The 54653-nt window shown below is 44.2% G+C and overlaps 1 protein-coding gene across 1 annotated transcript; it reads left to right on the top strand.

Annotated features, from left to right (window-relative positions):
* Positions 1 to 3767: 3767 nt before the first annotated feature.
* On the top strand, positions 3768 to 48088 carry GPR137B (G protein-coupled receptor 137B). The gene is made up of 7 exons (XM_084623502.1): positions 3768 to 4301; positions 19384 to 19433; positions 33866 to 34088; positions 39874 to 40027; positions 41800 to 41924; positions 45076 to 45200; positions 47919 to 48088. Exons 1-7 carry the CDS (start codon positions 3933 to 3935, stop codon positions 48028 to 48030), a joined length of 1158 nt encoding a protein of 385 aa, XP_084479628.1. The 5' UTR covers positions 3768 to 3932; the 3' UTR covers positions 48031 to 48088.
* Positions 48089 to 54653: the final 6565 nt, after the last annotated feature.

Consider the following 54653-nt stretch of genomic DNA (forward strand, 5'->3'; position numbering starts at 1 on the left):
TCGAAATCAGAAAGACAAGCCCCTGGCTTCAAAGCAGCTAAAGACCATGTGACTGTGTTGTTTTGTGGCAATGCGGCTGGGCATTTAATAAAGCCGGGCTTGCTCTACAGGGCTGCAAATCCCCGTGCCCTAAAAGGCAAGAACAAAAATCTCAAATAAAAAGGCTTGGGTGATGGCAGCATTATTTCTGGATTGGTTCCACAAGTGTTTATTTCCGGAGGTCAGGCAGTACCTTGAAGAGAAAGGACTTGACTTTAAAGTGTTGCTGATCGTAGACAATGCTCCTGGCCACCCTGCAACACTCCGGTTTGCACATAACAACGTTGAAGTCGTCTTTCTCCCCCACAATACCACCTCCATCCTCCAACCTCTCAACCAAGGCATGATTCGCTGTTTCAAGGCCACATACACAAGGCTTATGTTCTCACGGATATGTAGTGCTGATCCCAATCTTAATGTGATGGAGTGTTGGAAGTCCTTCAACATTGCCGATTGCATCACTTATATTAAACAGGCAATGGATGCAATCAAGCCTGAAACAGTCAATGCATGTTAGCGAAACCTATGGAAAGAATGTGTGAATGATTTTAAGGGTTTCCTTAAAGAAGTGAAATGCATTGTTCAGGTGGCCAGACAAGTGGGTGGTGATGGCTTCATCGACATCCTTGAGGAAGAAATTGAAGAATTAATTGAGAGCCATAGAGAAACATTGACTAACGAAGAGTTAGAGGAACTGATAAAATCGTTTACAGAAGATGAAGATGACGACAACAAACAGGAAGAGCCAGCAAGTTGGAATCTTCATAAATTTGCTGAAGTGTTCCAAGCAGCGAAACACTTGAATGATTTAATTTCTGAATGTGATCCCTCTATGGAATGAAGCCTCAAAATTGCACGTAGTATTACGGACGATTTGAGACCATATCAAGAAATGTTTGAGCAGCTCAAGAGACAACAGCAACAGTTGCTGATCACCATATTTTTCAAGGAAAAACCAGCAGCAGCAGATGAGCCTACGCAATCAACTTCTCAAGCTGAACAAGAGCCGACCACTTCATCTACGACTCACTCTCCGTCACCCAAGCTCTCCGTCACCTCTGTCTCCTGGATCGACATCAAGCCCTGACGACCCCCTGTAATTACCGTCCGTGTAATTACTCCCTGTAATTAAAAATACAGTACTGTAAAATTATATTTTGCATATGTACTCTTTATTATATACTGTACAGTACATTACTGTATACATTATACATTTATACATATTACTGTACAGGGTTGAATACACAAAACCATGTGCAGTGTACTGTACTTTATGGGCGATTTAAGGGATTTTCAAGGGTAATTTTGACTATAGGCAATTTTTGCCTTATGCGCTGACTTTAGACAATTTTTGACCTTATGCGCTAACCCCCGCGTAAAATGCGACTCCACTGTACTGTTTCATCTCTAATCCAAATGCCATGTTCTTTCCCACCTTCACGTAATGAAAATGATACTTGTGGAATGCCATTAGTCGCTTTTAGAAACCCAATCTGATTGCCTACAGAGTTCTACTTGTTCTGTGGCTGCCCTTATAGATCTTATTTATTTCATACCAGGTGCTTATTTAAAGTCAAATCCAGGGATTATTGATGCTAGGGCCACAATTTTAATTCTCTTTTCACAGCACTTTGAGTGTAAGTGTCACTGCAACATATATCTCAGAACTTAACATTTGCAGTTATAAGACTCATTTTAATTTGTCTTACACTCATCCCTCCTTTCCCTACCCCCTTCCTTTGTCCATCTTAATATTCTAGGTGTGTCTAATTTAGGGCCTTATCCTATGTGGTAGTTTAGGGTCTCCTGACAGGTGTGAGTTTAGGCCACTAAGCACATCTCAGGAAGTGCTCAGAACCTTACGGTAGTAGGCTATTTATCTTCTTTATCTTCCAAAGTCTTCAAACCTGGATGCCTAAAGCGAACCGCCTAAATCCATATTTAGGCACCTAAATATAAGTGGCCTGATTTTCAGAAACACTGAGCATCCACAAATCCCTTTCAAGCCATGGGATCTGGGATTGCTCAGCACCTTTGAAAATCAGGCCACTTATATTTAGGTGCCTAATAAGAGCATAGCTTTAGACACCCCGATTTGAATAGTTTCAGGGCAGGGCCAACATCTTTAAAAAAAATCTCTTTACAGTGCCATCCCAAGTTATGCATGCTACAGACGTGCTTATCGTTCATCATCATCATCATCACCATCATCAATATTCTTTCAGCGAGGCAGAAGTTAGCATGTCATCCTTTCCATCTGCAGATATTTGTCCAGTCGGCTTTTTTCATAACATAACGCATTATCTCCTCCATTGCTCAGATCCTGAAAGCCTTTGATAACAGCCCTGAAGTAGGAGTATTTTGCTGAAAGCAGACACTCCCACTGCTCACAGGAAATTTGGGAATCCCTGGGAACTATCCTGTTCTTTTCAAATCAATTTATTGTAGATTATAAAACAAACAAAACCCAGCAAGAACATTAATTCTGCTCCTGCCTTAGCCAGGATGGTTTTGTCATAACTTTCTACATAACTTTGAGGTGTTTCAGAACTTTATCTCTTCACAGTGCAGATGTCAAAACCACTCAGTTTCACTTCCCAAGCCTCATCCACATATGACAAACATTCACAACATAAGAAATGCCCACAATGGAAAGTGTTATTTTATAAAGCTAATCCCAAAGTCATGTCTGCATGTTTACCAATAAGCATCTCCAATCAACTATTGTCCCAGAGATGGCCAAGGTAGAAAATATTTGAGTAGGGAAATCCTGTGCAGTGACACTTATGCTCTAGCACGGGGGTTCTCAAACTGGAGGTCGGGACCCCCTCAGGGGGTCAGGAGGTTATTACATGGGGGGTCGTGAGCTGTCAGCCTCCACCCTAAACTCCGCTTTGCATCCAGCATTTATCATGGTTTTAAATATATTAAAAAGTGTTTTTAATTTATAAGGGGGGTTGCACTAATGAGGTTTGCTATGTGAAAGGGGTACAAAAGTTTGAGAACTACAGCTCCAGCACATTTTGTCATTTAGTGTTTTTCTTTTGTCCCATTTAAGCGGCAGACACAATACATTTAGGTTGATGCCTTAGCAGGGTTGCCAATTTTGGTCGGACATATTCCCAGGGATTTCATCACATGACATAATCTTTAATTAAAGATTAATCTTTAATTCCTGGAGACTCCAGGACAATCCTGGAGGGTTGGCACCACTAGGCCTTATATGTTTTTGGGCCCCTTCCACTGAAACATCTGATACTGGCCACAAACAGAGAGAGAGGCTATTGGATGAGGTGACCATTCAGTTTGGAGTGTGAATTGTATCTTCCCTACCAAGCACTGCAGGATTCTGTAATAAAGATCCAGGGCACTACAGCTTACTGCAGTGTTTTCAATAAAGGTTCCTAAAAGTCTTCTTAGTTAAACACTGGCAAATAAGTTGCTTGTTAAAAAAACTAGAACACAGCATCTGACCTGGCTATCACTAGTAAAAACATCAAGTAACTTCTTCCTACATAACACATCAGTGTTACTGACCCCATCTTAAATCAAGATTAGCATGTTTAGGAAGGGGTTTGGTTATAAACTTCTCAGGGAGGAGCTTCTTTGTTTTCTGAAGGATGGGCAGGGGTTGTCCACAAACATCGGCAAAGCGCACTGCAGCCTTCAGAATCGTTCCCTGCCAATTGCTGACACAGGCAGCCCTAATGAATCATTCTGAATTGTGATCATGTGCTACCAGCCGTCAGTGAGCTGCCAAAGAGGAAGTGCAGCTTGTTTTCTTTCTCTCACTTTCTTGGTTCCTATGCTGCTGTAAGAAGATGAAAGGAGGAGTAAGCAGGAGCAGAAGCAGCCAAACTTAATAAGCAACTCTTGACGATTTCTGATCTCAAATGGAGGCCTCTGAGTGGGACCCACTGAAAAATGACACCCTGCCACCGACACTGACACCAGCTGTCCCTCCATATGTGAAGCTGGGCCTGACCACTGTATATACTGTTTTTTATTCCCTCCTCTTTGTGTTCATCTATGTCCAGCTTTGGCTGGTCCTCCACTATAGGCACAAGAGGTTCAGTTACCAAACTGTCTTTCTGTTTCTGTGCCTATTTTGGGCCTCACTTAGGACTGTGCTCTTTTCATTTTACTTCAAAGATTTTGTCACAGCAAACTCTCTCAGACCCTTCATCTTCTGGCTTCTCTATTGCTTCCCAGTTTGCCTCCAGTTTTTCACACTGACACTGATGAATCTTTACTTCACTCAGGTAAGGAATGGACATTTCTGTGCCTGGGTTGACTAAGTACTACAAAATTGTAAAGCTTTACTTTTTTAAAGATTTGTAAGAGAGACGTGATTTCCTAATGTACCCAGGCAGGGAAAGAAGTACATTTAATGTCTTTAATTTGGAACTTTGTGTTTTGGAAGGCAAGTGACAACTACTACAATGAAACAGCCACCCTGGGGGAGAAGCAGTAAATAAATCTGTTGCCTAGTCAAAGGTGACATTTAACCTAAGGCTGAACAAATTGTACTGGAAACCTTGGGGTTATTTTACGGTGGCTGTCTAAAGTGCAGTTCTGCTCAAAGGGACACTGTAAAACCTTCTGGCTCAGCTGTTCTGTGTGCATTCAGAATCATATCGCATGGTTTTACTGACAAAAAATGAGATTTTGTTGTTTACTCCTGATGGCTCTGCAATGCCAGTATGAGTCATTGAGCTGGACTCTCTTTTTCTTTGTGTATCAGTAATAGAATTCAGAGTGGTAGCCGTGTAATAGAATTGTTAACTAGATTCCTGTTGCAGGTCCAATTATTATTCTTATTTGTATTACAATAGCATCTGGGGGCCCCAACTGAGACAACGGCTCCACTGTGCTAGGTGCTGTACAAACACACAGTAAAAGACACCCTCTGCCTCAAAGAGCTTATAATCTGAATAGACAAGATGGAACTGAGTGAAGAAAGTGTTATCCCTGTTTTACAAATGGAGAACTGAGACAAAGAAAGTTTGCCTGACTTGCCCAAGGTCAAACAAGAAACTTGGAGCAAAGCTGGGATTCGAGCCTAGATTTCCTGAGTCCTAGTGCCTTAACCACAAAGCCAACCTTCCTCTGAATTCTGCTCTTAGATTACCTGTATGAGTAATGGGTCACCTTCCTAGCATACCTGGACCTTATGGGTGAGCGTGCAGATCAATCTCCCTGCTTGAACACTCCACTGAGACTACCTATCCATTAGAGTGCAGGTTGTGATGTGGACTACCTATCCATTAGGTCCTAGACTGGGACCGGACTGCTTTTTACACACACCTTCTAAGTGGTTCTTCAGAGGCAACAACTAGTGTAGGTCTGCAAATTACAAATAATCTTACTGAAGAAAAGAGACTGGCTTCTGAAACCGAGAGCCACCAAATAAGAATGATAAAAACTGTATGTGTTAAGTGTGAGAGCTGATAGTGACCCAAGCTTGCTATTATAAGACGGTGATTCCCTGGCCGTTGTGTAATAAATTTGGTGGTGGTCCTGTTTCCAAGAGACAAGTGTCCAGCATCACACAAATCCATCGGTTACCATAGTTGGCTCTAAATGGTACCCTTGGGCCAAATTCACACACACATGCAACTCTCATTGAAGTCTTCTGAGAGAGAATTTCATATCTTGGCTCCCAGCCAAGAAGCTATGGATTAAAAGCATGGAGAATGCATGATGATTAGTAGTATAGGTAATCGATTCCTTTCATCTCAAAGAAAATCCAAAAGAGAAAGTGAGAGACAGAGAGTTTATATATATATACTCACATTTTCATTTTACTTGGATTATAACATTGCTGCCTGGTAGCACTTTGAAGCTATGTAATGAGTATGGTCAAGTGCATTGGTTCTCAACCTGTGGCCCAATCAGCACACAGCTGCAGCCCATGTGACATCCTCAGGGCCATACAAGTAGTATATCTATTGTGTAGATGCAGCCCATGTAATACATAGGGAGCTGCATATGGGGCCCACAATGGTAAATAGATTGAGATCCACTAGACATGGGGTTCTCAAATGGTAGGTCTAGACCCCAAAGTGGGTTGAGAGGCTGGTGTTGGCCCTGGGCCCCAGCAAGTCTGAAACCCAAGCCTCATTACCCAGGACTAATGTTACAGGCCACCTCCCAGGGCAAAAGCCCTGGGGCTTCAGCTTTGCACGCCCCCAGCCTGGGGCTGCAGGCTCAGTCTTAGTCTTCAGTCCTCCCTCCTAGGTTCATTTAGTAATTTTTGTTGTCAGAAGCAGGTCGCGGTGCAATGAAGTTTGAGAACTGCTGCACTAGACTGTAGTGTTTAGAGGAGGGGACAAAGTTAAGGCTCCTGGGTTCCAGTCTTGACATCAATTGTGCTGTGTCACCATGAGTAAGTCACAAGCACCCTAGACCTTACTTTGCCCCTCTGTCAATGGAGTATAATACTGACCTGGTGTTGTGAGGCTTTTAAAATTATATTTGCAAAACACTTTACGAGTAATGATTGAAAGGTGCTAGAGACAAGCAAATGATTACTGTATTTCTTGCCATTTGTTTCCGTGCTAGTTAATCCCATGGAAAGTCCCACTTGTAATAAGGCTCCACCCAGCTAAAACAAGGAGTTGAAATTAGAAACACAAGCACAGCCATTGTGGGAATATAACCTAATACATGGAACAAATTTATACATTTTTAGTTCATTTTTATTAGTTCTTTGCTTCCAACCAATGTGGGGAATGGCTTGTCTTATAATTAAACATGTTGTTGAGATTATCTTTTTTATGTACACCTACGTTTCCAAGGCAGACAAGCACGAACTGGTGTGAAAGGGGTGGGGAAAGAGAATTTGTTTTCAATAATCACTTTAACTTCACAAACCTGTTCAGAGGCAACTTCCCCCCCTCCCCCGTTGCAAAAGTAGACTGCAGCTGTGCCTCACTGCATGAAAGCCAACTGTTATTTAGTGAGAGGAAAAGAAGGTAGCTAGCAGAAGCAAGAAAGATGTGAAGCTCGTAAATGTTCTCCTTTTAAATGAGGGGGTGGGAGGGAAAGAATATTCCTAAATCCTTCCAACTGAATTAACTGATAAGAGCTTAAAGATCATTTGCAAAACCTTTGAACTTGAAGGGGAGTTAGCAGCTACTGCTGTCTTTTGGAGTGAAAGAGACAAGGTGGGTGAGGTAATACCTTTTATTGGACCAGCTTCTGTTGGTCAGAGAATCAAGCTTACAAACTGCTCTTCTTCAGGAGTAAGGACCCTTTATAAATAAGGCCTCAACTGTGCCTTAGATAAAATGAGACAGAGTGGCACCAGCGCAGCAGGGGTTTTCCTGAGTTTTGAGCGTCACCTGCAGCAATAAAAAACCCCAAAGGAATTGTAATGCAGTGGGGGAGGTTGTTAAACCTGCTGGACTAGTGAGAAAAGCAGTTACAGATAATCAAGGTTTTGACTGCCACTGACTGGGGTCCTTGGGGTTGAGTGCTGGCTGCCGCTTGGGAGTACGCAGACTTTTACTGTGCGGGGCTTTTGATGCCCTAGATATGGCATAGTAGTGAAGGGTGCTAGAAGAAAGCATACGTAATAGCAACGATCACTTCTCTTCCAAACCCAACTGCTGCAGGAAGTGCACATGTTTCCATAAGGAAGACAAAGATCCTGCTTCTGTGTCCATTCATTGGTGTCCTAAAGATAGAAAATAATATAACCCACTCCTTAAGAGTAAAGCTTCCTCTGCTTGGAAGCTATGAAACTACATGTCAGGTTAATGTAAGAACAAAACAAACAGCAGGGATATTACTTTTGTAAAACAATAGCAGGATGCCTGCAAATAATTACACAAAATGAGCTAGAGCAACTGATGTATCAGGTAACATATGGTAATATGCATTCCTGCCTCCAAGGGGTGTCTGCAAAACCTGCAGTTCTGCCTGCCTGACATCTGCCCCTCTCAACGCCACAGGTTTATTTTAGCTGTTCAAAACCATCAACAATTGTATAACTCAGCAACAAATATATTTCCTACTTTAATTGAATTCAAGAAATTTCTTATTTGCAGCCTGCCTGGTCGGGGTCCATTTCTTCTCTCTCTGATCTACATTTGTTGTCACTGACAAGGTTGAACAAATAAAAGCCTTGCGGTTTTGGAGGCAGTCACAAGAACCTAAGAAATCCTTCAAAGTCTGAGTTTAGAGGCATAGGCTATGGGTCAGCTGAGATGCTAAAAAATTTCCCCCTTTGGGAGGAATTCAGGGATAGGGTGGCATGTTTCATTTTGTTCTGTTATGTTTCAGAGTTTAAATGTAATACTTGCAGCACAGAAGTTTTGGGTGGGGGGGACACAGGTTCAAGTGCAGAGAGGTTGGGTGGAGAGGATGAAGTCAAGCAGACCTAGAGAGATGCTGGAAATTCCAAACCTTCCCTCATTCCCAGGACACATACAAAAAGCTGGTTAACAGGTCATAAGTTTAAACCATCAGGGTCAGACACTTTCCAAACATTGCAGATGACTTGAAGGAGGCTCTGTGATGAGGTGGAGGGAGGTTCCATCCCTAGGGAAGGATGGCTAGATAGATCCAGTCCTACCAATTCAACTCCTCATTTCCCCTCTCCTCTTGGCATCCTGATTGGGAAGTTTTCCCTGCTTCACACAGCTGCCATTACCCACCAAGAAGCAGCGTTTAGGCAACTGAGGGCAGGGAAAATCCAGTGCAAGGCTTTAAGTGACATAACCTAAATGGAATTCTAATTAATGTGTATGTTATCTCGGAGGGGAAAACAAGGGAAGTTGTTATCTAATTATTTTATATAGAATTTAACAATGTAATCTAGCCAGTAAGGGACAGAAGGTTCTTCTCATTAATAAAAAGAGGCAGTAGAAATCAATTAATAATTTTTAAAAATTTTTATCCAGCACTTATTCATTTAGAGAGCACTTTAAATGTACCCTGTGCTTCCCAGGAGTAACACTACAGGTGGTAAAACATAAGACAATATTCCTTGACATGTTGTAAGACATACAACAATACACTCTATGTGGTGGCTACATTAGAAAAATTAATACCTGCACAGGTGCTAAGTCGCTGGTATAAACAGGGCTCAGGTGTTTTTACTGAGAAAATGTTCATGACTTGATGGTAAATAGCCCTAGCCCTGGCTGCACTAGCATCTATGCTATTGCTACCAGCATTGGTGGTGGCTGCTGTATTACAAATACTGTAGAACAAGGTAAGAGTCAATCAGGCAGAGGTATAGGCAGGAGTGGGTGTTGCCAAGTGCTTTCAAGGTGTGAGGACAAACTTGCATGGAACATGGAGGAAGAGGAGGAAGTACAAAGATGGGCAAGTTTCAGAGTAACAGCTGTGTTAGTCTATATTTGCAAAAAGAAAAGGAGGACTTGTGGCACCTTAGAGACTAACCAATTTATTTGAGCATAAGCTTTCGTGAGCTACAGCTCACTTCATCGGATGCACTCTCCACAGTATGTGTCCAATAAAGTGAGCTGTAGCTCACGATAGCTTATGCTCAAATAAATTGGTTAGTCTCTAAGGTGCCACAAGTCCTCCTTTTCTTTTTGCGAATACAGACTAACATGCTGTTACTCTGAAACCTGTAAGTAAACATAGTAAAGCAGGGAAACTAGAAACAGACATAGATCCTAAATACCAGAATATTTACAAAAAGAAAAGGAGGACTTGTGGCATCTTTTTTTGCGGATACAGACTAACACGGCTGCTACTCTGAAACCTGTCAGAATATTTATGGTAATTGTCTCCATCCTCAGTGTGGGAGGCCTTTGAAGAGACAGCTTTGAAAATTATCTGTCCCAATGCTGATCTTTGTATATTATACCATAATTTTGACCACAGGAAAGATGCCTTTGGCAAAGTGAATTTGTTAATTGACCTTCTGCTGGCAGGATTCTAAAAGTAATAGATTACAGTAGTAATTCTCAGCCTTTTCCCACTTGTGATCCAGAAGCCATTCACAGCTTCTACCACCAATAGTAGCTTCTATTGACAAGCTGCATTAATTTCAATGGGGCTACTCATGGAGTAAGATACTACCCAATGGCAAAAAGAAAAGGAGTACTTGTGGCACCTTAGAGACTAACCAATTTATTAGAGCATAAGCTTTCGTGAGCTACAGCTCACTTCATCAGATGCATATTGTGGAAACTGCAGCAGACTTTATATATACACCGAGAATATGAATCAATACCTCCTCCCACCCCACTGTCCTGCTGGTAATAGCTTATCTAAAGTGATCATCAGGTGGGCCATTTCCAGCACAAATCCAGGTTTTCTCACCCTCCACCCCCCCACACAAATTCACTCTCCTGCTGGTGATAGCCCATCCAAAGTGACAACTCTTTACACAATGTGCATGACAATCAAGTTGGGCTATTTCCTGCACAAATCCAGGTTTTCTCACATCCCCCCCCCCCATACACACACAAACTCACTCTCCTGCTGGTAATAGCTCATCCAAACTGACCACTCTTCAAGTTTAAATCCAAGTTAAACCAGAACATCGGGGGGGGGGGGGGGAGGAAAAAACAAGAGGAAACAGGCTACCTTGCATAATGACTTAGCCACTCCAAGTAAAACAAAAAAACTTCAAATCCAGACTCCAGCGAGAAACTGCTGAATTGGAATTCATTTGCAAATTGGATACTATTAATTTAGGCTTAAATAGAGACTTGGAGTGGCTAAGTCATTATGCAAGGTAGATAAGCTTTAGATAAGCTATTACCAGCAGGACAGTGGGGTGGGAGGAGGTATTGGTTCATATTCTCTGTGTATATATAAAGTCTGCTGCAGTTTCCACGATATGCATCTGATGAAGTGAGCTGTAGCTCACGAAAGCTTATGCTCTAATAAATTGGTTAGTCTCTAAGGTGCCACAAGTACTCCTTTTCTTTTTGCAAATACAGACTAACACGGCTGTTACTCTGAAACCTGTCATTACCCAATGGCAGAATCTGACCCTCTGTTTTTCTGCTTTGGTGAGAATCCCTATGCCCTTGCACTACATCTTCTATTATTACTAGCACCCTGGGAGCTGCAGTACTGCAGAGAAATATTTACACATTTCCCTAGCATAATTTTAAACAGTTTGAATAAAAATCACTGATCATCTCTGATAAAATTCAGATGCAGCTCCACTAAAATGTACAGTCAATCCAGCACAGCCTCTTTAGCACTCTTTCATCTCAACTTACTGCCCTGCAGCATCTACTCTTGGTAAATTCTGCAACCAGTTTTTGTAGGGTAACCAAAGCTAATTAGGGCAATCTACAACCCTGTAACAACTCTTTACATCAGCTCTTAACACGTTGAGTACTACTTTGCTCATGAAAATAATCCTATTGAAATTAATGGTAATGCTTGTGTAAGTGCTACTCCATGTGAGTAACAGTTGCAGTATCGGCCCCTTAGTTAGATGTCACTTGCCTGATCTCTGCAATGTCATGATACTACATGTTCTCCAGTCATCCAGAGCGTTGTCTTCCAGGATAAACTGGATAAACAAAAGCTGAATTTCTAGTGCAAAAAGCATGCAAGAAAACAATTTAACCCCTGACCCCCTACAAAAGACCTCTTGGGCCTTGTTTATACATCACAGAGAAGCAAAACCAGGCATAAGCTTTTTGTTTATCTCCTTTAAGCAGCAAGTAAAATAAAACAACATAAACCTGTTTCTGAAGTCCTTTGAGTACATATTATTAGGGATGCATAGATAATTGAACACAGAATATTATGACACTACTATCAGGGATAATGCCTGGGTTTGTAGGCAGCCCAGACATTTGACTTACTTTTAAAAGATTAGAAACTGTTGCAGAAAATTCTCTAGACTTTCAGATTTTAAATGAGCTATTATTTTTGTAGGGCCTATTGAAAAGCCAGGCTCCCTCTACTCAACAATCACCATCTCCAGAGAAGAGGAGGCTAGTGCACAAAGACATTTTCCATTATAAGAGATATATTCTGTAAATAGCTGTTAAACAAAAAACATCAAATATTATTTCAGCTGTATTTAAAGCACAGGGAAAAAGTAATTCTAGTGATATGGAAAAGAAAAGACCAGTGGGAGGAAAATGGTTTTAAAATCAAATCATCCACACTAAAACATGCAACATAATTAAAGTTGGGTTTTTTTTTTAAATGGTGAGCAGGTTCCTTTTCAGTCCATGGCAAGGAAGCTGAGGTTAAATTCCCCCTTACAAATTGCATTTACTTAGAAAACATTTTAACCTGTGAAATACTAATGATGCTTCCATACCATTTTTGATAATCATGAATGTGTTCAAAGTGTGTGGGGATATTTGTTTTTTAAAGAATGTTATTTGAAAGAGGATATGTGGTTAAAAAGGTGAAACAGAATGCAAGATACAATCATAGAGCACAGTCAAAGGGAAGATTATGGCAGGTGGGCACTTCAGTCAGGGTATGTACTCACAGTCAGAAAAGATTTTTTTTTTTCATTTTATTTTTTTAAGATAACTAACATGCATTAGCTATTCTGCTGTAAAATCCTAGTGGAGACAAGGCACAAGAATTTTTTACTGAGATGTAGCTTGTTGAGTTCAATCCTATGCCCCTTAGCCAGAGCTGCCCACTCCTAGCTACATCATGATAAAAATCCCAGCTCCTTGCCTAGGTTTTGTTGTAATAACTGGGCCTACCAATTTACCCCATGTGTGAGCCTAACTGTGGGAAAGTGGACGAATGTTTATAAAGTATCCCAATAACCTAAAACAGTAAATGTATCTGCGAAAAGGTAAAGACAGACTAAATTAGTCCAAACAGAGAGGCCTATTGATATAACTCAAGGCCTGTGTTAAGATCCTGCCTAGGGTGACCAGATAGCAAGTGTGAAAAATTGGGACAGGAGGTGGGGAGTAATTGGCGACTATATAAGAAAAAAACCAAAATATCAGGACTATCCCTATCAAATCGGGACATCTAGTCACCCTAATCATGCCTGATAAACAAGAGAAGTAAGAAAAGGCTTTTGGTGAACATTAACAGAAGATGCAGCTGTCTGCCAACAACCACTGCAATGAAATTTACCATCATGGCTGCCACCCCTCACCGTCTCCCGGGACGCTGGGATCTACCGTAACACTGTTGGGCCTTTGTCATCCTGATCCCAAGAGATGTCCTGACTCCGGGCCAAGAGAGGGACCCAGATAACACTGCCACCTCCACTGCCTCCAGCTACATTCCAGACATGACTTGGGATGTGAGATTTTGACACACCCACTCACTCTTGTGTGTCCTTTTCCTTCCTTATTTCTCACCCACCTTATTTCTCTTTCCTATCCTACTCCTTTTTCCTTCTGTCTAATAAAAGTCTGGCTTAGCTGGCCAAGATTGTATATTTTCCAATGCTGCTGTAAGCTTCTGACCAGAAAAAGGCAGTTAAAAGCAACGATCTACAGCCTGGCACAAGTTTGTCAGGTCTCTGGGTGGCTAATAAGACTCTGAACCATGCCTATGCTTTTCCAGTAGTGAGGTAGCAAGTGAAAGTCAACCCCAGAGACAGAAGCTGCATTTTTAAAAAATGAACCTTTGCTGTTCTTTTCTCTCCCTTCTTGTGTGTGTTTGTCTTGTTTTATCTTCTAAAATGTGATCAGACTTTAACAGCAACAACAAGAGCTTCATTCAGCTCAGCTAACTTTTTCTCTTTTCCTTCGAAAGGACAGTTATTACCATCTAAGAAACTATCAGACAAGAGTTTTGTTCCTTCTAAAGACTCTCTCCAGCTAAAGGGAACAAGGAAAGTTGTTAAAATGAAAACCTTAGGCCATGTTTACACTACAGAGTTAAATCAACTTAAGTTACGTCAACAGTCATAAGCTTCTTTATTAACATCGGTTGTGCACGTCCACACAATGCTCCTTGTGTCAGAGGAGAGCGTCCAGAGTTTTTGCTCTTGCATCGACAGAGAGAGTGTTGCCTTATGGGTAGCTATCTCATTGTGCAACTCACTCCTTTTCTTTTCACTACCCTCTGTCACCCTCTGCCACTGGGAGCTCTGGGAACAGATCGTGGTACATCATGGGGATGCGCTTGCCATCCTGTGATGCAGTGTTTTCTGTCCCATCATTCCATGGGCTTCCTACTTCGTGTTGCACCATTTTTCAACTGCCCTTGTAAACTGTGTGACTGTTGCCTCTGCATGACAGCAGGGATCCTGAGCTGCTGATCATTCTGGTAATGAGACTTATGAACACAATGCAGCTGGTCCTGCAGTATTTCACGCACTGCCAAATAGTGACTTGCTGATGCCTGCTCTGCCATGGAAACAAATAATTTAAGATTTCTGTGGGCATTCATGGAGCAGCTTGCCATGGTGGACCATCAGTACTGGGCTAGGGAAACAAGCACTGAGTGCTGGGATCGCATCATGATGCCTGTATGGGATGATGAGCAGTGGCTGGAGAACTTTCAGATGCGCAAATCCACCTCTCTGGAACTGTGTGTGGAGTTTGCCCCAGTACAAGGATAACAGAATGAGAGCTGCCCTCACTGTGGAAAAGTGAGTGGCAATCACTGTGTGGAAGCTTGCAACTCCAGACTGCTACCGTTCAGTCGTGAATCAATTTGGGGTTGGAAAGTCCACCATGGGGGGTTGTGGTGATGCAAGTGTACAGGGTCATTAATTGCCTCCTGCTAAGAAGGACTGTGGCTCTTAGTAATGTGCAGGAAATAATTGATGGCTTTGAGGCAATGGGATTCCCTTACTGCGGCGGGGCGATAGATGGAACACATATCCAAATTTTGGCTCCCGACCATCTTACGATGGAGTATATCAACCGAAAGGGCTCCTTCTCTTGCAGGCGCTAATGGATCATGAGGGCTATTTCACTGACATCAATGCCTGAGTGGTCAGGGAAGGTGCATGATGCATGCATCTTTAGGAACACTGGAGTGCACACTGGGACTTTCTTTCCAGACCAGAAGATTCCAGTGGGGGATGTGCAAATGCACATAGTGATCCTTGGAACCCCGCCTACACCTTGCTTCCATGGCTTAGGAAGCCTGACTCTGGGAACCTAGACAGCAGCAAGGAGTGCTTCAGCAACAGGCTCAGCAGGTGCCAGATGACCACTGAATGTGCCTTTGTACGAATAAAAGGTTGCTGGCTCTGTCATTTTTGCTGGTTAGACCTTGTCATAAATATAAAGGGAAGGGTAAACCCCTTTAAAATCCCTTCTGGCTAGAGGAAAAACCCTTTCACCTGTAAAGGGTTAAGAAGCTAGGATAACTTTGCTGGCACCTGACCAAAATGACCAATGAGGAGACAAGATACTTTCAAAGCTGGAGGAGGGGAGAAACAAAGGTTCTCTCTGTCTGGGTGATGCTTTTGCCGGGGACAGAACAGGAATGGAGTCTTAGAACTTAGTAAGTAATCTAGCTAGATATGTGTTAGATTCTGTTTTCTTTAAATGGCTGAGAAAATAAGCTGTGCTGAATGGAATGTGTATTCCTGTTTTTGTGTCTTTTCATAACTTAAGGTTTTGCCTAGAGGGATTCTCTATGTTTGAATCTAATTACCCTGTAAGGTATTTACTATCCTGATTTTACAGAGGTGATTCTTTTACTTTTTCTTCTATTAAAATTCTTCTTTTAAGAACCTGATTGCTTTTTCATTGTTCTTAAGATCCAAGGGTTTGGGTCTGTGCTCACCTATGCAAATTGGTGAGGATTTTTATCAAACCTTCCCCAGAAAAGGGAGTGTAGGGTTTGCGAAGATTTTGTGGGCAAAGACATTTCCAAGCGGGCTCTGTCCTGGTTATATATCTGTTAGATGTTTGGTGGTGGCAGCGATAAAGTACAAGGGCAAAAGGCAAAGTAGTTTGTCCCTTGGGGAAGTTTTAACCTAAGCTGGTAAAAATAAGCTTAGGGGGTTTTTATGCAGGTCCCCACATCTGTACCCTAGAGTTCAGAGTGGGGAAGGAACCTTGACAGACCTCAATGAGGAAAATATTCCAATGGTCATTGGGGCCTGCTGTACTCTACATAATATTTGCAAAATGAAGGGACAAAAGTTTCCCCTGGGGTGGACTGCTGAGGCTGATCAACTGGTTCCTGATTTAGAGCCGCCAGATACAAGGGCAATTAGGGTGCACAGCGGGAGGCTATTTGAATCAGGGAGGCTTTGAATGAGCATTTTGACAATGATTCCCAGTGATGCATTCAGTCAGGCAATGATTATTTGCTGCCTTGAATTACCTCTGTAGTGCTTGCTTCCTGAGTGTTAATTGTAGTGAGCAAATATTCCTACCTATAGCCACTGTGTTTCAATGTTAGCAGTGATCAATATGTGTATTTCAAAAATAAAGACTCATTTTATTTCAAAGATTTCACTTTAATAACAGGAAAAAACACAATTTTGGTCAAACAGGGAACAATGCAATGAGGAACAGGCTTGTGGTTAGGGCTCTCACAGCTGTGTGTAACTCCAGCTTTCATTGGGAAACCAATCCCTAGGCATGGAGTGCATGGGGTACGTGCGAGGAATGCGGTGGGGGAATTTGCGGAGGGCGTGGAGCAGAGTTCTGTAGTGGCTGCAGGGGGAGCTGTGCCTGGATGTGCTCAGATTGCAGGGTGAATAAGGGACTTCATCATCTCTGTCTAGCCCTCCAGGAGCTTTATCATCCGCTCCTGTTCCTAAATCCTTTCCAGGCTATTCAAGCTGCGTTTTTCATTAATTTTCTCCCTCCTCTCTTGTTTCACTATGTGCTGTATCTATTAACTGCAGCACTTTGTGAAACATATCCTCTTTGTTCACCGCCTCATCTGACAGAGGCAATCCACTAGTGTGGAGGAAGGGGTTCTCAAGGCCTTTGCAGAAGCCAAAGAAACAGTGAATAGACACAGTATTGTGAGTGTGCTCAGAGCTGTGAATCACAAAAGTTATACACACTTCTTTCTTGCTGTTCCTGGGCTAGCACACAAGTCGGCCCAAGTCCCAAATATGGTGAGATCGGAGGGGGGGGGTGATATGGGGGAGAGGGCAGGAAGGGAAAAGAGTGGTTCACGAAGGGGGTTACTACAAGCAGCTAGGGAGACTATTTTGAATATTGGTACCCTTTTTCATAAGCTAGAGCAATCAAACCCAATATCTCACTCCTAAGGGTAACCCAGGTTGCAAGGGTGCATCTCCTGCATGCGTGTGGGTTCAGACTGGCTTCATATGCAGCTTGCCTGTGTGCTGCTCTAGTCCTTGCAGAAATACACTTTTGGTGGAGCAGCAAAGTTTCCTACAATGGGGGGAGAAATAAGGCGGCTCTTCCAAGGAACCTTTGGCAGAGGATTGCAGAATACCTACAGGAAAGTTTCCTAGAGATCACTATGGAGGATTGCAGGGACTGCTCTATGTACATTAACAAACTTTTCTGCCATGGACCCAGAGCAGAGAGGGATAGGTTCTGTTGTTAATTTCTGTTCCTTATCCCTCCTCTACCATATAACAAAGTACGTGAGAGCTCAGTCTCTTCTGACCATGCAGTATCAAAGCAAAATGAGCATTTACTGGAGCTCCCCTTTCCTGCGCACCAGAGCTGGAGTGCTGGGACTGGCTAGACCCCTCCAGAGTGGAAAAAGGGTCCTGACTTGCCACGCTACCGGACAACCCTGCCAGTTGCTCCACATCATCTTCCAGTGCTACTTCCTCATCCACCACTTCATCACTGGGGTTGAGTCTGCTGAACGCTGCCTCCAATCCCTGCTGAAGTATCCACAGAGCTCTTGGCGGTGGAGGTGGGGTCGCCACTAAGGATGGTGTGCAGCTCCTTATAGAAGCAGAATGCCTTTGGTGCCACACCAAAGCAATGGTTGGCCTCCCTTGCCTTCCGGTATGCCTGCTGCAGCTCCTTGATTTTAGCACAACACTGCTGCATGTCCCTTTTGTGCCCCTTCTACATGCCACCAGCAATCTGCCCACAGGTATCAAAATTCCTACGGCTGGAGTGAAGCTGCGACGACACAGCCTCCTCTCCCTATAGACTCAGCAGATCCAACAGCTCTGGTGTGCTCCACGCAAGAGAGTGTCTGCTGCAGAAAACCAGCCTGATCAGCTGGGCAGATGCTACGTGGACTGTGCATGCCAAGCAAATAGGAAGAGGAACTTTAAAAATTTCTGGGCCTTTAAATAGGGGAGAGGCGCATAGCTCAGTACCTTTGGGGAAGCAAAGTTCAAAGTGCTGACCAGAGTGGTCAGGATGGCATTGTGGGATGCCTCCTGGAGGCCAGTTAGGGCGACAAAACCAAGTGGAGTGTCTACACTGATGCTGCATCGCTCTAACTATGTTGCAAAAAGCGCTACACTGCTTGTCGAGGTGGTTTTATTATTTCGGCATAGCAGGGGAGTTACATCGGCAGGAGGAACATTTCAGTGTGTACACCTCCACCGTTTTGTCAATGAAAGCTGACTTTTGTCAACAAAACTGTGTAGTGTAGACAAGGCCTTACCTAATACTTTACATTTCAAATGCTTTAACTGTTTTTTCTTCTGTTTTGTATTTTTAATAAAAGGTTTCAAAGATTTTAATGGTGTGTTTGTCAAAGTAATAAGCAGGCTGAGGTCTCTGTATACCAAATGCTGAATAATGTTTAAAACTGTGTAATGTTGGACAGTCTCAGGGTCGTGTTAACACCTTTGAGTCTTTGGGCTCATGTATTCCATTACAACAGATTTTACAGCAAGATAACTAATGCTCCATAGCTATCTCTCTGTAAAAACACACCTTTTTTAGCAGTTAAGATGTAACCGGAGAGAACTGAATAAACTTCCGTAGAATACACTCGGCCTGATGCACATTTACACTGCTCCAGCAATGTAAAGGGCCCCTAACTTGGATGCAAACATTTATACCCAATTTAAGGCTATGCTACACTGCCAGGTAAAGGGACCTTAATGTAAATGCGAATCAGGTCCAAGGTGTCAACAATGGCTAGTCTACACTAGAAAGTTGCACCAGTATATTTATGTTGGTTAGGAGGTATAATTATTTACCAGTATAGTTATACCAGCATATGTCCTAGTGTGGATATAGTCATACCAGTGTAAAGGTGCCTTCTACTGATCTAGTTAGTTCCGATTCCTGAACTGGACTAAGTTATACCAGTGTATCTGCTCTAGGGTGGTTTTGCCACTCGGTATAGTTTAAGTGGCAAAATTTTCTAGTTCAGATAACCTGAAGGTGCAAAAAACATTTTATGAATCCTAATAACCTGTGACACATAAGATGGTTTTTTCCTCAGGATCATAGTGTATTTGTTCATTTGTATTTACTTTGTGAATGATGCAATTTTTTCTCCCTATTATTCCAGGTGATTTTCAAAGCTAAGTCAAAGTACTCTCCAGAACTACTTAAATACCGGTAAGAACTATACAAACCTTTCTTGTGGTAAATATTTTAAAATGATACTTTTGATGCCCACTTCTGCTGGTAATTTAGGAATGGGCGTAACTTGCCAACATTTAACACCTGAATTTTTTTTAAGTATTTATTTATTTAGGAAGTTTTAACAAGTCTACAAATCCTTGCCATGTAAATATCAGAAACAAAACAATCATTACAACAGTTGGCTTTTGTTTACAGAGACATACAAGACTATAGTCATCAGATCTATCTATCTGCAGTTTTATACAATTCTACTCAATATTGTTAATCAGATGTGAGTAGAAAGCATTCAAAGTGGATCAGTGTGGCTACTCACTGACAGGTTCATGTAGAAGCTTTTTGTAGTTGGGTTCAGCTGAATGCTCAGGAATAGTTAGGGGAAGGTTGTGTCAAGTGAGGAAAGAGAGCATTCAATCATCTGTATTTTGGTCAGAGCATAGGTTCTGACAACAGGTGTATGTGTGGTGGGGGCAGTCAGTTACATGTTTTGGTAAGAGGAGGAAGAAAGTTGAGAGGACAAGGAGCCAGGGAGGATGGATTCAGTCTGGTGACTTAGTTGGGGGGCACTTGGATGGGTTTCCAGAAATTTAGAGAGGTAAGGATGTAAAAGCTGAGTGTTTATGTTGAAAGATATGGCTGGTGTCTTGCTGGGGCCAGAGGGATTGTCCCGAATTAATAGGAGGTTCATTATAAGGTGCTGGTGGATGTCCAAGAAGCTGAGAGAGAGATTAATTAATTAATTTCTATTGAGGCAGTAGCCAGAGGCCTCAATCAGGACTGCGGCCCATTGTTCTGACTCTTGTACAAGCAGAGTAAGAGAAAAAAGAAAAGGAGGACTTGTGGCACCTTAGAGACAAACAAATTTATTTGAGCATAAGCTTTCGTGAGCTACCGCTCACTTCATCAGATGCATTCAGTGGAAATGCATTTGATGAAGTGAGCTGTAGCTCACGAAAGCTTATGCTCAAATAAATTTGTTAGTCTCTAAGGTGCCACAAGTCCTCCTTTTCTTTTTGCGAATACAGACTAATACGGCTGCTACTCTGAAACCAGAGTAAGAGAGGCAGCCTCTGTCCTGAAGAGTTTACAAGCTAAAATAGCAACTCAGGCTGAGAAAATGGAATTACCTGGAACTCTAATCTCATAGATTATAAAATCAGAAAGGATGACTGTATTTATGCTTTGTATTTTCGCAAAGTAATACAAAAGATCCTCTAGTCTGCCCTCCTGTATAATGCAGGCCAGAATTAATTCCTGTTTGGACTAGAACATATTAGAATGGTACCAAATTTCAGTTCTAGCCCTGTTGCTGTGTTGATATTTCACCATCACCTTGTGTTTTAAAACAAGACAGTATTTTCTGACTAGTTATTTGGTTTGTCCGCATCCCTACCATTCGGTAGTACATGGTGCTTTACCGACCATTAAAGAAAAAACATTTTTCCTGCCCTGGAAAGCTTACATTCAGGTTTGGTATGGATACAACTCAACAGGTAATAATCCGGAGCAGGAGTTTAAGAGCTGTTTGGTGGAATACTAATACAATAATTGGAAGGCTTGGTGAGGAGACAGCTAAACATGGATATTGGTTGAACAGTGTGTGAAACAGGTAGTTTTTGAGAAGACAATTGAATGAAGAAAGGGAGGATACTTGGCTGAGACCAGCTGGCACAGAAGGTGCAAAGATAAGAACAGAGAGTGAACAAAAGTGTGGCAAAGAGAGAGGCTGCACAAAGCCCGGTGATGAGAAGATGAAGGTAGAGAGGTAAACGAGGATAATGTTGCAGAGGGGTTTGAAGGTGAGAAACAGAAGCTTTGAACTTCATCCACAACTACAGATATTTACAGTAGTGCATTTTTCTACATAATTTGAGAAATGTATCTGTGTCGAGTGGGTAGTTATTAGAGACTTTCCATTCTGAAGTACGTAATAGCTGTACTATATGTCTGAGGATTAGTCTACACTACACAGTTTTGCCAGCATAGCGATGTCAACTAGGAGTATGAGGAAGAAAACCTCAACCCCTAGCTGCCATAGCCATGCTGACCTAAGACTCCAGTGTAGATGCAACGAGGCCAACTGAAGTGTGCTTCCGCTGCCACTGCTAATGTCATTGGGGGAGGTGGTTTTAGCAGAAAGGCTCCTTCTGTCAGCATATGCTGCACCTACACTATGGAGCTCTGCCGGCATAGCTCTACCAGTTTAGCTAGACGAGCAAACCGTTTGTAGTGTTGACAAGTCATGCACCCTGAGTCATGCACACACTGTCCCAACACACAGCTTCATACATATACTACGTTTTTTCCTATTGCATTCAAAACATTTAGGCATGGTCTCCACCCAGTTTTTGTACATGTATAAATAACTGTGTTGGTTAGGAATGTGAATTTTTTTCTTTTTTTCTTACACGGGTATCACTAGATAGGTGTAATCCCTAGTGTGCCCTATACTGATATAGGTTATTCCCCTTCTGGTACAGGATAGCTGTATGCTCGGGAGGTTGTGCCGATTTAATTATAATGGGATAGTGAAAGAGGTACAACATTTGTGAGTAGACAAAGCTGTAGTAATACTGGAATCTGTACTAACTGGATTGATTTGTCCTTATTTCTGAACACTGAATTCCTCATTTTACTTTTAATCGGTTTAAAAAAATATCTGCTATAAAGACAAAGTAACCAGGATGTGATGATGTCATAACTGTATAAACAAGGCAGTTGTGAGAGGGTGTGTTCTCAGGCCCTGTATTTATATAGATCAAGAAATGATACGATTTCAAGATAGGAAAAAGATAAATAAAACCCACCTTCACAGAGCATACACGTAAAGAAAACTTCCCTCTGCTCTCTAATAGTATCAGACACTCTGGCAAAGGGGCTCATTGTTATGTTTGTAATAAAACTACCAAACGTTTTCCCTGGTTTGGGGTTTCTTACAAAGGCCTGGTCTACACTATGAGTTTAGGTCGAATTTAGCAGCTTTATCTCAATTTAACCCTGCACCTGTCCACACAACGAAGCCCTTTTTTTCGACTTAAAGGGCTCTTAAAATTGATTTCTTTACTCCACCCCTGACGAGGGGATTAGCGCTGAAATTGGCCTTGCTGGGTCGAATTTGGGGTACTGTGGATGCAATTCGACGGTATTGGCCTCTGGGAGCTATCCCAGAGTGCTCAGTTGTGACCGCTCTGGACAGTGCTCTCAACTCAGATGCACTGGCCAAGTAAACAGGAAAAGGCCCGCGAACTTTTGAATCTCATTTTATGTTTGGCCAGCATGGTGAACTCACCTGCACAGGTCACCATGCACAGCTCATCATCACAGGTAACCATGCAGTCTCAGAATCGCTGAAGAGCTCCAGCATGGACCGAATGGGAGGTACAGGATTTGATCACTGTATGGGGAGATGAATCCGTGCTGGCAGAACTCCATTCAAAAAGATGAAATGCCAAAATATTTGGAAAAAATCTCCAATGGCATGAAGGACAGAGGATATAACAGGGATCTGCAGCAGTGCCATCTGAAAATTAAGGCGCTCAGGCAAGCCTACCAAAAAACCAGAGAGGCAAACGGCTGCTCCGGTTCAGAGCCCCAGACATGCCGCTTCTATGATGAGCTGCATGCCGTTCTAGGGGGTGCAGCCACCACTAGCCCAACCCTGTGCTTTGACTCCGTCCAAAGAGTGGGAGGCAACACGGAACCGGGTTTTGGGGGTGAGGAAGATGATAGCTCACAGCAAGGAAGCAGAGAAACCAGTTTCCCCAACAGCCAGGATCTGTTTATCACCCTGGACCTGGACCCAGTACCCCCTGAACCCACCCAAGGCAGGCTCCCGGACCCTGAAGGCAGAGAAGGGACCTCTGGTGAGTGTACCTTTGCAAATATTATACATGTTTTAAAAGCAAGCGTGTTTAATGATTAATTTGCCCTGGCATTCGCGGCCAGTACAGCTACTGGAAAAGTCTGTTAACATGTCTGGGGATGGAGCGGAAATCCTCCAGGGACAGCTCCAGAAAGCTCTCCTGGATGTACTTCCAACGCCTTTTGCAAAAGGTTTCTGGGGAAGGCAGCCTTAGTCCATGGTAGGACACTTTACCACCCCAGGCCAGTAGCACGTAGTTGGGAATCATTGCAGAACAAAGCATTGTAGCATATGGTCCCGGTGTTTGCTGGCATTCAAACAACATCCGTTCTTTATCTCTCTGTGTTACCCTCAGGAGAGTGATATCATTCATGGTCACCTGGTTGAAATAGGGTGGTTTTAGTAAGTGGACATTCAGAGGTGGCCATTCCTGCTGGGCTGTTTGCCTGTGGCTGAACAGAAATCTTCCCCACTGTTAGCCACGTGGTGGGGGGAGGGGTGAAGCCATCATCCGAGAGAATTGGGTGTGTGGGGGGTGGAAGGGGTGTTAATTGGGTTTCTACTGACCGTGAACCCGGAAATTGCAGCCCCTCCTTTTAAATTGCCAACCCATTTTAATGGCCAACCCAACTGCTACTTTGTATGGGAAATGAGGGCGCTGATGTTGGAAACCATTCCCACATGTTATGAAGGTTAAAGAAGCCAAAAGACTGTGGCTTACCATGGCTGCCTGCAAGCCGAATTCTGCTGCCCGGCCCTGCGTGAGTGATCTCTCACACCAAACCGGCATACCCTCAATAAGAGGCAAAATGCGACCTTGTAATGAAAGCGCATGTGCTGTGTAACGTTAACAGCAAGGTTTACCATGAAAGAGTGTACCCATTGTTCTATAAAATGTGTCTTTTTAACTACCACTCTCCCTTTTTTTTTCCCTCCACCAGCTGCATATGTTTCTCCTTCCCAGAGGCTAGCGAAGATTAGATGGCAAAAAAACAGCACTCGTGATTAAATGTTCTCTGACCTCATGCTGTCCCCACACTGACAGCACAGCAAAATACGTGGAGGCAGACAATCTCAGAGTGCAGGAAAACACAATTTGACTGCGAGGAGAGGTGGTGAGCTGAAGATGGTAGGTGGCGTCAGCTTGCTGAAAGAAGGCAGGAGTCCATGCTCATGCTGCTGGAGGATCAAACTCATATGCTCCAGCATATGGTTGAGCTGCAGGAAAGGCAGCAGGAGCACAGACTGCCGCTACAGCCCCTGTGTAACCAACCGCCCTCCTCCCCAAGTTCCATAGCCTCTTCACCCAGATGCCCAAGAACACGGTGCGGGGACCTCCCAGCCACTCCATCCCAGAGGATTGCCCAAGCAACAGAAGGCTGGCATTCAATAAGTTTTAAAGTTTTAAAGTGCTGTGTAGTCTTGTCCTTCCCTCCTCCACCACCCCTCCCGGGCTACCTTGGCAGTTATCCCCCTATTTGTGTGATTTGAATAAATAAAGAATGCATGAATGTGAAGCAACAATGACTTCATTGCCTCTGCAAGTGGTGATCGAAGGTGGGAGGGCGGGTGCTTAGCTTACAGGAAAGTAGAGTCGGGGTCAGGGCGGGGGGCATTCCATCAAGGAGAAACAAACAGAACTTTCACACCGTAGCCTGGCCATTCCTGAAACTTGTTTTCAAAGCTTCTCTGATGCACACCGCACCCTCCTGTGCTCTTCTAACCGCCCTGGTGTCTGGCTGCGCATAATCAGCGGCCAGGCAATTTGCCTCAACCTCCCACCCCACCATAAACATCTCCCCCATACTCTCACAGATATTGTGGAGCACACAGCAAGCAGTAATAACAATGGGAATATTCGAAAAGGAGTACTTGTGGCACCTTAGAGACTAACAAATTCATTTCAGCATTGGTTTTGCTGAGGTCTAACCGAGTCAGTAAACTGCGTCAGCGTGCTTTCAAATCCCCAAATGCACATTCTACCACCATTCTGCACTTGCTCAGCCTATAGTTGAACAGCTCCTGATTACTGTCTAGGGTGCCTGTGCATGGCTTCATGAGCCATGGCATTAAGGGGTAGGCTGGGTCCCCAAGGATAACTAAAGGCATTTCAACATCCCCAATGGTTATTTTTCTGGTCTGGAAAGTAAGTCCCTTGCTGCAGCTGTTGAAACAGACCAGAATTCCTGAAGATGCGAGCGTCATGTACCTTTCCCGGCCATCCCACGTTGATGTTGGTGAAATGTCCCTTGTGATCCACCAGTGCTTGCAGCACCATTGAATAGTACCCCTTTTGGTTTATGTACTCGCTGCCTTGGTGCTCCGGTGCCAAGATAGGGATATGGGTTCCGTCTATGGCCCCACCACAGTTAGGGAATACCATTGCAGCAAAGCCATCCACTATGACCTGCACATTTCCCAGAGTCACTACCCTTGATATCAGCAGCTCAGTGATAGCGTTGGCTACTTGCATCACAGCAGCCCCCGCAGTAGATTTGCCCACTCCAAATTGATTACCGACTGACCAGTAGCTGTCTGGCATTGCAAGCTGCCACAGGGCTATCGTCACTCGCTTCTCAACTGTGAGGGCTGCTCTCATCTTGGTATTCTTGTGCTTCAGGGCAGGGGAAAGCAAGTCACAAAGTTCCGTGAAAGTGCCCTTATGCATGCAAAAGTTTCGCAGCCACTGGGAATCATCCCAGACCCACAACACTATGCAGTCCCACCAGTCTGTGCTTGTTTCCCGGGCCCAGAATCAGCGTTCCACGCCATGAACCTGCCCGATTGACACCATGATGTGCACATTGCAGGGGCCCGTACTTTGTGAGATGTCTATGTCCATGTCCTCATCACTCTCGTCACCGCGCTGCAGTCGCCTCCTCCTCGCCTGGTTTTGCTTTTCTTGCAGGTTATGGTTCTGCATATCCTGCTGGATAACGCATGCGGTGTTTATAGTGCTCATAATTGCTGCGGTGATCTGAGTGGGCTCCATGTTCCCAGTGCTATGGCGTCTACGCTGAAAAAAGGCGTGAAACAATTGTCTGCCATTGCTCTGACAGAGGGAGGGGTGACTGACAACATGGCTTACAAGGTTGGCTTACAGGGAATTAAAATCAACAAAAGGGGTGGCTTTGCATCAAGGAGAAACAGAATGGCCCCCTCAAGGCTAGAACTCAAAATCCTGGGTTTAGCAGGCTGTTGATTTCACAGAGAGAGGGAGGGAGGAGAAAATGAATACAAAACAAATCTGGTCTATTTCTTGTTTTGATCCACTTCATCTATCTTTATACATCTTGCTGGCAGCAGACGGTGCGGTATGACTGCTGGCCATTGTCGTCTCCTGGCTGCTCATTAGAAGACGGTGCAGTAGGACTGCCGGCAGGACTGAATCACCATGAGATGAAACTTCAAAGGGAAATGACCTGGCTGAGTCACTCCCATGTTTGCCTAGGCGCCCCTGACCGACCTCACTGAGGTCGGCTAAAAAAGCACCCTGGAGTACGGCGACGATGGCTACCAGTCATACTGCACTGTCTGCTGCCAAAAGGCAATGAGCTGCTGCTGTATAGCAATGCAGTACCGCGTCTGCCAGCACCCAGGAGACATACGGTGATGGTGAGCTGAGCAGGCTCCATGCTTGCTGTGGTATGGCGTCTGCATGGGTAACCCAGGAAAAAAGGCGCAAAACGATTGTCTGCCGTTGCTTTCACGGAGGAAGGAAGGGAAGGGGGGCCTGACGATATGTACCCAGAACCACCCATGACAATGCTTTTGCCCCATCAGGCATTGGGATTTCTACCCAGAATTCAAATGGGTGGCGGAGACTGTGGGACCTGTGGGATAGCTATCCACAGTGCAAAGCTCCGGAAGTCGACGGTTGCCTCAGTACTGTGGACGCACTCTGCCGACTAAATACACTTAGAGCATTTGTGTGGACACACACACAATCGACTGTATAAAAACGCTTTCTACAAAACTGACTTCTATAAATTCGACCTAATTTCGTAGTGTAGACATAGCCAAAGAGAACGCTTAAGCCAAACTCACCTTTCTGTGAGCGTAGGCTGTTACCAGCAGGTCTCAGGCAATTTATGGTTTCTCGTGGAAACCACATATGAAATTTGATAGTTTCATGTGATTAAACCAGACAAAATTGGTGGTTTTAGCCAAACTTTGCTTTGAGTTTTTTGGTACAAATGAACTCAAACGCTCAAAGCAGAACTCAAAGAATGTGCACAAAGGGAAACTGAAGCAACAGAAAACATCTGCATGGACCCTCTCCGAGCAAAGCCCCCAAATGTTGCACAGCCCCAGTTATGTGCCAACCTCAAGGTCAGGGTTATGGACATTGGGTTGATACTTAAGAACTGAAAGGTACTATAAGGTACCAGGCGGCATCCTATACATTCATAAATAATGTACTTGTCATGGGTGGCTGGCCCTTCTAGAGGGAGATAGTCCTCAGCTGTGTTGCAGGTGATTTGCCTCTCCAGGTGGAGAGAATGCACATAACAGTGGGTCTGTGACTAAACCAGGCCTCTGAGGGAGTAGAAAAACAGAGGCTGTGGGTAGCCAGAGGAAGACATTGTAGAGGAGGGGTGGCCAACCTGTGGCTCCGGAGCCACATGCGGCTCTTCAGAAGTTAATATGCGGCTCCTTGTATAGACACCGACTCTGGGGCTGGAGCTATGGGTGCCAACTTTCCAATGTGCCGGGGGGTGCTCATTGCTCAACCCCTGGCTCTGCCACAGGCCCTGCCCCCACTCCACCCCTTCTCACCCCGTCCTGTGAGCCTGCCATGCCCTCGCTCCTCCCCCTCCCCCCAGCCTCCTGCACGCCATGAAACAGCTGATCGGGAGGTGCAGAGAGGGAGAGGGAGGCACTGATTGGTGGGGCTGCCGGTGGGTGGGAGGTGCTGGGAGCCGGGGGCGGGTGGGCGTAGATGGGGGGCTGCTGATGTATTACTGTGGCTCTTTGGCAATGTACATTGGTAAATTCTGGCTCCTTCTCAAGTTCAGGTTGGCCACCCCTGTTGTAGAGTGAAGGTGCAAGGAAAAATAATGTCTCCTGCAGTGGTCCCTGAAGTTGGGGCTGGGTAGAAAGAACCAGCTAGATCAGGGGTCAGCAACCTATGGCACACATGCCAAAGATAGCATGCGAGCCAATTTTTAATGGCACACTGCTGTCTGCCGGACCCTGGCAGACAGCAGTATGCCATTAAAAATCCTGCCCGGCCCACTCTTCTCTGCCCCCCACGCCCCACTCTCTCTTTGCAGGGCAGGCAAGCTTCCCCCTCCTCCCGCCTCTTCCCCCAGCTGCTGGGTTCCTGCCCCTCCTCCTCTCCCTCCCTGCAGCCGATCAGCTGACGGCCCTTGCTATGGAGGGGGACAGGGAAAAGCAGAGCTGCAGCATGCTCTCTGCTCCGGGGATCTTGGGGAAGGGGGTGGAATCGGCATATCCCCTCCAGCCCCCTGCCGTGAGCTGGTCAGGGCAGGGGGCTGGGAGCACCCCCCACAACCCTAGCCCACATCCCCAGCCCTCTGCCCTGACCCCTGCACCCCCCTCACACACCCCCAGCCCTCTGCCCTGACCCCTGCACCCCTCTCACACACTCCCAGCCTTCTGCACTCACCCCTGCACCCCCCCACAACCCCAGCCCTGACTCCTGCAACCCCACACATACCCAGCCCCCTCACACCCCATGCCCTGACTCTTCTATCCCCCACATCCCAACCCCTGCCCTTAGCACCAAACGGGAGCTCCTGCACACACACACCCCACATTCCCACCTGCACCCCTCACACCAAATGGGAGCTGCCCAGGTAAGCACTCCACACCCAAACCTCCTGCCCCAACCCTGAGCCCCCTCCCTCATTCTAGCTCCTGGCCAGACCCTGCACCCCAACCTGCTCCTTCACCCCCAGCCCTGTTCTCGGCGCACTCCGACCCTCATCTCAGTGCAGTGAGAGGAAGAAAATGGCTAGAACCAGGGAGAAGGTAGGTACTTACTCTATGTGGACAGGCCCGGGACCCCAGAGTGGCAGTGGGCTAATTGGCAGCGGGCTGAGCCGCTCAGCCCACTGCTGGTCTGGGGTCCCGGCCGCCGGCCCCGCTCAGCCCACTGCCGGTCTGGGGTTCTGGCTGCTGGCCCCTTGCCAGCTGGGGTCCTGGCTGCCAGCCCCGCTCAGCCCACTGCCGGTCTGGGGTTCTGGCTGCCAGCCCCGCTTAGCCCACTGCCGGTCTGGGGTTCTGGCTGCCAGCCCCGCTCAGCCCACTGCCGGTCTGGGGTTCTGGCTGCCAGCCTCTTGCCAGCCAGGGTCCTGGTCGCCAGCCCCGCTCAGCCCGCTGCCGGCCTAAGTGAATGGAACCCCAGGCTGGCAGCAGGCTGAGCAGGCCGGCGGCATAAGATCAACATTTTAATTTAATTTTAAATGAAGCTTCTTAAACATTTTGAAAACCTTGTTTACATATGACAATAGTTTAGTTATATAATATATTGACTTATAGAGAGAGACCTTCTAAAAATGTTAAAATGTATTACTGGCACGTGAAACCTTAAATTAAAGTGAATAAATGAAGACTCGGCACACCACTTCTGAAAGGTTGCCGACCCCTGAACTAGAAGCTTGGTTTTCCTTGTGGGGAGAAGACAAAGAAGCTAGACCAGGCCTTGTGTCTTTTCCTGAGATTTAGGGAACAGAGGAAGAGGCGGTTTCTCAGGGAGGAGGGACTGAGCCCAGATTACAGCTGGGTTCAAGGGCCTTTTTTTGTTTATTTTGGAACTTTGTTTTATAAAAGCTCCAACAAGAGCTATTACTGGACTTGTGAAAGCCTCTTTGTGAGTTACTGAGGAACCAAGAGGGGAAACTGAGATAAAACACTGCACCATCATCCCTGGCCACAAGGGGGTCCATGGGAAGAGGCTGAGCTGATACAATACTGAGATCCAGCATTTGGAAATCCCCAAGGGAGATAAACAGTCATGTTGCCCATGAAATTTCTGTTTTATCTTGCTATTTAAATAGATGATATGCCATGGGACTCAAGGCTTGGACTGGACCAGTGTGCGGCAGTATGATGTGGCAGCACCTCTTCCACACTGCCCTCTTGTTCACTGGTCTCTAAGCTTTCATTAACCAAAATTAAGTCTCTAGTTGCTGTGGTTGCTGAGATATCCTCCGTTCATGTTTTTGAGGACAAGTGATGCAGCGTGTCTGTCCACAGTTTCAGAACCTCATACAATACCTGTGAAATGAGTAACCTGCCCCGGTCTTTTCAATAGTTGCTAATTCAGAGGCACAGTGAGAACCCTTTAATTGTCAGAACTGTTCAGTCAGCTGAGGACTGAAATGCTTTGGTTTGACTAAAGTTATTGGGCTCAGTACCTGGGTAACTGGGTGAAATGTAAAGACCTGTGGTGAACAGGAGGTTAATCTAAAGGATCATCTGGTCCCTTCTGGTCTTAAATTCCTATGAAATCATGAAACCTGTCAATTTCACTGCTCAAATTATGTAAGAAAGGGGAGGGAAGATCATATTATAAAGAGCTGTACAAACTGTGAGTTACAGCTCATCTTGACATCAGGATTGTATGAGTGGCAGGAAAGTACCAACACTTTTGGCTGCCCCCAGTCCAGGATCCAAATGCAAGAAGACTGGTACAGCCCAGAGTGCACCTCAGTCCCTCTAGTGGGCAACCAAGGTCAAAAAGTCTAGCAGGGCATACAAGCATCACTGAAGCACAAGAAGCCTAGCACAACATACAGGCATGGGAGTTTTCAGACCCCACTGCAAGGGAGCTGAGCCAAAGGAACTCAGAGAACATGTATGATCACATTTGGAACATCTGTACAATCTATTGTGAATGGTGGCTTGTGGGTAGAATTTAAGAGCATCACCTTTGAGGGAAATAGTTTTCCTAATCTGAGCTAGAAGAGCGGAGTACTTTGTGTTGGGGGCCATGCATTGAGAAATGGTAGGGGAGGAGAAGGAACAGGCATGCCCATCGCTTAAAGCCTTTTGCGACCTGGCTTACATTTTATTCATAAAGTTACAATCACTAGAACAGAGAGCATAATTCTTCAGACCAATTCATTTATGTGAAAGATAAAAGCTTCAGGACTAACGTGCCCCTGACATTATTTTGTGGGGTATGATGGAGATGTTTCAGAATGTTCACCCTAAAACCTTCTGCAGGCTGGAATTTGATCTATAAATAGCATTAATGAAAATACCCTATCCTTAAAGGTTCACAGTGAGCACTATCTTCCTTCTGAGGGGTAATTTCCACCCCAGGCCATCCATGCTAACTGCAGAATGTAACTGGAAAAAATGGGATTGATTCATAAACATAAGTAGTGGCTTTAGGCTCTTTCAGTTCTCCCTGTTACATATAAAAAGGCTTTCAGGGAAGCACCCTTTCTTTTCCAATTACCAGTTCTGGCAAAAGGGAGCACTGACTCGTTTTGAAATGAGCTAACAGTGCTTTAGTTTTATATCATGATCAGGGCTGCAGATTTGTCATGACCTTTTCTATTTAAAAAAAAAAATCACAGAGCAACCATGATTCAGGAAATGCCACATGTTTAGGAGGAAGTGGTTTGTAAAGTCACAGCTATGAACATTCAATTCTACTTCTTTAAATGCAGGACACGTAAATCCTCCCCTCCCCTCCTCTTCGCCCTGCCAGCGGGGCACTGACCAGCCACAGCAGCACCCTGGCACCACACCTCTAATCCTGGCCTGGGGTGAAGGGTGTTGCAGAGTGACCCCTGCCCTGCACTCACTCTGCAATGGCAGCTCCTGTCCCATGGGGCTGGGTTTGGCTCTTGCTCCCTGCTCTGAGTGTTGAGGCCTGGTGCACAGGGTCACAGCACTGCTCAGGTTTGGCCTAGCTGCCCCTGCCTCATGACGGGGTGGAGGTGGGGGGTGGGTAAGGCAGATGTGTTAAATCTGAGTAAATGGCACAGCAACCTCATGTGCCAGGACACAATGCTGAGAGTGGGGGAGCTGGGCCAGTCCTTTGGGACAGGTGTTGCCACTGTGCGGTTACTAGGGGGCAAGCTAGCTTTCCAGCCCTGCCCAATTCCCAGTCCTCCCCTCTGCACCATGCTGGTGACCCTTAAAACCTACCTGTGATGCACTCCTGGGTCACAACCCACCATTTGGGAAATACCGCTTCATTAAAATCACAGACACAGACACAAAGAAAAGTCGCACAGACAAACAGAAATATCCTGGTATCTGTGACATTTCTAACACCATGACAAACCTGCAGCCCTACTCATGATTCATAAATTACACACTATTAACCTTTTGGGGCAATATTTTCCACTGCTGTGTAGGTGGGCAAAACTATTCTTACAGACTGAATTTAGATTACTCAAAAGAGAACCTGGGCATATATCCCAACCCCAGGCCAAACTTCCAAGCAGACCGCAAGATGGACTGCAAACTCACCTGAATGGCTTCTCTATTGGCCTAGGTTAGTAACTCTTAACAAAACCTGACAATACTGAAATAAGTAATCAATAAGAATGGTAACACTTTTGCTTATTTTTTTAAATTCTGAGACCGATTGTGATCTTGGCTCTGCTACTGCATATGGGAGTAAAGGAGCATAAGGAGCATCCTTATCCTTCTGCATGGACTTTGCGTTGCAACGTTGGAGATGTGTGGAGAAGAGGGAGAGCAAAGCACCTGCTGCCAAGTTGCTACCCCCCTCTCCTCACCAGATGACTGAGGAGTGGGCAGCTCTCAGACTCGCCGTTCAGGCCTTGCTCTGCTCTTGAGGTGGGGCAGCGCAGCTATGTGCTGCCCTTCACTTGGAGCGGGTTGCAAGGTGCCAAGCCATCCCCAAGTTTTCATATTTAGAATTTTGAATGTTCCCTCAAAGAAGCTGCATGTGACAAAGATATTTGGGGGAGGAGAAAGCAGCGTTTAGTAGCCAGCTGCCTCATGGCTTTTAGACTTTAAAAAGGGCTTCCTGTATTTGATACAAAATATGACTTTAAAAAATGGGTAGTCAGTGGTTCTACTCATGGCATTGAGTGTGTACAACACCCAGGCCTAAAGCCATAGCATTCCACACAGCTCGACCATTCAGCTAACAATGGCTTCCTCACGCACACTGAGTCTGGTTGAATGGTCAGAGGGATTCCCCAGAGATATGATGTGCAGAGCCTAGCAAAGTAAACACATCCGTTTAAAATAGATGTAAAGATCTGTCTATATTACATTTGTCTTATACATGCTTTTCTCCCATATGTGTTAAGACTGCCCCATCTTTCATGCTTTATCCCTTACAAGTAAGTATATGGCTTGAATATCAGTTTATTCTGGATTTTAAAAATAGTTGTGAAATCAACTGTAATCATCCTCGAGGCCACGTAGAGCATTCTGAATCAGTTTGGTGTAGCTGCTCTGTGTGTCAGCTGTGACAGCCTTGACACAGGGACAGTATCTTCCCTTGCTCTAGGTGCAGCTTCAAGCACACTGCTGACACTTGCTAAACAGTAGTTCTAAAAGCCTGTTTTTCCCTCTCCAGGTTGCCTCTCTATCTGGCTTCTCTCTTCATCAGTCTCCTCTTCCTCTTGGTGAATTTAACGTGTGCTGTGTTGGTGAGAACAGAGAATTCAGAGAGGAAAGTCATTGTCTCTGTCCGGGTGGCAATTAATGACACATTGTTTGTTCTGTGTGCCATCTCACTCTCCATCTGTCTGTATAAGATTTCCAAGATGTCTTTAGCCAACATTTACTTGGAATCCAAGGTAAAGTACATTTTAGAGATCATTTAAATCTTACTTAAGAATAGTTTTGGTCAAAGGAGACAATTTAGTGGGACGAGACTCAGGTTTAAAAAATTCTTTAGACTCTGCAACCAAGGATATTAATTCCAGAATTTCAACTTAGCCTTTCTTCCTTCTAAAACAGATCAATTGAATACCATGTAGTTTACCAAGATGCTTTCTGCTCTGCATTGTTACTAAAGATGCCATAGCACTTTAAATAAGAGTTTGCAGAAGTTGTCATTGGCCAGAATTTATCACATACCTCAGCTATATTTCAGTTGGCTGCTGTCCTCCACCTCAAACACAGCTGCATTTCAGTGCTGCTATATGTAGATAGTTGAAGAGCACCTTTGGGCTCCCTCAGTCTGTCAATTTACTTTAAGTCTTTAAGGGAGCAGCATGTCCATGAAAATAAACAGTAACACAAAGTATGAACTGTCTTCCGTGAATGGTGCATGTCCTTCTGTCAATGACTAAGGGCATGTCTACACTTACCTCCGGAGCTATCAATCCAGCAGGGGTCGATTTATCGCGTCTAGTGAAGATGCTATAAATCGACTGCCGAGCACTCTCCTGTTGACTCCGGTAATCCACTGGAGCAAGCGGTGCAGGCAGAGTCAACAGGGGAGCATCAGCAGTCGACTTACTGCAGTGAAAACACCACGGTAAGTAGATCTAAGTACATCGACTTCAGCTACGTTATTCACATAGCTGAAGTTGCATGTCTTATATCGATTTCCGCCCCGTCCCCAGTGTAGACCAGGCCTAAGGCTGTATTTAAAAGTACTTCCACTTTATAAAAATGGTCCAGTTGAAAAGGAGATTCACTTAAGATCCTGCAGCAGGTATTCTTTAAGGATATAGTCTGTTATGTTGACAAGTTTGGGATATGTTAAGTAGACAAACAGGCAGACTCATAGTTAGTGTAATGCTATTGAAGCCAATACATATTTGGCACAAAGTCAATAGAGGATATTCTGTAACATTCATAAATAGTAAAGGAGGGCTTATTTTCTCAAAGATCCCTTGACTTTCTGACTTGCATTAGGAGTTTAAGTCTGGAAGTAAATGACTAGAGTTTAATGAAAATATATTATCCTTCTCATCATGATGAAGCTGCCAATACTGTAAATTTCAGTTACTATGAAGAAAATCTTATAATAAAATTCTTCCCTGCTGGTTGGCCATCTAATTACTTTTCCTACTTAATCAGTGTGGACATACAACAGAAAGCCCATGACTGATGGGTAGATTTCAATCTGCAGCTTTGTGCTTTTCAGATTTTTCATTTGCTGACCAAACTGGCATGATCAGTGGATTTGTTTTACTACAAAGGAAGTTTATCCAACTCATGCAAATCATCAAAACATGAGGTTTTGTCAGAGCGGTGTTTACCAACTAGAGGTTGGGATCGATTCCTTCCTTCATTTTCTCTTCCCGCTGGAAATCCAATCTGTCCTACATGAGCAAAGAACAACAACTCTGAAATTAGCGTTGAGGTGATGGAAACATACAACATGCACACCAACAGCCGAACCTAGAAGTAGGAATAACCGCTAACGTATTGACTCCTATTGAACTGAAATGGGAATTTTGCTTGTGTAATTATTGTAGGATTTCATTACATGTGTTTAGTTTACAGCTCTGAAAGCTGGAGATTGTAGCCACGTGATTTTTAGCTTGAACTGTTAAAGTTGTTCTGAAATTCTTAGTAAAAATCCATGCCATGTGGTGATATAAAATTGGAATGGCAGTAGGGTTGCTAACTTTCTAATCGCACTAAAGTGAACACCCTTGCCTTGCCCCCTTCCTCCCCCTTCCCCGAGGCTATGCCCCCACCCCCACTCACTCCATCGCCCCTCCCTCTGTTGCTCACTCTCCCCCACCCTCACTCACTCATTTTCACCCAGCTGGGGTAGAGGGTTGGGAGGGGATGAGGGCTCCAGCTGGGGGTGCGGGCTCTGGGGTGGGGCCATGAATGAGGGATTTGGGGTCCAGGAGGGGGCTCTGGGCTGGGGATTGGGGCCAAGGGGTTTGGAGTGTGGGGGGGCTCTGGCCTGGGGCAGGGGGTTGAGGTGTGGAAGGGGATACGGGCTCTGAGCTGGGGGTGTGGACTCCGGGGAGGGGCCAGAAATGAGAGGTTCAGGGTGCGGGAGGGGCTGGGGCAGGGGGTTGGGGGAGGTTTGGGGCATGGGGTTCCAGGAGGGAGTTTGCATGCAGGAAGGGGTTCGGGGTGCAGGCTCCAGGTGGCACTTACCTCAGGCGGCTCCCGGGACGCGGCCGGCATGTCCGACTCCTAGGCACAGAGGCGGCCAGGGGGCTCTGCCCGCACCCACCACCCCTGCAGCTCCTATTTGTCACGGTTCCTAGCATTTGGGGTGGGAGCAGCATGCGAAGCCCCCATGACCACCCCATGCCACTCAAGGGACATGTCGCTGCTTCTGGGGAGCCTAGTGGAGCCATGTAGGGAGCCTGCCAGCCCTGCACCAACCACACTTTTAACAGCCTGGCAGCGGTGCTGACCGGAGATGCCAGGGTCCCTTTTCGACTGGGTGTACCAGTCGAAAACCAGACACCTGGTAACCCTAAATGGCAGAAATGCCCACATTGTGGTATTTGGAGATTTGGCACCCTTCCATTTGACTCTCACATCTGCTATCTCCCTCTGTTCAAATATCACAGGGGTGATAAAGTGCACAGGGGTAAATCCTGCATTCTCCTGCATAGTCACAGAGCCTCAGGAAGTGGAACTCTTTTAGTTCTACTGTGCAAAGTTGGGGCAGGAGTGGGAGGGCCAAATGTGGGGTACACAGCACTCACATAGGTAGAGCCCCATTCTTTGGAGATTCCTTGCATGGCACAAGCAGCAAGTGCATGACTAGAGTCTTGCCACTTCAGGTATCCTCAGCCCTCTGAAGAGGGCATGTAAACCTATTGCAGCTAATAGGGTTAAGCAATCTTTGTGGCCTGTGAGGAAGGAGTCCCCTTCCCCTACTCTCCCTGTGTATCTTCCCAGCAGCCAGCTACTTAGGCTGGACACTGCTCTGAGGATTTGGCCCATAGTGGACAAAACATTTTTATCATGCTATTTTATTTGTTGAGCTCAAAGTGATTAAAGCTACAACATATTTAAATATTATACTGCACTAGCCTTCCCTGTATTCTGGCAAAAACAGCACTGAAAAATGCCAGCTGCTTTCTTCTGTCTTGTGGTACCTGCAGCATGGAGAACTGAGCTGTGATGTCTGAGTCAACAGCTTCCTCCTCTGTTTCCATAACAGCATAGTTGATTCTCCAACACAGAGTGCGAATAGAGAAGTACGTAACAACTGTTTCCTCTTGACAGCATTTCCTGTCGTTTGCTATGGTCTCACCACAGCTTTCACAGCTACGTACCGTATTTCTGGTTTCAATCCTCTTATAAATATCTGAGTCTCTGAAGTCAGCACAAATGTCACTGCAAGCCAGGTCTGCCACCATATTATGCTCCCGTTGACGGGCAAGTCTAGCAGTATTTGCAGCATCCATCTAATCAGACAGTCAGTCATGCTGATCTACAAAGTTGTGAACTCACATCCAGGATGTCAAGCAGGCTGAGTAGTACCCGGGACACAGTGTATCAGATGAATCAATGTCTTAAGTCGTTTTGCTGCGAAGGGTGTGCTAGCTAGTTTTTCATAAATGGTGATATAATTCCCAAACGTAGGGGCTGACCCAGGCTTCTTGTGTTGGTAGGAAAAAATACTGCTTGTGAAGGGAGATGATCAATGTTGGCATAACTATATTCTCTATATATATTCTCTAACTATAACTATATTCTCTCTCAAGGACAATTTTTAACTCTGCTGTTGGCCAGCTTCATATACAATATATTGAATGAGCTCAGTTTTTACAATACTATGAGGGAAAAAAACAGCTAAAGCCTTCCTTTCTCCACTCATTCCTCCCACCTTTCCCTCCATCCCAGCTGCTCATGGTCTGCTTGAAGCAAAGAGAAAGGTGCAGACAGGACAGTGAATCTAGTGAGTGCTATGAGATAACCCCCAAAAAACCAGCCAGGCAGGCCACTGCTTGAGAAGACTCTACTGCTCAGAGTGCCAAGGGAAACTCTGAAGCAGAAAGCACCCTCAGACTGTCAGAGTTAGGAACACAAATTCTCACAGAAGGCAGAAAAAGGTCAATACTGCATTGACGTGACATTTATAAAAGTGTAACATCAGCGCAACAAGGCAATGGAATGTGGCATCTCAAGGGAAAGCACTCCCACTATACCATGCTGCATTCCTGTGTACAAAGAAAACAGTGCATCCTTGTACAGCTGGTCAGAGTTATTTGGGGTCTCATGAAACCATGCCCCTTCCATTCTGCCACAACTATACAGCTGAAAAGGCCTCAATAGAAATGTAGAGGAAGAAATATTTTATGTGAAGGTTTGGAGACCACTATAACCTGGTGAAATGACATGATGCTTAAGTAATTGTATCCTCCTTGTCCTAAGCCTTTGATCCCACTACTACTTGCCTTTAGACTTTGTAACCCAGGCTAGACATCTTGGAGTTATGCTTCTGCCTGGGTAGGCCCTCCTATCTCCTGGGTAGGCCCTCCTATTGTAAAAGGGCCCATGATGAGGTGGGCAACTTCCAACTCTGTCAGGCTCTGGAGCCCATTTATTGTACTATATGCCTCCATTGTGGGAAGGAGAGGGAGTCACGTGAGATGGAAACAAGGGTTTTCCCTTCCCTACAGAGGTTGAAAGCCTTACCTCTGCTCATCCAGAGAGCTCAGGACAACTTTGTTCTCTCTCATTTGGTTGTGTAAAAGGCTGCCACCAGGCCAGCCCCACAGAGTCCTTCTTGAGCCTCTTCCCCTCCATCTGTTATCTTGTCTGTATATGTGCCTGTCTCTAGGACAGAACTAACATTGATCCTTAGCCTAGTCCTGTCTGTGCCCAGAGATTTAATCAGATCTTGTCTCAGTACCTGTGATGCCTACTGTTATGGACTCTCTCTCTCAATCCCTACCCTCTGAATTTCTGCTGCAACCTGGCTACTCTCAATCCTGCATGTGGATCACACCATTCCCCTACAAACTCTATCCATTTCCACGTCCAACAGAAGAGAGCTCTCCTAACTTCCAAAACACTGACCAGGGCCCCACTCCAATCTACATTCCTGACCTCAAATTCACTTACTGTTCCACACACTCATCCTACTCCTCTAGTCTTTGCTCAATGAGACTCTCCTGTTGATACTAAATTATAAATTGGGCAAATCTGCAGAGTAGGATGTGAATTCCTATGTGCAATATGTTTACCAATAACTGTTACCAGCTGTTCTGTACTTACTCAGAGGGCTAATATATGGGTAGCATGTAGCTGTAAAATGCACAACATCGCATGATGGTATCAGTGCAAGATCTGATATAGGAAGTTCTCAGTCTGGTGTCGTGTTGGAGGTTTTATTTTTGCGTGAGGATGCAATGGATGATCTATCCAATAGGTTTTATTCCCCATGTACAACTCTTTTTTGATCTTATTTTAGGTACTTTAAGACTAGTACTTCCTGCAGTATTAGACAGAGTCATTGAATAGTAGCTGACCATGCTAAGAACTGGAAGCTTGGAAAAAGATTCCCAGATAAAAAAAAAAAAAGTAAATTTATTCAAGATTATACACAGTGAAGCAGAGATCACCAAGCCCATGCAAAACGGTGTTCTTGCCATTATCAGACATAAATACTAAAATATGTTTAACTCTCTCTTCTAGGGTTCATCTGTGTGTCAGGTGACAACTATAGGCGTGACCGTTATACTACTTTATACCTCAAGAGCCTGTTACAACTTATTCATCTTATCATTTTCTCAAACCAAGAAAGTCAATTCTTTTGATTATGATTGGTACAATGTATCGGATCAGGCAAGTATGAAGTTTACTGCTAACAAGGAAAACTGATCCTGTATAGTCAGAATTGACAACAAACAAGAACTAATACAATAAAATCCTTTGGATTTTTTAAATTAAAAAAAAATGCACCAAGTTTGTTCTGCTCCAAGACTATGATCTTTCCAGTAATAAAATGGTCAGGGAAAAATAATCCGGTCAGAAGAAAAAGCAGTCACAAAACCAACAATATAAAAAAAAACTTACCTTCTGGTTACTGCACTTTATTTATATTTATTTTTAAGATTTAGAAAGCCAACTCCCCTCTATTAAAAACAGGTGTATGGGATTTGTTTTGTTTTTTACCTTTAGTGAAAGGACTACTGAATAGTTTGAATCATATTTGAGTAGCAGTGGAGACAAGAAGGTGACTCCATTTACAATTTAAACATGTGGGCAAAATCGTGTGTCCTCTGAAGTCAATGTCAAAGCTCTATTGACTTCAGTGGGGTCAGCATCCCCCCATAAAAAAGAAGTGTTTTTCCTGCTCTATCGATAAAGAATAGCTGCATGTTCCCTTCACATAGCACCAGTTTTAACATATGATGATCGGTCAAGTTTTAATTAAACCAAAATGACAGCTAAGACTGAATGCTGGTTCACACAATTCCTGTTGAATTTCAATGGGAGTTGAATGCCTCACTCCCTTAGGTTTCAGAGTAGCAGCCGTGTTAGTCTGTATTCGCAAAAAGAAAAGGAGGACTTGTGGCACCTTAGAGACTAACAAATTGATTTGAGCATAAGCTTTTGTGAGCTACAGCTCACTATCCGATGAAGTGAGCTGTAGCTCATGAAAGCTTATGCTCAAATCAATTTGTTAGTCTCTAAGGTGCCACAAGTCCTCCTTTTCTTTTCACTCCCTTAGGTTCTTTTGAAAATCCCAGCCTTTGACCTCAGATGTTTACATCGTTTAAAAGTAAACAGGATAATGCTCAGGTCCCAGTACATGGGTGTTGGCTTAAAATCAGGGGAGTTCAATTAAATGGGAGGTGCCGTATCCTACCTACATTCCTGGTCCATGTGCTTCCCCTAACCTGCCACGAAGTTTCATGGGACATGGGACAGCCTGTGATGCCTCTTTTACATAAAAGCCTAATACCTTCTGCCCACCAGGGGGCTGGACCATTGCAGTGCATGCTGGCTGCTCTCACAACTAGAGATGGCCAATGACTGATCTTTCATTCTGAATTTAGCAAAATATGACTAGCAATTCCTGGTGCCTTCATTTTTGGGTGCCCATGTCTACACAACATTTTGGAGTCATTTGGAGTGAGCCTCTTAACCCCGTCGACAGACTCGGGCTAGTGGGGCTTGCACTGAACTCAAAAGGTTTTAATTTGTTTCTCAAAGCTTGAAAGAGTTTAGAACACTAGTATCTTATTTTCTCACTTTCTTGACAGTCTAAGAGCTTGGCAGGTAGCCACGAGACTTAACTATTCTCTGTAGCTTTTGGGTAAGGGAGAAAAGCACTCTAAGGATGATGATGATGATCATTTAAAAAGGAGGAAGGGAAAGGTATTGTACAAAATAAAATAGAATTTTTTATCTTTCCAAAGGGGTTTTTATTGTTAACGATTTGTAGCCAGGTTAATCTGCTGCTTTACTTTTATACACAGCTACTAGATGTTCCATCATATTCCCTTATGCTTACATACATTTCACCCTAAGAACGCTGATTTTGTTTCTTATACTTTTTAAAACAAACTCACTTTCTCATTTTTTAACATGCTGCTCTGACTTTTCAACAGGCAGATCTAAAATGTCAGCTGGGAGATGCTGGATACATCGTATTTGGAGTGATCCTCTTTATCTGGGAGCTGCTGCCCACTTCCTTAGTTGTTTACTTCTTCCGTGTTCGAAACCCTACAAAAGACCTAGTAAGTAAAACCTTTTCCAGGCACAACCTTCAGATAATCCTCAGAGCTCAATTTACTGTTAGTTTTTATTTCTCCACATTTTAACTTTTTATTTTCAAACTGTTCTCAGTAAAAATAAAATACTTTAGATCATCCAAACATACCACTTTCCCCTACTAGGTCGTTATTGTAGAAGATTTACCTGGCACTTGAGTTTGATAATGGGGTACAGTGTCTTTCATTTTTAGGGCATTGATTCAAAGCCAGCTGCAAGTTATCATCTGATAGCTGCTCAGTGGCACATATGAAATGAGTTTGATGGTCCTAGCCCAATTCTCTTTGAAGAAGTTTCCATATCACAAAAACCAGCACCACAGTTGGCACTGACTGAAATCTTGTTAGCAGTTTCAGCGGAGTGGTGAAGCCAAGGTTTGAAAGCTAAACATATGTTGGACTTAAGTAGGCAGAGAAACCAAAATATCTTCTCATAGCAGCAGGCAATCCCTCCAGATTAATGTGGGACACACTGGTAAATGTGTGGGAAAGTTTGCACTGCCATTTAGGGTCTGATCCTGCAAACCTTTACGCATGAATAGTCCTACTGAAGTTAAACAAGACAACAACTATGGACTACATTCTTCTGCTAAATGTTAGTGAAAGAACACATTAGCTAACAAGTTCTAACATTACACCTTTATATCTTGTCTAGACAAAACCCTAGGACTCTAGAAGTTTGGTAGGGTAGGGTTAGGAGGAGCAAGCTAGTCCTAATTTAAATAGAGAACTCTGTAACTTCACTCATTTTACAGGTACCTTTTACAGGGGCTATGTTCTTTACCTAACATTGCTGTTAAATGTGCCTGATCAAATACTACGGTTTTCATAAATTCAAAGATTTCAAGGTCAGAAAGGACAATTGTGATCATCTAGGGCAGTGGTTCTCAAACATTTGTATTGGTGACCCCTTTCAGACAGCTAGCCTCTGAGTGCGACCCCCCCTTATAAATTAAAAACACTTTAAAAATATTTAGCACTATTATACATGCTGGAGGTGAAGTGCAGTTTGGGGTGGAGGCTGACAGCTCACGACCCCCCCATGTAATAACCTCACAAACCTGTGAGGGGTCCCGATCCCCAGTTTGAGAACCACTGATCTAGTCTGACCTCCTGTTAACACGGGGCACAGAAGTTCCCCAAAATAACTACTTTTGAACTAGAATACTTTTTTTTAAATAACCAATCTTGGTTTAAAAATTGCCAGGGACAGAGAATCCCCCACAACCCTTGGTGAATTGTTCCAATGGTTAATTACCCTCACTTTTTAAAAATGTATGCCTTATTTTTGTGTGTGTAGAAAAATAACAAATAGGTTTATGCTTATCTATGTCACAGCAAGAGAAAAACTGAAAAAGTTAAATAAACAACCCCACTACAGTTAAGCTCACAACTTTCAGTACAAAAAAATCAACAAAAGCCCAAGCTCCAGATTCTTTAGTAAAGCCACACCATGAGTTTTCATGCAAATTTGCCACAAGATGGAGTCCAAGAGTCACAGGAGAGTATTGTAATATAAACATTTGTTAATAGTTGCAGAATTACCAAGTACTTATTAATATGCCGGAAAAGGATTGCCAAGAAAAGAGGAAGATTATATATAAAGCATTACTATTAAAACAAACTGCATCCACTAGTCCACAAAATATCTAGAAACAACCAAACTTTAGTGAAAACCCAACGTTTGGCTCTGCTTTCCTTATTTATAAATGGTGATTGCTTAAACAGAAAACTTTGGGGTAGTGTTGAGTTGGTTGCATTTTCCTCTCCAAAATTAAAAACTAGGAACTGCTTAGCTGTATTCAAAAATAAACTTTTGGTTCCTAGAATTGTTAAGGCAATAATATGCTTGTTTTGCTGTCTCTGGTAATTTGTTTTTGCCTGTAGAGCATAACTGAGTGCTCTTATGCTAACATTGCTAGAGTGTCAAGCAAGTGAACTGGGGGGAAATCCCACACGTTTACTGCTTGGGTTTTGGGTTGCTGTTTTTTTTAATACAAAAGGAAAAAAGACTGTAACTAGTTTTATGCCAATGAACAATGCAGGATCAACCCTTTATCTTGCTCTGGGCCAAGAATAAAAATGTTGCCCCAGCATATCCAGAGAGTCGGGGGGAAGGGGATACTGGCACTGAATGGAAGAGAAAAAAAATCAAGTGTGCATGGGAATGTGTAGGACAGTGTCTTGAATCTGAGCCACACTGTGGGTCAGAGTGAAAAAAAACACACTAGTTAAACTAAAATGAAAGTGGTTTGGGTTTTTATTTTTGTAAATGGAAAAATTGTGTGAAGGCCCCTTCACTCCCTCACTCAATGGATGTTTCCCCCTGGCTTGGCCCATGGCTCTGAGGTGAGTATATCACTGCTGAGAGACATAATAGCATTCTATTCCCACCCTTTAATTGGGTATAGTTTCATTGGGACAGATTGGTCAGTTTCCCTGGGTTAATGGGAAGCTGGTAGGGGATGCTGTGCCAGTAAAGATAGGAGAGTGAATTTCAGGACATTGGGAGGTTGTACTAGAGGTCATTTGCCTGGTGGCTACAGCTCTCCATCCCTTTGCCTGGGAATTCCTCATCTCCTCAACCTTATCATCCTACTGTATGCCTCTTCCTCTGTCTGCCGGGTCCAAATTGCTCTCTGTAAGGGAAGCAAGTGGGCGGTGTTATTGGGAGGGCAGACTGGGGTGGAGAGGAATTGATATGGAGCTAGGGTGACCAGACAGCAAATGTGAAAAATCGGGACAGGGGTGGTGGGTAATACGAACCTATATAAGAAAAAGATCCAAAATTCAGGACTGTCCCTATAAAATCGGGACATCTGGTCACTCTATATGGAGCCTAGAACAGACGTGTAAAGCAGCAGGTCTGGTAGCATGAGCACTTCCACTCATGGGAAGTGGGGAGTTGGTAGGTTTAAAGGGAGGAAATGGAGAAAGCAGAACAGGAGGCGAGAGATAGGGGGAAAAATAGTTGAACAGACTCCTGCCATATCTCTTGGCTGGGAGCCTTTGGCGAGACGTCGCCTCAGGGGTATTCTTTAGAAAATGAACAGGTGGCATCTCTGACACTCAGATACAAATGGATGTAACTTTCACTGATGGATGGTTTCCCCCCTAGACAAATCCAGGAATGATACCAAGCCATGGATTCAGTCCACGATCCTATTTCTTTGACAACCCTCGGCGATATGACAGTGACGATGATCTGGCCTGGAACATTTCACCACAAGGCATACAGGGCAGGTGAGGTATTGGGATGGTTATAGGAGGAAGAGATCAGTGAGGAACGATTAAATGTTCTACTTATTTTATCATGATTTTTGACCAAATTCAGACACAATACTTAGGGGTAGGGAAAAAAATCTGTTAGAAAGGAGAGTTCAGCAGGAGGATGCGTTAGGGAACAAACATGCATGTATGTGTGAGAGTAAGGGTGGGAGGCAAGGCATTAAAGATGGCAGCACATAAAGATTACAAGGATAACAGAATGAAGATAGAGTATCTTGATTTAACAGCTATAACAGAGGGTGCTGGCCCTTTAACGGGTAGGACCAGAGCAGTAGTTTCAGTTTTGAGTTCAGCTCTTTAAGGACAGAAGTTCTCAGACTTGTAGTTCAGGGTGCTACTAGGACAATAAGCTTGAGAGCAAGACAGACCGGGAGAGGAAATGGTATAAAGGCAAACTCCTTTTCCACGGGCAGCGCATGACTCCGGCATTTGGGGAGGCTGGCCTGAGCACCGGAAGCTCCTCTGGTGCCTGGACTGTGGCTCTGCTCTGGGGCCCTGCCCCCACTCAATCTCCTCTCTGGCCCCCTCCCCAGGGATGAAAGTAACTTAAAGAACTTATCGGTGCCCCAGAGTTCTGAGCAGGAGGCGTGGCCTCAAGCGGAAGAGGGCGGGGCCTTTAAATTGCCAACAGAGCCCCAGGGGTCCTGGCTGCCGCCGCAACCCCAGGGCTCCAGCAGTGGGGCTCTGGCGGCAATTTAAAGGGCCCAGGGCTCCAGCCGCTGCTGGGAGCCCTAAGCCCTTTAAATTGCTGTCTGGGGAAACCTTGCCAGTACACCGTACTGGGGCGTACCGACTTACTTTCACCTCTGCCCCTCCTCCGAGGCCCCCCTGCCCACTGAGTTGCTGCACCCCTCCCCCCTGAAGACTCCTAGCACCTGCCAAGCCCTCCTCTCCTCTACACACACCCTCAGTTCCCTGCCCCTTGCGCTCTCTGCTCCTCCCCCAAGCTGAGTACTCTCCCTGCCCTTTGAAGAACTGGAGCAAGTACAAAAACTGGGGAGGGGGGGGGGGAATTTGCTGCCCATAGGTACCCCTAATTGCCACCTGCTGCTTACCAGGAACACTCTGAAAGATTCTGGCCCAGGTGTAAGTGGCAGGGGGATCCTGGCCATTGCAGTCAGTGCTGCTCAGCAGCCATCCAGCTTAGCTGGCACTGGCCCTGAGGACAGCATGGTGGTGCCTGCCACACACAGTGATCCAGGCCTGCAGTGGCTTGGAAGGGAGGGAATGTCACACCCACTGGCTGCACAGAGCATAAGGCTGGCCTGGCGTCTTGTCTTGTGTAGCCCTTCCACAGAGGGACATAGCGGGCAGCAAGTATCTCAAAGGAGGGGCAGAGCAGGGACCAGAAGAGGTGGAGCATGGGCTACGTCATGAGGGGAAAGCAGGAGGGGGCCTCAGGGTGGAGCACGGGACCTATATGGGGAGAAACCTAAAGGGGGCAAGAGCTGCATGTGGACCTCTGCACTGAGGAGACCGGGAAAAGAGAGGGTCTGTGGTGAAGACTCTAGTAAGAAGAGATGTGGGCATGAGACTTCATCCTACCAGCTCAGTCTGTTCGTAAAGCAGTGAGGGGAGGAGCTCCTAGATAACTCTTATTTTGTACCTGAGAATCTATTAAATCACATGCAAGAGGGGAAACTTTACTCAGCGCTAGGTTTAGGTGCAGGGAGTGTCCTTTTCCACTGCTTGCAAAACACAGGAATTCTGTATATTTGAGATCCACCATGAGTCAGCCCCTTATTTTTAAAAATATTATTAGAGGAATAAGCACACTATGAAATAATCTTTAAGAAGACTCCCTTAGTAACTAATTCCCACCCATAGAGAATCCAATTCTTGTTTTTCCGTCTATTTGCATATAAAAATTAACTTGGTTGAGTTGGGTGCAGCTTTTTCTGCGACCCACAATGCAACCATAGTTCAACAAAGCTTGCCTGTTCACAGCTATCATGCTGCCTGGGGTGGTATCTTTGCATTTGGGGAAAATCTTCAGAGCCTTTGGCATACCACAGAGTGCTTGGAGGTCACACACATACTAGCACTGGTGACAGTGTAGTCTGAGATCTCCTACTGCCCAGAGAACCAGGAAGGAAAAGAGGAGGATCAGCCAAACTGCTTACAAAGGGCTGGTTAGGGAGTGCCACCCAAAGAACATCTTAAGTGTTTGGAACAGTTTATAGACAGACAACCATATGGCAGCCGAGCCAAGTTCCCAGTTACTGACCAAGTATTAACCATGTTGGATGTGAACACAAAATATGTTTAGATCCAGCAATGCTACTAGCTGGATCCAAGTTGTTGGAACAGGAATTTAGGCAGGCTTGACCTACTGCTGTCCAACATCCTTGAACACCCTGAACCCTAACGTGGGAAAGCGAAGCCATTAGGTGGTAAAAACCTTCAGTCATTAATGAACTGGACAGGATTTCAACCAGTAGCCTAAAGATGAAAGTCTCTCTAGTTCATGACCAATTCCTTGAGCCCACAATACTGCTGAACAGAGATGCATCGCTAAATAGCTGATCTGAGACTTAAGTACAAAGTCTACTAGTAGCATCTCTAGAATTTATGTAAACTATATTTATGAAGTTATAGTCTGTCCCATTTAAGTAAATGAGCCATACAGAGAATGAAGGCATCAGCCATAAATTCTTGTGTTTTGTTTTTTAGTTTCTCTCCAGATTATTATGATTGGGGACATCAACACAACAGTTTCACGGCTTACATAGGATCACTGCAGCCAGAATCAACAATGGACACAGAACGACCAAGCCCTATATAGCTCCAGTCAATGACAGTATTAAGACATTCCATATTAAAAAAATATTCTGAAAAACAAAGTTTAGCAATTTTCCTTAATCTGTTGGTTTTTAAGGGCACTGTTTTGTACAAGGAGCAATAGAGGTCTTTGCCACAGGATTCTCAGCATTCAAGGAAAGTTGTAGATTATGTAATGGTTTAATGTCATGAAGCCACATTTTAGTTGTTCCATTGTTCTAAGCCTTGTTATTTTAGACTGATACACATTTGCTTAACATTATGCACAAAAATACCCATGTTGCAGGATAAGTGCCTTAGTGGGCATAATGTAATCATTCTCTGTTATTTAAGAGATTTTTACATAAACTTAAACACTGTAACATACTGGAAATTCTTTGAGAATTTTTACAGTGTATATGAACAGGACTTTTAAAAATGCATACTTCGCTTTATAAAATACACCGTACCATTTATAACACACATTACAGTTGCCTAAATTGCATGTCAGTCTTTGGTTTTAAAACCCAGTAAAGAACAACATCACCCCCATTAAATGGCAGCATTTTTGAAAATTGTTGCTGTGTTTTTGCAGCAAATTCTGCTCTTCAATGTGAATTAGTGTAACGTGGCAAGTGAAGCGTTTCGCAGGCTGACAGAAGCTCTTGTGTTAAGGTTATTGTCTAACAGCATACTGCCTTTCTCCAAAAAGACTGTTTTCTGGTTCCTTCATCCTCCACAGTTGTGGGGATGAACCCAAAATAGAGGTTTCAGAGTAGCAGCCGTGTTAGTCTGTATTCGCAAAAAGAAAAGGAGGACTTGTGGCACCTTAGAGACTAACCAATTTATTAGAGCATAAGCTTTCGTGAGCTACAGCTCACTTCCTCAGATGCATATCGTGGAAACTGCAGCAGGCTTTATATATACACAGAGAATATGAAACAATACCTATTCCCACCCCACTGTCCTGCTGGTAATAGCTTATCTAAAGTGATTTCCAGCACTTTTTGTGCTGGAAATCACTTTAGATAAGCTATTACCAGCAGGACAGTGGGGTGGGAATAGGTATTGTTTCATATTCTCTGTGTATATATAAAGCCTGCTGCAGTTTCCACGATATGCATCTGAGGAAGTGAGCTGTAGCTCACGAAAGCTTATGCTCTAATAAATTGGTTAGTCTCTAAGGTGCCACAAGTCCTCCTTTTCTTTTTTCCAAAATAGAGGAATTGCTTTGCCAAAAGTAGGGGGAGATCCAGCAAAATGATCAAACTCATCTACACTGCTGTGTGACACGTGCAGAACTTCAGCCAGACTGACATGTACAAATTACAAGTAACCTTGGAAGATTACATATTTGTTAAATCCCATGAGTAGCCAAGCTGGCTATCTATATTTTAACATATATAAAAGAGCAATCCAAATGCCAAATCTACCACCGATAGACAAGAGATGGATTAGTAACCCTCCTTCAGCTTCTGGTGTAGGATTAGGTAATTCATTGACTCCTGCTTTACATGAGACATAAATATAAAGCTATCTTAACCTGGTTTATAGAAGAGGAGGAGCTCTGGTATAATTAGAAGTTTAGCTGTCTCAGAACACCATACATGGATGGATGCAAAATGGAACTTGCTCATAGAAAGCGTAAGGGGCGAGATAAAAGTATTTTGAGGAAGGGGGCCATAGTTCCCAAAGAAGTGAAGGGCTTGTCACATGTAGGTCATTAATTACTACAGAATACACCCCACCTTTTAAAGAATGATTACTTAACCGACAGTATCTTTGGTCCAGCGAGATCTGTGGTCTATATTCCACTCTTAGTGCACATGTGCTTGACGTCAGAATCTTTTGGTCAGCAGCATCCACTGTGCTGCACCTGCACCCTGAATACTCTCACACCCCTGATCCAAGGGGATAAACAGCAGGGGCACTAACAGCCCCCTGAGTTCCTTTATACAGAATCCAGATGTTATTAGATTCTGTAGTAGATGGAACAGAAGGTGTGTCATGGAATCTATGTATATGGACAAATATTTTAAAGAACCATGGTACCTGTTCTTTATAAGGTGGGCACGCATGGCCCAAAAGACACTGCTGGTCAAAATATTGCAATCAAGCACATTGGACACATATGCTGCTGGAATTATTATTTAAGCAGGGTATTATCACAACACCAATTTAACCATAAATTCCTTTATTAAACCCAAAACCAATTGACATTTATACAATTGCTCTGAACATGACTAAAAAGCCTAAATAATAAGCAACGTTCTGCATCCACACAGTAACAAAACATTTATAAGCATTTGATCAAGATATTTACAAACAGGCTAAACCCAAAGGTGCTTATTACCCATATTGGGCACTTGAAGTATTACATACCTTTCCCTTTACTGAAAGCATACCAAATACCACAAAATGTTGCAAGAGATATTACTGAGGTCTATTTTATTGTTGGGTTATATTTACTGCATCAGTTAAATGAAAATAATCAAGTAATGATACAAAGGCCTTATCAAATCTTAAGGTCTGAGCCAGATTCCCACAAGGAGACTTCTACAGGAGTCTGATGGAGTGAGGACCTTGGGAAGTGGTCACAAACATAGGACCAAACATCTCTCACTTGTACTGTACATGATGGCCTATACATGGACCCTACAGTTTCAGCTGCAAGCGGTGTTTTCAGACCACAATCAACATGGTATCATGCGTTGCTGCAGATTTTGTGAAGGTAAGACGGGGAAGCCCATTCTGTATCAGGTTTCAGAGTAGCAGCCGTGTTAGTCTGTATTTGCAAAAAGAAAAGGAGTACTTGTGGCACCTTAGAGACTAACCAATTTATTTGAGCATAACCTTTCGTGAGCTACAGCTCACTTCATCGGATGCATAAAGTGGAAAATACAGTGGGGAGATTTATATACATAGAGAACATGAAACACTGGGTGTTTGGTTACAGCGTGTATGGTAACACCCATTGTTTCATGTTCTCTATGTATATAAATCTCCCCACTGTATTTTCCACTGAATGCATCCGATGAAGTGAGCTGTAGCTCACGAAAGCTTATGCTCAAATAAATTGGTTAGTCTCTAAGGTGCCACAAGTCCTCCTTTTCATTCTGTATCAGTTTACTAGAACAAGAAATAGGATAGCTACAGCAATACTTCAGTAGAAAGCCATGTATGAGCAAAGGGAAGGGTTAAACACTAAGCATATCTGGCAGATCTGGAAACCCCTGTTCCAGCCACATCTACACAAAAGTCCAAGGGATGAATTTGGTATAAATTGTCTGGAGATGTGATGACATCTTTGAATTAAATGCATGAAGCTTCAAAAGGCTAGAAATCAAAGAGCATTGGAAACTTCAATCATGCTTGAGAAAATGGTTCTCTTTTGTGTAAAGCAGAGTGATGCACCACAAAGTTCAAACCCTACTGTGAAGTGAGAAACTTTTAGAAGTGATTTTCAAAGTAGCTCAGATGCCTCTTTGCAAATAGGTCAAATTATTTCTAGTTTAAATATAAATACTGTAATATGATCTATATTTCCCATTCCTACATCTCAGCTATTTTCTCAAACCAATCTCAGTGATATAATATTTAATAAACAGTCCCACTTCAGGGTATTACTACAGCAGAGGTTCTCAAATGGGTGGGGTGGGTCACAAGGTTATTACATGTGCGGTCACGAGCTATCAGCCTCCACCCCCAAGCCCCACTTCACCTCCATCATTTATAATAGTGTAAAATATAAAAAGTGTTTTTAATTTATAAGAGGGGGTCACACTCAGGCTGGCTGTGTGAAAGGGGTCACCAATACAAAAGTTTGAGAACCACTGTACTAGAGTATCTCAAAGAAGTAAAAGAAAAAGGATGAAGTTTTTTTAAGCTAATAAAAAAAGCCAAGCGGCTTTTAACACATGCTGGAAATCTTACATATTTGACATTTCACATTGCAAGACATAATCAGCCTAGATTTTCCTTGAAGTGAGAAATATTAGGGTTTCCACTGCTCTCTCCCACTTCAAAAGTTTTTTCCTGTATGTTAAAACAAAAGTAGGAAGCATGTCTTTAAGCTAAAAAGCTACATGAAGGTAAAATAAGGGGGAAAATTATTTGCCTTGTAATTCTGCTTCTCTAAAGATATCTGGAAGGATTCTCACGCCTGGATCTTAGCTCCTTAGAAGGAGACTGGCAAAACTGCCATAGCTCATAAGATTTTTTGATCACTCAGGGCAATAATAGGGGGTCAAAGCTTGTGCCAGTCTCCCATGTGACTGCATGCTGCACTCTTCCAAGTGCAAATGTTGCCCATTAAATATTCTGGTCAGTTCTGTGTGTGATTTAACACAGAGGTGGGCAAACTTTTTGGCCCAAGGGCCACACCTGGGTATGGAAATTGTATGGTGGGCCATGAATGCTCATGAAATTGGGAGTTAGGGTGCGGGAGGGCTCCAGCTGGTGGTGTGGGCTCTGGCGTGGGGGCTGAGGGGTACAGGAAGGTGCTCCGGGCTGGGACCAAGGAGTATGGAGGGCGGGAGGGGTATGGAGGGCTGGGGCAGGGGGTTGGGGCAAGGGAGGGGGTCAGGAGGGCAGGCTCCAGGCGGCTCTTACATCAAGCAGCTCCCAGAAACAGTGGCATGTCCCCCACATGGCTCCTATGCGGAGGCGTAGCCAGGCGGCTCTGCACACTGCCCTGTCCCCAGGCACAGCCCCTGCAGCTCCCACCGGCTGTGGTTCCCAGCCAATGGGAGCTATAGGGGCGGTGCTTGGGGTGGTGGCAGCATGCAGAGCCCTCTGGCTGCCCCTACGCGTAGGAGCCAGAGGGGGAGACGTCCTGCTGCTTCTGGGAGCCATGTGGAATGGGGCAAGACCCCGACCGCACTCCCTGGCTGGAGCACCTGAGCGGGACAAGCCCCAGACCCTTCTTCCCTGTGGGAGCTCGAAGGACGAATGAAAATGTCTGGATGGCCTGATGCGGCCTCCGGGCCATATGCCCACTTCTGATTTAGCACTGAAATGCGTTACCTAGGGAGGAGGTGGAATCTCCTTCCTTTGAGGTTTTTAAGGTCAGGCTTAAAGCCCTGGCTGGGATGATTCAGTTGGGGATTGGTCCTGCTTTGAGCAGGGGGTTGGACTAGATGACCTCCTGAGGTCCCTTCCAACCCTGATATTCTATGATTCTATTCTGTGATTCTATGAAACCTCTGGCAAATAAAAACCCAATTAAAAAGATCAACGTAAGCTAAAAAAAGTGTGCCTCAGGAAAATGGAAATACAAATGCAAAAGAAATACCCCTAAACAAAAGGCAACATCCAAACTCATGGGAGGTGGGTAGATGGGTGACAAGCCTGAAGGATATCTCCAGAGAAGCAGAATTTGCATGGTAAATTCATTTCTCAGATTCTCAGTTTTGGAGAGCTTGATGGATGTCCCCCAAAAGATTAAAAGTACAACTGCAACAAGCAGTAAGCAAGACCAAAGCCAACAACAGGGTTGAAAGAGAACCTAAATATACCTCTCAAAATCCATCTGGGGAAATAAAAAAGGAACACTGGCCAACTGAAAATAAGAGGGACACCCTGAAGGGATGATTTTAGTCCATGTGTTCATTTAGTTTACGAATTTGTTTGTAGCAGCTAGCTGTACTACTACTGCAGCTGTTTGTTAAACAGAGACTTTGAAAAATTAGGGGAAAATGAAAATATTCTTAGTTTACTAACAGCATTATCACATTAATATGTTATCCACCAACATTTAACACTGAAAGAAATGACATTAGAACAAAGTTAATTTCACAGTAAAAAGGTTAAAAATTATTCTAGTCCCAAAGATGACTTTGCAACATAGCGTAGCTGCTTATGGTTTAGATATGAATGCTTTTGCTTTGTGCTCATTTCAAGCACAGTTGTAAACAATTACTCAGCATTCAAAATTTCAGACCTGACGTAGGAATAAATGTTACAATAAAGAAGTTAACATGACAAGTTGTCAATACAGATTACTAGGCAGCAGTGAAAGTCTGCTCAGTACAAAAGAGACCAAGTGAGCTCTACAGATAATTCATCTGTACCTTCCAGTACTGCCTCATGAGAAAGCTGTCACTTAAGCATTGGTATAAGCACTCTTGCAAAAAAATAAAAAAAAAAATCATACAAACTCTGAAAATTCAACAACATTTTAAAGTTTAATACCCAGCATAAGAGTAAATTAAAATCTGACACTTACACACAACTTGAAACAATTAATATGCAAAATAGGTGAGGTCAGGTTGTCTTATAGCTAAAGTGCTAAGCATGAGCAAGCTAGAAATCTGGATGAGACCCCAGAATGCCAATAAAAATGGCCTTCTGGCCTTCCCATATGATGCAGCTTTTAGATAGAAAGATCTTCCATTTTTTTCCTTTTAAATCACTTGTTTCTTATCGACCGATTCTTTCCCTGCCATCCAGAACACACAGGTTCAGACAGACAATCTTGAGCTGAAGAAGAATGTAGTTTATTTGCTGCTTCAGTGCTTTCAGTCCACTGAAACAGGGCACAATGCAATGCAAGTGCACACCCACATTCAGGTGCCTTAAATAATGTATATTGTATAAACACTTTTACTGCCTAGCACTAAGGTTAGTTCGTTAACTCAATTGTTTACC

Source organism: Lepidochelys olivacea (assembly GCF_965140295.1).
Source record: "Lepidochelys olivacea isolate rLepOli2 genome assembly, chromosome: 3".
NCBI lineage: Eukaryota > Metazoa > Chordata > Testudines > Cheloniidae > Lepidochelys > Lepidochelys olivacea.

Excerpts from the sequence above, each read along its gene's own strand:
- GPR137B (XM_084623502.1), top strand. The coding sequence starts at position 3,933 with ATGGAGGCCTCTGAGTGGGACCCACTGAAAAATGACACCCTGCCACCG. Across the intron at positions 19,434-33,865 it reads CCAGAACTACTTAAATACCG|GTTGCCTCTCTATCTGGCTT; the intron begins GTAAGAACTATA and ends TTCCCTCTCCAG. Across the intron at positions 34,089-39,873 it reads ACATTTACTTGGAATCCAAG|GGTTCATCTGTGTGTCAGGT; the intron begins GTAAAGTACATT and ends TCTCTCTTCTAG.